General features: G+C 38.2%; 4 protein-coding genes across 6 annotated transcripts; 3 read left to right on the top strand and 1 right to left on the bottom strand.

Moving 5' to 3' along the window:
• Window positions 1-8,349: 8,349 nt before the first annotated feature.
• Window positions 8,350-9,994, top strand: LOC138894832 (serine/threonine-protein phosphatase 7 long form homolog). The gene is made up of 2 exons (XM_070179562.1): window positions 8,350-8,991; window positions 9,854-9,994. Exons 1-2 carry the CDS (start codon window positions 8,350-8,352, stop codon window positions 9,992-9,994), a joined length of 783 nt encoding a protein of 260 aa, XP_070035663.1.
• Window positions 9,995-19,918: 9,924 nt separating this feature from the next.
• On the bottom strand, window positions 19,919-22,761 carry LOC104102210 (transcription factor CYCLOIDEA-like). 3 transcript variants are annotated; one of them, XR_004508557.2, is made up of 3 exons: window positions 21,196-22,759; window positions 20,932-21,071; window positions 19,919-20,180 (listed from the first exon to the last, which is right to left on the bottom strand). XR_004508557.2 is itself a non-coding variant. In XM_009609861.4 (2 exons), the coding sequence occupies exons 1-2, from the start codon at window positions 22,135-22,137 to the stop codon at window positions 21,021-21,023; spliced, it is 990 nt and encodes a 329-aa protein (XP_009608156.1). In that variant the 5' UTR covers window positions 22,138-22,761; the 3' UTR covers window positions 20,873-21,020. The 3 variants fall into 3 exon arrangements, 2 of the variants coding, with proteins under 2 accessions (XP_009608156.1, XP_009608155.1); XM_009609861.4 differs by lacking the exon at window positions 19,919-20,180 and having other exon boundaries at window positions 20,873-21,068; window positions 21,196-22,761; XM_009609860.4 differs by lacking the exon at window positions 19,919-20,180 and having other exon boundaries at window positions 20,873-21,071.
• A 7,899-nt stretch (window positions 22,762-30,660) lies between these two features.
• Window positions 30,661-40,083, top strand: LOC104117972 (DNA mismatch repair protein MSH2). Its single transcript, XM_009629128.3, has 13 exons — window positions 30,661-30,852; window positions 31,067-31,116; window positions 31,218-31,250; window positions 31,906-32,979; window positions 33,145-33,699; window positions 33,785-33,895; window positions 33,988-34,077; window positions 34,162-34,233; window positions 34,519-34,629; window positions 35,774-35,900; window positions 37,327-37,523; window positions 38,783-38,932; window positions 39,691-40,083. The coding sequence occupies exons 1-13, from the start codon at window positions 30,804-30,806 to the stop codon at window positions 39,889-39,891; spliced, it is 2,820 nt and encodes a 939-aa protein (XP_009627423.1). The 5' UTR covers window positions 30,661-30,803; the 3' UTR covers window positions 39,892-40,083.
• Window positions 40,084-40,628: 545 nt separating this feature from the next.
• On the top strand, window positions 40,629-41,805 carry LOC104117973 (protein RADIALIS-like 3). The gene is made up of 2 exons (XM_070179561.1): window positions 40,629-40,945; window positions 41,796-41,805. Exons 1-2 carry the CDS (start codon window positions 40,629-40,631, stop codon window positions 41,803-41,805), a joined length of 327 nt encoding a protein of 108 aa, XP_070035662.1.
• Window positions 41,806-72,089: the final 30,284 nt, after the last annotated feature.

Genomic DNA, 72,089 nt, shown 5'->3' with positions numbered 1-72,089 from the left:
CAAGACTCTACTAAACCTGCTCATGACTCGTGAGACCTATGTAACCTAGGCTCTGATACCAACTTGTTACGATCCAAAATCCTAACCTGTCATGATGGCGCCTATCGTGGTACTAGGCAAGCGGACATTACGGAGTAATCCCAACACTTTTACTAGAAAATGAATTAAAGTAATTTTAAATAATAAAAATTCTCATAAACAAGGATAAAAACCCAAATCTCAACGCGGAATTCCCAACTATCGGGGTGTCACAGAGTACATGAGCATCTATACATCACAAGTCTGGAGAACACGGTTTATAATAGTCTGAGACTAAATAAAATAAATAAAAATACATAGAAGAAGAGGCAAGGTTTGCGAAACACCGACAGCTACCTTGGAATCTCCAAAAAATCAACCGCGTGAAGAAATCAACATCCATTGTGTCCGGAAACACCTGGATCTGCACACGAAGTGCATGGTGTAGTATGAGTACAACCAACTTAGCAAGTAATAATACTAAATAAGGAACTGAAAGTAGTAACGAGCTTCACAACTAAGTTCAATTACAGTAATTTCCAACATAAGAAAGTAGACATGCTTGCAAGTTCAACAATTAAGGCCCAATAGTAATTTCATATCAAGTTCAACTAGAACATAAGATAATATCTCTCAGAAATTTTCAAAGCAGTAATATATGACAACTGAAGTACAACAATAATAAAATCAATGCATCCTCTCAGAGCAACAGTTACTCAGTCCTCTCATTCACTCCAACCTCACAATCACTCTACACTCGGCACTCGCACTCATTAGGTACCTGCACTCACTGGGGGTGTGTGTAGACTCCGGAGAGGCTCCTTCAGCCCAAACAGCAATAATATGATGCATCAATAATGAACAATAGAGACTGAGGTATAATATGCAAGTAAACTGTGACTGAGTGTAAAACAACAATTTAACAGATAATTCAATATGTACCCGACCTCTGTGGGTCACTACAGTGCTACCACGTAGCCTAAACATGATTTCTACCATGATTTGTAGTTCGATTTCTCTAATACGTAGAAAATATGCAGATAACAACAGATTATTCATCTACACAGTTCCATGGAATTTTTCAAGTCATAATTCCTACGGTACACACCCACACGCCCGTCACCTAGCATGTGCGTCACCTCAAAACCAATCACATAACACATAATCCAGGGTTTCATACCCTCAAGACCAAATTTAGAATTGTTACTTACCTCAAATCGTGTAATCATTTATTCTACTATGTCATTTCCTCGCGAATCGGCCTCTAAACGCCTCGAATATAGTCACCATTAATTTGATTCAGTCAATACAAATTATAGAAATTAATTCCATATGAAAATACTAATTTTCCAACAAAATCCAAAATTGCACTCAAAAATCGCTTGTGGGGCCCACGTCTCGGAACCCGACTAAAGTTATAAAATATGAACGTCCATTCAATCACGAGTCCAACCATACCAAAATTACTAAATGAAAAATGGGACTAAGTCCCATTTTCAGAATTTAAACTCTCTTCCTAGGCTTTTCTTCTTCGCGAACGCGGCCATTGCCTCACGTTCGCGAAGCTCAAAAATGTTCTCCCCTAATTCCTCCTTCAGGAATGCGAGCCTGGCCTCACAAATGTGATGCTTCACCAGGCTGCTCAGTCGCAAATGTGTCCTCTCCACCGCGAATGCGAGGACCAAACTTCCCCAGGTCGGCTTTCCCTTTTCGCGAACACGAGGCTCCAATCGTGAACGCGTAGCTCTGCCCCTCGAACCTTCGCGAAAGAATGCCCTCAGTCGCTAATGCGAAGCACAAAATGGCCTAGTCCAAAATTCCTTCTTCGCGAACGCGTGAGCCCATTCGCATTCGCTAAGAACAACACCAGAACCAGCAATAGCAGTAGCAAGACATGGAAAAATGATCTGAAACCATCCCGGAACTCCCCCGAGGCCCCCGGGACCTCAACCAAATACACCAACAAGTCCTAAAATATTATACGAACTTATTAGAAACTTCAAATCACATCAAACAATGCTATAAATACGAATCATATCCCAATTCAAGCCTAATAAAACTAAAAAATTCTAATTTCTATATCTGATGTCGAAACCTATCAAATTAAGTCCGATTGACCTCAAATTTTGCACACAAGTCATAAATGATATAACGGACCTATTTCAATTTTCAAAACCGGATTTCGACCCTGATATCAAAAAGTCAACTCCCCAGTCAAACTTCCAAACTTAAATTTCTATTCTAGCCATTTCAAGCCTAATTTAACTACGGACTTCCAAATAATTTTTTGGACACGCTCCTAAGTCCAAAATTACCATACGGAGCTATTAGAATTATCAAAAACTCTATTCCGGGGTCGTTTATATATAAGTCAATATTCTGTCAACTATTTCAACTTAAGTTCTAAACCTTGGAACTAAGTGTTCCAATTCATTCCAAAACCTTACCGGACCCGAACCAATTACCCCGACAAGTCACATAATAACTATAAAGCATAAATTGAGTAGTAAATGAGAGAACGGAACTGTAATATTCAAAATAATCGACCGGGTCTTTACATTAAGAAATACTGTATTGTACCCAATTTGATACCAATCGTGTAATATTTTAATCTTACAATACGCTTTTTACATTGTAAAGCATAGATTGAAATACAATGCATGTACAACACTAACGAAATGCAAATTAATACAAAATGTATAAAATACAGATTTTTTCCTTGGAAGAATTTGCCTGAAACAGGAATGCTAAAGAAGTCATAAACTTCATAATGAATAAAGTAAACTCGAAATAATCATGGCTAACTTCATACAAAACTTGATAATCAAAATGCAAAATAAAGTGTACATCTCTTGCACACCAAACTTATAGCAAACACTTTTCTAATATAGGAGAAAATAAGAAATATAATTGACATAATCAGTTTGCAGCATTTTCTGATAACTTCTTCCCAATAAATATTCCAGCTAATATAGCAGATGAAATAGCACTTGCTGCATTTTTATTTGTCACCACTTCTACACTTTCTTCAACAGCCGAGCTTGAAGATGGCTCTTCCCATGAACAACTTGTTTGAAATTTGTTGAAGGCTTATAAGGCTTCATCATAACATTGAAAAGCTTGGAAGCAGCTACCCTCGATACGAACAATCATATTAACACACTCAGACCAACATTTGTATAATCTCAGCTTCTTACCACAAAATACAACAAACACCATTAATTTGAGAATTTTTTTACCTTCAATTGATTTGTCAAATTCGTTGAACACAGTTATGGCCGCATCATGAGATTTGAAAGACTGAAAGATGCTACGCTTAACCCCGATAACTATAGGAGAACACTCACTCCATGAGTAGTATATTCCTGGCCTTTTATTAGAAAATACAACATATATTTTCGAAGCATTATTCTTCTTCGACTGCACCATTGTAGATTCCTTAATCTATTCACTCACACTTCGAAGAACGTAGGAGAATAAGAGATGAAGAAATAATCAAGTATTAGGTTTGTTTAAATATTAGGGCTTTGAAGAGGGATAAAGTATACCTTAGGGCTTTGTGTTCGACCGTCTAGGGTTGTTTAAATATAAGGGCTTTGAAGACCTTATTATACAAAAGATATACGAAATACACAATCAAGTATATGTATATAGATGAAGAGATATCAAATATATACGAGTATAGTACAAAAATAAGATGAAAAATACATGATGTTAAATGTTTATGAGAAAGAGAGTATGCATGCTTGATCTTATCCATGTATTGGGAAGACAAGCATTCGATAGATGAGAGAGAAACAAGAAGAGAGTTTCAAACCCTAACGGAAGGGTAGTTTTGGCATAGAATTAGCGGAGAAACCCTAATTTGAGTGTGATTTTACACTAGTAATCCCATTTGGGCCATTGTGGCCAAAACGAGTGTGGTAGAAAAATCTTTTCGTATTTTATAATTTTACCCATAATAATGATAGCATTTTTAAAAGTCTTGGGAAATGAATAGTTAATGATATGGGTAAAATCGGTTCTTGGAAAATTTTATCCATAATAGTGATAGCATTTTTAAAATCTTTTCGTATTTTAATTTAGTATAGCGAACAAGTAAAAGTGAACGAAGGGAGTATACAGTTATATCATATATGTATGGGTTCTTATCTATTTCTTAATCAGAAACTTCAGCTTGTAATTTGGAGCTCTTATAGTTTCTTGCCCCCCACCCCCCGAAAAATCACAAAAGTCGCATCTTTAATTGTTCATCCACAAAGTCAATGTCGGAATTAATAGTTTCATAAAGATGTTTAAAATGAGTTCTATACCATTCCAACACTTCAAAATCTCCTGAGCATTTTTAGAAAAAAAAAAAAAGAAGGCAAAATAGATTACGGGCCGATGCGTCTTGGATCCCCAATGAAATAGAAAAAATTGGGTGGAATGATAAGTTTTTGAGCCGGCAATTAAAGTTTAGCTATCATTTTAAATGTTTAAAAAAAAAAAAAAAAAAAAAAAAGTAGTCATTTTTAAGGCAAAAATAATATCTGTTAAATATTCCTAGCTAAAACATGAAACAATCCCAACATACGATTTTGGAATTCGAAACTTTGACAAGTATGTGTTGGAATTAGAAAAGTTTCCGAAGTTTGAAACTCCATGAACGATTCGTGAAGTTGTTGAACTTTTATGTGTTTTAAAATTGGTGCGTGTGACAATGTGAAATGGATATGATTTTGCCCATCGTATTTCTTTGTACTCAAGGATAATTTTCAGGAGTTTCTTCAACAAGTTGAAATTTTATGCTGGAGTTCCAACAAGCCTTGCAAAAATGATTACAGCCGTTTTTTAAACAAAAAATGGATTGAAACTCCTGCATAGTACGATGAAGTTTCACCTCTAAAAGTTTTGATCTCTAGTAAACTATGCTGGAATTGCACCTGTAGAGAAATTTTAAACTCCAACATAGTGTGATAGAGTTTCACTTGTAAAAGCATCAAACTTCAACGAATTAGAGTTTTGCCTTATATTAGGTAAGGATATTTTTGTCTAAATAATTTTTCCGCATTAATGATTGACTAAACACTTAATAGTTTTGAAATTGTGGCTAAAAGATTAGCGGTACGAGAAGTGACTAATTGCCAATTTCTATTATCTATATAATTTAGTACAATTTTCAAGGAGTTCCAGTTTATTTAATTATTTAAGTTATAAATGTTTGATGTGACATTTTCTCTATTAAGCTAACTCCTCAACATTACTTCAGTATTTACTTCGATATATCCCTCGGAATATGGTTGCATATGACTGATAATACATAGTAATAGTGTACCATTTCTCCAAAGGAGACTATTAGTTCTCCAGGTAAAATTATAAAGATATTATTTTGTGGGTGAAAGCCGGATAAATTTGGTCCTTTTCTTGTGACGTGCATTCATATAATAATTGTCCTTTTCTCGAGGTGTGAAAATACAGTAAAACGATCGCAAACAATATCTACTGACTATTGCATAGGGTACATATAAAGATTTGTACTATGTGCATCCTTGATTATCATCCTTTCACCCACTTCTATTTTGTCTAAACATATACGCAAAGCCAAACTGAAAATTTTGGTCAAAAGGGCTCATCAATATTTGCCATGTAGCCCAACGTTCGTCTACAATAACAACAACAACCCAGTATAATCTTACTAATAAGATCTGGAAAGGGTAGTGTGTACGCGAACCTTACCCTTACCTTGGGATAGAGAGGCTGTTTCCGATAGACCCTCGGCTCCCTCCCTCCAAGAACTCTCACCTTGCTCTTGGATGACTTCAACTCATAACCTCTTGATTGAAAGTGAAGGATGCTCACCACTATAGCAACCCACTCTTGTCAGTCCAAGGTATGTCTGATCTTTCAAATTAGTGAGAATTTGACAATTTGATCACTGAAATGGCCTTCATTATATTTTCAAGTGATTTTGCTTTTATTTTGTCTTTTTCTTCTTCTTTTTAACTGATCAAAACGTCGAAGATCCAAAACCCTTTAAATTTTGAGTTCTCTTATTAATGAGGATCTGAAATAACTTTGGACAAGCAGTAACAAACTTAACAAATTAAAATTAATTTAAATTCTATCTACTCTGACATGAAGTTTAGAGATCTAGAGAAGAAAGAGAGGAGCCTAGAAATAGATTCAACACTTTCTACGTAATGACTCCTGTTTACCCATACTCTACATTATCTTCACTATTAGTGAATTCTACATGTTGCATTATCACTCTACGTACGTAACATACTATACTTACGTAACATAACTTATATATACATTCGCATATTACTTGACCTTCCACTTGTAAATCGGTCTTAAATTCTCAATTAAGTTTCATGATCATATATTGTACTTCTATACCTTAAAAAGATGCCTCGGTCGCTCACCCCGCTAAAGTCTAAATATAAACGATCAGGGTCGTTTGGTATGCGGACTAAATTATTTCGGGATTATAGTCTTGAGATTATAATCTCTTGACTAATTTATTTCACCTGGGAGGTGGAATAAAATAATACCAAGTTTGATAGGATATTCAGGATTAAGTCTGGAACTAAATTTATACTATGTTTGATTGACGATATAACATCAATCAAATATTGTATAAATTTAGCACCACAATTTTTCCAGGCGTACCAAATGACCCCTCATTCTATAGACACAACTTAAGAATAACTCTAGAATTTAGTAAGAGTACTACATTATCTTTTTATAAAATGTCACCTTTAGTTGCCACGTTATTGGAGAAAGATAGTACAGTAAATGCATGTTTTATATATATATATATATATATATATATATATATATATATATATATAACGCTCTTTTAAACCGCGCTATACAGGGCTGATAAGACAGTTATGCATAGCGCGGTATATAAACGCACTCTATATGTATAGCGCAGTTATATACCGCGCTATACATACATACATAAATAAACAGTCCCCCTCCTTCTTCCCCACACTCGAACCAGAGCCCCCATCTCACCTCCCCCCCCCCCCCCCAAAAAAATTTCTTCTAAAAAATTGTAGTGGACCCCACCCGTCACACAAAAAGATAAGATTGTATGTCCCACATCCTAGCCAAGCCTTCTATTGTTGTGGTTTTCTCGTTTCCGGCTCAAATTTTCAAATCATCGACTTTCCGAAAAACATAAATCGAGGTATTCCGATTTAGTTTATGTCGAAACTCGTATAATAATGCATATTAGTTATTTTGAATGTGTTTTCATGTTGTTTTGTATTATTTTTGCGATTAAACTAGTGTGTTATTTTTATCCGGACTAAGATATTAGTGTTTTGTATTTGTTTTGTGATTAAAATATATTTATTGTTTTTATCTAGTTTAGATTATTTATTTGCTTAAAGACTAGTGCTCTTTTAGCGTAGTAAAATATAGAGCCTTTTAGCGTAGAATTTATGTAGTTTAAGTATCTTTTATACTTATAGATCAAACACAAACTCTGTCCAATTAAATATGATAAAATTAATTATTTAATTTACAAAACAAACATACAAAATTATGAAAATATTAAAATTGACACACACAAGAATTCAGGATAACTTGGTGCTACTGGGCCTTAAATATCGAGCCTGGAACCCATAGGTATATACTCTGTCCAATTAAATATGATAAAAATTAATTATTTAATTTACAAAATAAATATACAAAATTATAAAAATATTAAAATTGACACACACAAGAATTCAGGATAGCTTGGTACAACTGGGCATCAAATATCGAGTCTGGAACCCATAGGTATATACTCTGTCTAATTAAATATAATAAAAATTATTTATTTATTTTACAAAACAAACATACAAAATTACGAAAATAATAAAATTGACACACACAAGAACTCAGGATAGCTTGGTCCTACTGGGACTCAAATATCGAGCCTGAAACCCATATGTATATACTCTGTCCAATTAAATATGATAAAAATTAATTATTTAATTTACAAAACAAACATACAAAATTACGAAAATAATAAAATTGACACACACAAAAACTCAGGATAGCTTGGTCCTACTGGGCATCAAATATCGAGCCTGGATCCCGGACCAATTAAATAGCTTGGTCCAATTAAATATTGTATAATTATAAAAATAATTATATAATTTACAGATCAAACATACAATTAATGTTGTTTAATTTACAGTATACGAAATAGACGTGCCGCCTATGCATCCCGGACCTGTCTCCGATGAGCTATTAGTGTTACAGGGCGATCATAGGTACACCTACGTATGGGAGGGAGAGTTACTGGCCCAAACTCTCCGCGCTAGGAGAGTGGACGGCATGTGAGATTTTATGAAGGACAGAGATATCCATCCCCGTGTAGTCCAGCGCCTGAGGGATACGGGCTTCTACAGAATTTTGGAGATCGGGCGGCTGCAGCTCGACTGGTCTTTGATCACGGCCCTGATAGAGTGGTGGCGACCGGAGACGTACACTTTTCACCTGCCCATTAGCAAGGCCACCATCACGCTGCAGGACGTTGAGGTTTTATATGGGATGTCTGTTGATGGACTGCCCATTACACTGCCTCAGGCCATGAAAGAGATGACGCGTGGGCAGTATTTGGATATGCTGCAGCAGCTTACTGGTTTCAGGCCACAGGATGAGACTGCACACTCAGGGGCCAGTCGCATGAGTTTGACAGCTATTCGACAGCATTTGGAGATATTGCACCCCGATATCACCGGGGAGAGAGATGATCTGCATATTCACCGGTATACGAGGTTGTTGCTGCTCCTTCTGTTTGGGGGGGTCTTGTTCCCGAACACTTCGGGGAACCTAGTCAGCTTGCGATTTCTTCATCATCTTCAGCTGCTAGATGATTTACCCCAGTACAGCTGGGGTGTTGCTGTTCTCACCTACTTGTACAGGCATCTGTGCTGGGCGAGCATGGGCACCCAGCATGACGCATGTGGATTTTTGCCGCTTCTACAGGTGACAACATATTCGAATACTCTGTTCATTCCTTCCAATTCTATCTAGTCAAAAATTTTCTTAAACTTTACATCAACTTTGTATGTTAGGTTTGGGCCTGGGAGCGGTTCCTGCAGTTGCAGCCACCTCTACCACCATTACCTCCGGATATACCACCTCCGTTTCTCTCCCTCTAGCTAGGAGATGGGTTCTCCGGCGTGGATATGTACGAGATTATGAGGCTCGGCATAATCTCCCCCTTTGCAGGAATGTGTTGGATATGCTGGAGGGCACATAGGTAAATGTGTACCTAAACTTACTTGGTATAGCTTCACATGTGTTGCGCATACTCACGTTTTCTGTTGTTATTTGATAGTTCATCTGGACGCCATACAGCGACGACTTGATAGGTGGCCTGCCCGATTATTGCTCGGCCGGCCAACTGATTTGGAGCACTTCCATCCCGCTCATGTGCCTCGATATTGTAGAGTATCATGCCACGGAGCGGGTACTTCGCCAGTTTGGCCGTCCGCAGTATATACCGAGGGGGCCTACATGGGAGGCCACACATTATCAGCGGGATGATCGTTCCAGGGTGGACGACGCATATGTAGCATGGCTAGAGGCACAGGTTCATACTTGGGACGGCCGAGCTGACCTAATTCCCCGCTCCCCCTTCACAGATCCAGACGGAGACTATTCAGCTCTATATGCCCTGGTACCGCCGCGTTACCCGACTTTTTGTCGGGAATCCCATTCATCAAGCTGGCGGTCGGTACGTTCCATACGTCGGGCGGCACGAGGCCCTGGTATATTTTTTATTATTATTAATTATATAATTGTAACTTAGTGTTCTGTAGTTTATATTTTATACATTATGCAGGCTATTGGCCTACATATAGTCTACCAGATAGGACTGCAGATGCAGCAGCATGCCGACGAGGGAGCGGCCGCTTTGCACGATTATGGCCGACAGGTTGCAGAGGTGGCTGCCCGGACACTGCAGCGAGCTCGAGAGGATTAGCGCTTGGGACACGACCCTGCTTATGTGATGCCAGAGCAATACCAGCGAGGTAGGGGTGTCGCACGAGAGAGGGGTTCCCCACAAGGCAGGGGTGCCCCTCAAAATTGCAAAAAGGTTCGTCGCGAACCCTATAAAACTTGTCCACACACATCCAGTAGCGGCGTCCAACTTTACCATCATCCCAACAGTCATTCATCAAACATTTTATGCCACACTGGCACCTTAGTACATAAAGGCGTTCAGACATTTGTTAAAGCGTTAAAAAAAACCTTGCTTTTATGGAAAGTTTTGCTATTGGTTATTGTTAAGCGCAGAAAATAACTAGAATGCGCCCGTTATTTATAGGCAAGGCAACACACATAACGTAGTATTTAACCGCGCTATATATATTCACATAACGTAGTATTTAACTGCGCTATGCTTTGCGTGTTAAAGATGATTACTGATACAAAACAGCTTTTTCTCAGACGGACAGCTTTTCAGTTCGACAAGACAATACACATAACGTAGTATTTAACCGCGATATATATATTCACATAACGTAATATTTAACCGCGCTATATATATTCACATAACGTAGTATTTAACCGCGCTATGTGTATTCACATATTTATCAGAAATCTACCTTTAACTCAACTATTTTTGAACTATATTTATCAAATATATTCACATATTTTTCCATTTTTTAATCCAATACTATTTTTGATTACATGAACGGGAGAGAGAAATGCATTAATTTACTCAACTGAAAAATGTTAAATATCAATAAGATTTAACAACAATGGAAACATAATTTTATTTGATACATCTTGTAACATAAACAAAACATCTACTTATTACAACATAAACTCATTGATAGTTGGGAATATTAGAAGAACACCTACCACGAGCTTGATTACCACCGCCACCCAAACCAGTCGAAGGACATTTTCGACGGTCGTGTCTTGTTTGCGAGCATATAACACATTTGCGCGCATAAACAGTATCGCTAACATCCATTTGGTTCCGTATACGCATTCTCTTGTGCATCTGTATTCGACGCAAATAGTCCTTATTACACACCATTTTAAATGGTTCCGGTGGCCAATAATGCTCAGCACCCACTGGCTGCAACTGCCCACTATAGGTGTTTAAGTAAGCAGCGACACTATATTGTTTATCAACGTACTTGGTTGGCCCTAAACATGTATGTTGAAAGCACCTGATGGCATGTGAGCACGGCATGTGGTAGATGGACAATTTTCCACAAGAGCATAACCTTCTAGATTCATTTATGGTATGTACATTATTCCCCTGATTTTAAATGGATAGTGGTGCGAACTTCAAAAATATTTCTGTCGTGATCATACTGCAAAAATGAATGCCAATGTGCTCGCCGCCTGCATTTCTCAAATCTCTTCATCAGCAGTGGCATAAATTCAACACCCCTTTCCATCAATGACGTTGCAGTTGCATTCCTTTCAACAAACCTCTCCGCCATCTGCCTGAACGACATCCGCACCATGGCAGTGACAGGCAATCCTCTTGCCGACTTCAATAACCCGTTGAAAGACTCTGACACGTTTGTAGTCAGAATTCCCCATCTTCTTCCACCATCCGCATGCAAAGTCCACTTCTGAAGCTCATGTCACATCAACCAATGATAGGCTCTCTCTCCTACCTGATAGATTCCATGTGCCTTCGGAATTTATGCTCTTGGTGGTCTGTTGCTGCCATCCACATCAAATCATGCAGATCCTTGTTGGGATGTGCCTTTTGAAAATTGGCCTTAAAGTGCCCCACACAGTAACGGTGGTAGGCATAAGGTTCTTGCCATGCAGGCAAGTTCTCTACAGAACTTAAGATACCACCATGCCGATCAGATATTAGACAAATATCGGAACACTGTTTGACAACGTGCTCTTTCAAATGGTTCAAAAATAGCATCCACGTCTCTTGGCTTTCATTGGCACAAATAGCAAACGTTAGAGGAAATATTTGTCCATTAGCATCTACTGCAACGGCTATCAACAGCTTGATATCATACTTTCCATAGACATGAGTACCGTCTATGGATATTACCGGCTGGCAATGCGAAAAACCATCAATTGCTGGTTTAAATGCCCAGAACACGTAATTGAATATATATTCTAAATTTTTCGGACAACGCTCAAGCTTCCATTCAACAACAGTCTCGAGGTTAAAGTGTTGCAGTGCGGCCATGTACTTGGGTAGAGCTGCAAATGACTTATCCCAGTTACCATAAATAATTTCAAACGCACGTTTGCGCCCGAGAAATGTCTTTCTTTTGGTAATGGTATGACCATATTCCTGGTGGACTAATGTAATGCACTCTTTAATTTTATACCTTATGGACACATCAAGGTGTGGAATAAGGATAAGAGAAATCAAGTCAATATCCAAGTTGTAGTGATTCCCATTGAATGTGTCCATTTCACATCTGTGAGTGGGAATATATTTACCCATTTTTCACAGACCTGTGTTCTTCTTGCTCGCACGCAGCATCCAATGACAACCCATAAACCATTTGCGACAAACAACCTTGTATACATCCGGACTTGACTCTCATACCGTCATCTCACGACACTCTTTTACGTTGTACATTTTTGCCGCCCTGCTTAGGCGCACTTTATCAGGAAAAAACATGCTCTTTGCCAGCACCGTTGGTCTAGAATCATCCCACATTGCTGTCCGAATTTCATCAAAATCTCTTGTGAGAGCATCCACATCCGGCATACTTGGCAAGTTATCACGGTAGAGAATCTTCCTTGAATGAAACGGCACTTGGGACTCGTACACTCTTGGTCTAACGGGGGGTGGAGCATACTCCCTCGTCAAATCAGGTCCTTCATTCTCTTCCTCCTCGTCACCATCCTCACGAGGAAAGGGTGTGTCATCTCCAGAATCATCGGCATTGTTGTCATAATCATTGTTCTCTTCCTCACTCTATGCATTTGCCAGATCCCGATTTAATATGTCGTCTTCGGGCAATTGAGTGAGGACAGGTGGTTCAACTTGCTCGTTTTCACTGCACAAACAATAAAATAATAAGCTACTTAAATTAATAAATACTTTTCATATAGCTGTATCACTTCACTTATAAGTCGTAACATGTTGACATTCCCTGATGGACATTATCATGTTGGTGATGACTCCCGGATGGACCACCATGATCCAATACACCAGAACTATACATATTCCAATTGGGCGTGGGTTCATAACTTGTAAAAGTCATATCTGGCCGGTACCCCCTGTAGAATATATGAGTGTTAATACAAATTCAATACAACAAAAATATACATCGTAACACTAAGGAAAATTAAAGTTTACCACTCGTCTGGTAGATTATGTAAAGCATGAGAGAAATTATTTCCTCGCTCCTCATTCGCCCGTGGTGATAAGTTTAAATCAGGGCAAACTCTTTCATCCGGAACCTGTCCGGCAAAAACTGCTCCAGAATAATCACCCGATGACTGAGGGTTATCCCTACTATGCGCAACCTCATTATTGCGAACGTCTTCGACTTTGACGTACATTTCCAATATTTTTATCACAAGAAATTCCCGGTATTCATTCGGAGTCCTCAAAAAATCCCTCAAAGTTTCATCATCGTCGATGTTAAACTCAGCGTAACAAGTAACCCCTTGTGGAGTGACGGAATACGGATATCTTCCGGTTACTTTAAGGTTCACCGAATGTTTCCTCACACTCACTTTATTACATAACAACGATACCAATCTATCGTACTCCATTGTAAGTGGCAACTTAACATGACACTGTGGAGATAAACTATAGCTCACAGAGTTATTCGCCACCACAACCTCACCCCCTAATATAATCCCCCCAATATAATGAAACCCTTACTTTTCGCTCTTCAGACATTATGAAAAAATGCTTGAGAATTTAACAAGAAGAAAAATTTGAACGAGAGTTATGAATATTTTTGAATGGATTTTTGTAAAATCCTAACGCCTTTAAATAAGGCAATGCCTAGCTCGGTGGGCTGAATTTTTTTAGGTATAGCGCTCTTTTAAAGAGCGCTATACCCATTTGAATTATTGTTATGTCAGTTAAACGCAGGAGACTTATTGGTGGGCCCACAAAATAGGTATAGCGCGGTTATATACCGCGCTATGTATATAGCGCGGTTTAAAAGAGCGTTATATATATAGCGCTCTTTTAAAGAGCGTTATACTTTAACGGCCAAAACTCCGTTAAAGCATAGCGCACTTTAAAAGAGCGTTATATATAAAAATGTTACTCTTTTTTTTAAACACATATTTTCGTCACAATTGTCCAAAAGAACAACAAATGGGTTCTAGACTCTCGACCGTTTATTTATGTATGTATAGCGCGGTATATAACTGCGCTATATATATATAGCGCGATTATATACCGCGCTATGCATAGCTGTCTTATCAGCCCTGTATATGTCTTATCAGCCCTGTATAGCGCGATTTAAAAGAGCGTTATATATATATAGCGCTCTTTTAAAGAGCGCTATACTTTAACGGCCAAAACTCCATTAAAGTATAGCGCTCTTTAAAAGAGCGTTATATATAAAAATGTTACTCTTTTCTTTAAACACATATTTTCGACACACTTGTTCAAAAGAACCGGTTCTGGACTCCAAGTATATGCGAGTACATATTAGGAAATATCTTGTAGGGGATGTCGGGGAGGGACTGATGTAGAAGGCTGATTGATGTAATCTTTTTTTTGGGGATTTGTCCCTTTTCGTCCCGAGCTATTTTCTCTTCTTCTCGTTCGTATATATCATTTAGTGTGTTCAAATCAAAAAGCAACTTCATTTTCTTTCCTAGTATCTCCCTATAACTTTCCTTTTTCAGCTTCTTGCTCTCTTCTTCTTGCATTCTTTCGCTCAATTTACCTTCACTGATTTGCTCTCATTCTCTTCCTGGGAAGACAAAGACCAATAGACGATGGACCAGAAGTTGCAGTAGAGTAACTAAACAAGGAAAGGAGAAGCCTGAAATATTGAGAACATATCTGTTCAAGAGAGAAAAAAAAATTAACAAATACTATAGGATAAGCGAGGTTTCAGGTCAGTCTGATGTTTCACTCATTATTTTTTCCTGCTTTTGGTCAAATCATTGATCGCAAAAATTTCTAAAATAAATTGGATAGTTCACTATATTTTTAGTTGTCTGAAGGCAAGGTCACAGTGCATGTAGGCCTTCGGCCCATTTGATTAAGCAGTCCACTGCTTTTATATGGGGAAAAAATATAATTAGGCAATATTCAAGAAAACATTTCAGAATCCTAGTAGGAATTAGTAATTAATAAACTAGCACCTAATTAATTACAATCCTGACCAAAACATATAATGTTGCACCAAAAATCAAGTTTTCACATGTGTGAACAAATTCTAATTAAACAAAGGACCGAAAATCAGCCCTATTAATTACCTAAAATTAGTCCTATTAATACTCATCTCTACCAAAACGTTTGATCAGATTATACAACCCATTTAATTACCTTCAACACACATCTCTCTTCTAACATTAATGTCACAACCAAAGAGCGTATAGGTACGGATCCTCCAAAGGAAAGTAGCACTTATTTTAATTTTTTAATTATTATTTTCGTATATAGTAATAAAAATATAATTAGATTAATGAAACATTATAAATATTTTATGGATATGTAAACTTAAAGTTATTTTCATAGTAAATGTGTTTGTTTCAATATCCTAATAGTATATTTATGCGCTTATATGTTATTGTTTATACATAATGCACATCAAATATAAATTTAAAATATATCACATATACAGAGTATATATTTCAAATATCAAATATACTAAACTATATATTGATCTCATCAAGTATATATAATTATACATTAAATATACATAATACATATATTGAATATGTATATTTGTTTATACGTTATGTATACAAAATTATACGTTGCATTGACATAAAACGAGTTCGGTATAGGCAATATACATAATATATTTATTACATATGTAAAATATTTAAAATTACATTATAAAAAAATATCACATATGTATATATACACCTTCGAACATGGAATAAAAATGTGAATTTACTTAGACATATAATAATGAAAAAGGGGATTCTAAGAGTGGAAACTTTCACAAAAATAGTAAGTATAGATTAATGATGGGAGAGAAATATGTATAAATTAATATGGTTCAAAATTAATTCCTTAAATTGTGGACTATGTTTAAAAATTTGAACAATACTAAACGTACATGATTTTGAAAAAATACTATAATTATAAATGAATGTGCTCTTTTTGGAATAAAATAAAAGTAATGATCTTTATTTAAATATTATTTAGTAAGTAACTGATAATGTAAAAAAACTCCCTTTATTACGGTAAAAATAGCACGGGCTAGCAAGTTTTCTGACTAGTAATTAAAAAATAGCCAATATTTGCAAAAAAGTCATTGAAAAATAGCCATTATTTTGCTGCAACATGAAAAGTTTCAGCATAATATACTGGAGATTGGTGCACCTGTGTATGAGTTTCCAACATATTATGCTGGAAGTTCACATGTAAAAAATTCGAACTCCAGTATATTATGTTGGAATATTTTCTCAATTTTGAACAGTATTTTCGTTCAGATTTATCTTTGCATGAAAAGTGGTTAAATTTCGATTACTTTGAAATTGTGGCTATTTTTCAATTACCACTTGTAAATCTGACTATTTTTGAATTTCACACTTTATTATGGTAAAAATAGCTGGGCTAGTCAGTTTTCGGATTGGTAATCGAAAAATAGCCACTATTTTATGCAAAGATAAAATCTGGACAAAAATATCCTAGCTGAAACACGAAAAATCCCAGCATAATATGCTGGATTATGGAGTTTCAGCGTATAAAATTCTAATATATTATGTTGGAACTCCAACACATTATGCTGGAATCTCATATGTAAAGAATTCGAGCTCCAGCATATTGTGCTGGAATTTTTTCGGATTTTTAAGGATATTTCTGTTCAAATTTTATCTTCACATTTTATTTCAACTTCTTTGAGTGACTAAATTTTGATTGCTTTTGAAATTGTGATTATTTTTTACTTATCACTAGTAAATCAAGTTATTTCTTATCCTTTTCCTTTATTATGAGAATGAAATATTCTTAGACCAGTTATTGTGTGATTTTCTCATTTTGGACTCATCAATCGATATTAAGACGATTGATTGTGCTAAGGTAAGGATGTATATTGTCGGGCCTGCACTGGACCAAATGCGGACTTGGCCCTACTTTGGAATGCTAACCCATCGTGAAAATTCAAAAAATAGCAGAAATATGACACTTTATGGTGGTCTTTAAAGTGTAACCTATGGATAAACGAGGAATACCACTTGTTAAACATGAATTTCTACCCATAAGGCAAGCAACGACAAAAATTGAGACTATTCACTTTGAAGGCTATATGTGCTACCCGTGAAAATTGGCTACCTACAATGGTGTAAAGAGTTCTACTAATATACTTTTAAGATAGGAAAATCTACTTGTATATCCATGGAAACACCAACTAACACAATAACATTGAACTATATATATCTTTCATTAAGTATTCATTTTAAGTTTTTTTATTCATTTTATAAATATTTAATATCATTGTATGAAAATCTTAGCAAATCTCACTTTTAAAGGGATTGACATTTTAATTGCACACACGATTTAGGTAATTTCTTTGTCTCTTCCTTACATGAAGTCATCAATTTGATCTTATGCAATTATGATGATCTTGTTTGTTTTTCTACAACATTATGGATAATTCCTCTTCTTTCTTAGTAGGAAGTGTGATTATTTTTTGAATATTGAAACTTAACATGAAACAGTCTACAAAGAGCAAAATAGATAATGAGGATCCATATATCCAAGCTAATTAATAACTTGTAATTAATTATTTAATTGAGGCATAATTATTTCTATATTTTAATTAAAGCAAAGAAACTCCCAAAATCTCATCAGAGTTACCTGAAGCTATGAGCAGGACTGCAGGAGTGACAAAGATCCTACTATCTATCTTTGTCATTTTTAAAATTTTGCACATATATCCTTGTCATATATAGAGAGAGCAAGAGAGAGTCAGACATCTCTATAACATCTTTATATAATCATTCATTACAAAAGCTAATTTTTTTAACGGATTTTTATGTTATTTTATAATATATGTACTCTATAACAGCACTTCACTGTAACAGTCAAAATATATCGGAACAAATGACTTTGTTATAGAGAAGTTTGACCGTATATACAATATAAATTTTTAACACCTAAAAATTGATGGATAGACAAAGAGGATAATAATTTGAGATCTGTGTGGATATTTTCATTTCTTGCTCCCCACTTTTGTACTATTCTTTCTTGGTTCATTTAACCTGCCCACTGCCTTTCTCCTTTCTTTTTCATCACACCCATTCAATCTGTAATGATTCTCTAAACAAATTGACTTGGAGAAAGACCGACAACAAGGTTTCAAGGCTTGTTTTTTCGATACAAAATTAGCTCTAAAAATTTTCAGAAAAAAGTTTCATAATCTATCTAAACGGATTGACTCGAAAGGAGACATGAGGAGGGGATTACTAGATGAGAATATAACTTTCACTTGCATGTATTAAGCCAAGCTAATTATAATTTAGCTGATCATCTACCTAAATAGTATCGGTTTTAATTTGAAGGATTCAATGGGTAGTAAATCAGTAAATCATTAGGAGGTAACAGCATATCTTGACAATAGCAACATCTTTTCATTTTTCTCTGTATTAGGTAGGACACTGGCGTCACTCAGATGTGACTCCTCATTAAGATTATCAAATACTACGAATGTAAACCTCGTAAATCATCCTCAATATAACAAACATTATCCACTTTTCAACCTGAGGAAGCAAATTATTGCAAAGGGAGGAATTTTGTTACCTTCTGTCAACCTTTCATTAATTTCAGAAAGCAATGCTAGCTCAGAAATGCTCAAAGTAGAACAAGGACCGTTTATATCTCTCTGTGTTTTTATGTGCTAACAAAATCTCATATTGATAGCAGAAAAGATTAGGAGTCTACGTATAAGGTGTAGGAATCTCTTAATGGTGTGCAACCTTTTGGGAAAAATTATGCGGGCTAGGCTCAAAGCGGACAATATTACACAATGTTAAGAATATCTTTGGAATGGTTTAGCCCAACAATTGGTATTAGAGCCCAAATTCGACGCGACGAATATGATGATGACTGAGTGATGGTGGCGGGCTCGGTTTACTTGCCCTTACGAGTTAGGAGACGCGCGCACAAGAATCTAGTTGCAAGCTTGGTTGCCATAAATATTCTAATGATATGGGTGACATATAGTGAATCTCGAAAATTGACTCGTGAATCGCGGTAATGGGACACGTGAAACTTGGTGCAAAGGGGAGACCCGTGGATCATAATGATGAGCTACGTGGAACTTAGTTCGAGAGGGAGACTGTTGAGTGTGCGAATAAAGTCCACATCTGTAGCTGAAAAGATTAGGAGCCTACATATAAGATGTAAGAATCTCTTAATAGTGCGAGATTTTTTAGAGAAAACCATGCGAACTTGGCCCAAAACAAACAATACTACGCCATGCTAGAAGTATCTCTGAGTCGGTTAAACCCAAGTTTCATCTTCGGGAGGCTTAATACATTAAATCTGGAGAGGGATTGATTGAAATAAAGTGGTGGACAAAAGGCTGTCATATTCATGACCCTTAATCACACATTAGTTAGATTGACCAAATCGAAATTGTCCTTTCACTAAGTATAATTGCTGTATGAATTGAGACCCCTTTCTTTTCTTATGCTAAAGGGACAAATGGTTTCATAAGGGGTAATCATTTACAGTTGCACGAACAAGAGCAAGTGAATTTAGTCATAAGGAGTAAAGAAACTAAGCAATATTAGAAGCTACATATAAGGACTGCCACCTTTTGCCATTTGAAGGTCAAAAACAACTGATGATACAAATATCTTCCCGATTAGCATCATATTTAAATCATAATTTCAAGCTACTATCTTGAATCTTGATATCAGTAATGATCATTTAAGCTCCTACTCTAGTTTCTTTGCCCCTTTAAGTGGTTCGGAATTGTTCAGGATTATATGAACTGAATGCATATCTTGTAAACTTTTCGAATTAGCTAGGGTTTACACAGCATGTTAAATTGGACCTAAAACAACGAAAAAGAATTAGTAGGTTGGGTTTCAAAAATTTGTGGTCAGGAATATGCATATAACAGTTCTGTTAAGCCATAGCTATTGAAAAATGTATCGCACTAAAATGAGAGTACACCAACACAAACACAAGACAAATAGACAGATTTTTTTGACTTCTTTTTAGAAACTTCATAGACCTAGTGCATACACAAAATTGCATAACTACAAATGCTTAAAGAGTGAACAAAGTAACAATTCCATTGTGCATCAACAACTACACCTCAGGCTTAAACAAAATTGGGGTCAGAGATATCGACATTATCATCATCATGCCAGATTGACATTATTTATTCCATTGTGCATATATCTATGTTTTACGTGATTAAAATTATTTATTTTATCAAGAATAAAGGATCTGTGAGTCGTACTGCTTATGGAAAATAAGAATCGCAAGCACACTGATTCAAACCTAGGGAGGATCAAGGATGCATGATTTCTATCTATATATACAAAAGCCCTTAGGAATGGCTAGACTATAAAGAATTGAGTTTCTCTCATTTTTTCCAAATTAAATTTTGATCCCTTGGGGCTTTGGCCTAGTGTTTCCCAACGTTTTTTTTATGTATTGATCTTTGTTTCAATAAGCTCCATCAATACTATGCGGTGGTTTGATTTAAAAATTAAAATAAAAAGGCATAGCGCTATGTACAGACAGAAAAGATTTTCACAAAGAGAACAAATGAAGTACAGATTATTTTACATTACCAACAGAGAATCAAACAACGTTCTTCTGGCCGAGTAGCACAAATTGAAGAAGGTTTCTGTGCCTGAAAAAATTTCCTTGCCCTGCACAGCTACACTTCCCACAGCTTATTCCCACAAAATTGGAAGTCTGTAAATTGCTGCTGTAGGATAAATAAATAAAAAACAAAAACAGTAACCACATAATCAGAAGCTGGTGAAAATATACAAATAAACAATCATCTATTGAAATCCTAAAAAATCATGTTGTTTAATTATTGAACCCACCTGATCATGGGAAATTCCAACTGCATTTTTCTGATAGTTGAAGATACTAAATTGACTCCAATCTCCATAATTATCCACCAAATTACAGTAATCAGCACTGTTCTCTTTGGATTTACCGAGGCTTTTCTTTATTTTTGTTCTCTCTCTAGCCCTAGCCCTTGCTTGATTCCTCGTTTCCCTTGTAATAAGACGATCAAATGCAGCTCTACGAGCAGTTTTAGCCGTCTTTTTCGAGGCTCCTTTAGCAGTTTTCAGCTTCTTTTTATAAGTAATAGAGAAAGATTCATCAGTTCCTGATATAACCTCACACTCAGAAATAGAGGATATTGCAGTACTAATTGCACCAATTCCATTAGTAGTACTGCAGCTTTGTTTAGGAATGCCTCCTCCTTTATTGCCTTTGGCTAGCTCTTCGATTTCAGACTCCGATTTGATAAGCAACCATTCTACAGTTTTACTTGCCTTATCGAACCCCAACATGTCTTGTAAACTGAAAAACTTGCGAGCTGCATCAAGGGAAAGTCTCATCCTTCGGTCTCTGAGGCCACGAGCAGTGTTAATCTTGCTATGTCGATCTTTATTGGAACATTTCTTGTTTTTCCGTACATGAATAATACTAATGGTGCTTCTCATGTCATTTCTTTTGTTTTCGCGGCCTTCTTCTACTTCTTCATTTCCTCCCCAACACTGACTGTTTGTAACAGCTCCTGTGTCATAAAGAACTTTTACAGTATCAGTATTGATGACAGTTTCTTCGTTAGTAACATTCTCAGTGCAATCAGCTAAGATGTCAACACTCTGATCTTCTATCAAAGGCACTTGTTGCTGTTGAAGGAAATGGTCAGGATAATATTGGAAGAATAGTTCGTCTCCATATTGCATACAAGGAGAAGGGATGTTGAAAATGGGGCTGTAGTTGCAGCTGTTGCTTGGCGGATACATTTGTTATATATATATATAGTATATATTTTGCAGCTGTAGCTTGAGGGAGCTATGTGGTGGGACTAAGATAGATCTTGAGAAAGACGGATAAAACACAGTTAAAACATCTTTTGATTAGGTTAATTAACCAATCAAACTGCAGCACAAGAAGGAAAACAAGGGTATTAAGAGTTAAGACTACTGAGAGAGAGTCATCATCATTCGCTTAAGTAGCTAGATTTGTTTTTATTGTCTTTTATTTTCTCAATTCTATGTCCTTGTGGCTCTATTTATACAGTAATTAGAAAGAGGAAGCAAAGACTAGAATTGAACTATTTGGTTGACCACATGCTGATGAAATCATATCATTTTTTCTGCTTGAGAACGACAGCTCTCTCTATACAATGTCTATGTGGTTTTTGATATGTGAGTGCCTTGTGAATATATATATAGATTGCAGATTTCTAGTGTGTGCGCGCGCGCGTCCACGCATTAAGCTAGCTACAACTGGAGCTTGGAGGAAAAATTTTACAGATACAAAGAACCACAATTCCCTCCATCTTTGCAATTCTAAAGCCAAAAAGTTGGAAAGGGAAAGGAAATAGCAAAGATGGGGATAGAGAAAGCAAGTGCTAGTACTATATTTGTAGTAATGCCGGTATTTTTGGGAAGTGAATGGATACGAAGGACTTCTTATTGTGCCTCTTCACGTGATATCAGCTGACACAGAGACAAATACCATTCTCTCTCCCACCTGATTTCTACAACCCTAGACCAGTCACCCCTCTTTGCCCTCCACACATTCAAAATAGATTTTAATTATGTATACTGACAATGCAATTTTTGCAGCACAGTACAATAAGCTATTATTCTATTTTTTAGGTTATCGTATTTGGACAAGAGGGGTAGTTTCCATCGTCAGCACCCTCCGCCTACCAACCAGGATTTGGTTGAAGTCATCAAAGTAGCAATAGCTCCAACAAATTAAATGAGAATAAAAAAAAAAGTTACCGTATTTGCTTGCTAGGAAAAATTACATGTTGTAAGATAACTAAATTAAAAGAAAAAAGAAAAGGTTCTTCATTTTCTTGGCAAAGTCCTAATCAAAGTAAATTAATAACAGCTTGCATGCTACTTTCTGTCTTTGAATCTCGACTGTAAAGGATAGGAGAATAATGGCTGACTGCGTTTGAAAATAGTACGCAACATTGTCTAACCTCGACAAGGACAATTATTTCGTTTGAGGGGATACAATAATTAAACCACAATTTTAATGAATTAAACCTCAAGCCTTAATGAGAGTATATTAGTAGTAAGGGAGTGAAGAAGCCTGTATAGAGGTTTATGCAACTTTTGACCTAGGGTTCTCAGACCCTGTCGCTTTCACTAAAAAGAGAACCCTATCTTTTCCCCACTCACCCCATCTCTCTCCCCTACCTTTTTCTTCATTCTCCGTACTATCTCTTTCTATCAACATGACTTTGTGCCTGATTAAATCCATATGTCATTGTGAGTTTAGAAAGTGATCATGGTGCAGCCAGTTTGATGGTATATACGTAATTTGTTTTAAAAAGTTTATTGAATATGTTAAATTATTAATTCAGAATTTATTAACTTAAAAATATTAAAACTTTAATTCATAAGTTGCAAATTTTGGGGCAGTCGCCAAAAGTGATAGAGATGGATTTAGATATTTGGAGCAAAAGAGCTTTTAGAGAGGTTTAGCATCTCCAATTACCCCATACCTCCTCACCTTCCCACCATACCACACGACACATCTTATTCATCTTTAGTCCATGGAAATTGGCTTTGTGCTTGTACTTGCCACTTATGTTCAAGGAACTCCCTTGAAACCCTAGCCAATGAGCCTCTCTTTTGTCTATATTCTCTATTCTTATCTATTCTTAGTTTAAATAGACTAGATTAAGTCGGATCCACGTCATGTAAGACTCATTAATTTATTATCAGAAATTTCTTTCAATTCCCCATATTCAATTAAGAGCGGATAAATTTCATTCATCTCAACGCACTTAATTACTATTTTCTTTGTTTTTTATATTAAATTGTCCATCTTCATGCCGGGAGTATTCTTGAAAATGGTGAGTCCTTTTCTACAACTGTGAGAATCCGCTTTGCAAGGCACTAACTCTCTCTTTAGTCTTTTCCATATATGCATGATGCCTTTGCAAATATTCTCTACCATTTTCAATCCTCATTCACAAGCCCTAAATAGGCAGATGGGTTTGGACTATCTAGCAGTAATTATAGGACCACAAGAAATGTGGGGTTGTTCTGATGTTGCTTTCAGAAATTGTGATAATTAACTATGAGGCCAAAAAATGGGGATGATGAAATGTACCATTTAATTAGCGGCCTGGCGTGACAATGAGAGCATGTAAACCTATGTTTTTTAAGTGCTAATGGATAAAGTAAGATACTAAAAAAAATTGCCTCTCTATTTTTCCATTTACTACTACTACTACTACTTGTTTTTTTTTTTTTTTTTTTTTGCTCCTAGATAATGATGTTTTGTGTAGAGTCGTATCCTCTAAAACGTGCGTCTATGGCTCTACTCTACCTTCTTGTCCTGCCCCTTGTTGCCTATATAAGTGTGGACCTCAGACTCGAACCTTTTTCATCTTTTGTAACGAATTATAAATGAGATGGTTTCCAATAACGATATATCATGCCTTGTCTCCTTGAATATGGTTATTTATTTAACTTCTTTTTCAAACGTAAAACTTCTTCAGCTAGAAGTTCTGTTTTTTCTTTAAAGAATTCCTAGTATTAAATTTAAAAGTTTAAGTTATATACATTATTAGGTCAACGATATAAATATATAGGTAAACTTCGTAAAATATGAGATTTGTAATGATGAAAATAGGTCAATTTACCAAGTACATCTGGTAAAATTAACCTCATAATATAAAAATTGCTTACACTAATGGCATAAATAACATGAATTCTTAGATTAATATTTTTTTTACAGCACAAGCCAAAGTCTATTTTTCTTGGTTTCTTTGCGAATTCAAATATAAGTAGTTTTGAATCCTTCGCAGCATAAATGAAAAACCAAAATAAACATATTCTAATAATAGTACGATGCATATCAACCTATAATTCTTGGAGCAAGCCTATGATCGCCTCTAAAAAACATTTTGTGGTGACTCTCTAGGCTTTTATAACAACTTTGGTTGCCACAAAAGGCCGATTTCTTGTAGTATATAACATGACTATGATTAGGGGTGTAAATGGTTCGGTTCCGACGGTTATTTTATAAAATTTATACAATACCAATTTTTCGGCTATTCTATTATGTATAACCAGAATTAGACTTTTCGAAACCATCTCAATCATGTCGGTTTCTCTTCGGTATCGGTACGGTTCGGTTAATTTTCGGTAAATTTTTTAAATGTCATATAAAAGTCACTAGTAGAAGTATAATGCAATAACATACGTACTTTTATAGGGCTTTGCAAAACTCCCTAGACATTTTACTATTTAAAGAGTTATGCATTAAGAAAACATGAAAGATGGCCAGAGTATATATCCATCAATCATTTTACAGCAGCGTAAAAGAAACTAAGCAAAGACAAAGAAAATATAAATCACATGCTAACCAAGCGGGGACCAAAGAATAAAGTCTATAGAAGATTAAATATTCAAAAAGAGAAATCCAAATCATATGAAAGGAAACATATTCAATACATTGTAGCTTGCTACTCATAAACGCTAGAATACCTTGTGTCTTGCTAGTGAATATGCTGAAAATAATTTAGTTTCAATAGGAGTATCATAATAGGTTGGGAATTATGATTTTGAGTTTAATTACTTGTTGATTTGTAATCATTTTCATAATTCTAAGGCCCAAGGAAAAATTTAATGCATTATTATTTTTAAACTTAATATATAAAAGTATTGTTCACATGTAAATTTATTCGGTATTTTTCGGTTTATTTTCGTAAAATAAAAAACATACCCTAATTATCGGTACAATTATAAATTTATATAAAACCCTATGGTTTTATTAAAAAAACTTTAAAATCGGTTTGGTACGGTTCGGTCGGTTTAGTCGGTTTTTAAATATCCATTGACACCCCTAACTATGATACCACTATTATGTCCCTTGCTTATGCACTTTCATTCAGTAACCATGCACATCGTAATTTTGAAGGGGAGCCTTGGAGAAACTGGTAAAATTGTTATCATGTAACCAGGAGGTCACGGGTTCAAGCCGTAGAAATAGCCTCTTGCAGAAATGTAGGAGTAAGGTTGTGTACAATAGATCCTTATGGTCCGGCCCTTCACCGGATCCCACACATAACGGAAGTTTAGTGCACCGAGCTGCCCTTTTTTTTTACGTAAGTACTATATCATAAATTTTATACTAAAGTGAAGATCATGTCCCAATACAATTTCAACATAGTATTTTTAAACTTACTTTTTTCAACTTCAACTCAAATGTTGTCCAAATGCATATAATTATTTTTCAGAAACTATCTTTTAAAATGAAAATTAAAAAAATTCAAATACAACTTCTACTTCGACAAAATCTTTTTTTAACTGCAACTTTTGTAAATTTATTTCTTCCTTAACTTCCACTTTAAGTGATCATTTTTTTTCCGCTTCAACTCAAATTTCATCTAAGTGCGTACTAATCTCAAGCGGGAAAAGTGCGCGTATAGCTGCTTTTAGGACTTCTCTTTAAAACATAGCCAAGCTTTATAAAGTATTTAAAGTTTACCCCCTCAAAATCAAACTTTAAGCCTCGAGTCTAAAGTTTCAAATTTCAGGATGAAGTTTCAAACTTCAAACTCGATTGCCAAAATTAAACTTTAGATCTTAGGTCTAAAGGATGTAGTTCAGATGTTATACCTTCGAACGAAAGTTAGACTCTAGCAGTTCAAAACTTCAGACCCGAAGTCAGAGTTTGATTTTGGCAGTTCAAACTTCGAGTCTGAAGTTAGACTTTGGTAGCTCAAATTTCCGATCACAATGTATGATGAAGAAAGAGGATGATAGGAGCCATCTAAGGTTTGCCAAATCGAACTAAACTTTTAGATAATTTTTAAAAATTTAGATGTGTTTTAAAATGGCGTCCTTAAACTCAGCTACCTAGTGCAATTTCCACACCCCTAGCGGAAAAGGAAGATGAATTTTCATAAACCACTATTGTTTAGTGACTATTAACTTTCTATAACTACCTGATCACGCCCAACTATGCCTTATAAAAAGGACTAAGCGGTCGATACAAATATATTCCGGCTAATAAGTCCGGAGTCGAATCCCACAAGGAATTAACCTATCAAATACAGCTACTAGACTCGCACAGATTCACACAATCAATCTTCAGAAGGATTTAAGTAATGGATTGGGTTTTACTAACTAAATATCACGTAATTAAAATATAATAATTAACAACTAACTACGAACAGGTTGTAAACAAGAATTGGAATGACCTAAGGTTGTGATTTTCCCTATTGTCGGAGTCTTTTCCGCTACGTTTTCTACAAGTTTGCCTAAGTCTTCTCTACCGATCATGAGCACTCTAACTGTTGTAACTCTCTCCCGAGTAATTACCACAATTACTAGACATATTCTCCCGAATTACGCTAGCTAGCATTAAGCACAGCTCACTCAGATCGCACCAAGGTTTCGTTATCCCTAAACCCACCTTTAAACCTCCGTATTGATCCTTCATATACATTTAGGAGTGATGTTGTTCAACAACTACCTAAATATGCACTCTCTCCCGAGTAATACATACTAAATAGGCACAACTAATTGAAGGCCTTTCAATCAACCACAAGAATAATATAGTTGAACAAATAGAGAAAATACTACGGCAAATCTATATTAACATAACAAGAAAATCATCCTTCAATAGGTTCCATCAAAACCTTAGATTAGGAATTTAGCTACTCATACTCATAATAACAATATCCCAAATATTGTGCATAATTAAAATAGAGAGTAAAGGTGAAAAGATGTAAAAATGATGATTCTAACTCCAAGGAGTATTCCACAAGCTCTTCTTGCCTCTAGCTTCCCAAAAATGTTTTGGCTGCTCCAAAAACTCGTCTCCAAGTGGTATTTTAAGTCTATTATATGTGTAGAAGAAACTCTAAACGGGTGGGCCGGGTCCTAGTCAAACCCGGAATGAATTAAGTCTTGAAAACTCGGATTGGACCTGGCGTTAGGCCTGGCGTCGCCAGCCTAACGCCTGGAATTAGGCTGGCCTCGCCAGGCTAAAGCCTGGTCCAGCCTGGCCTTAGGATGGCCTCGCCAGGCTAAAGCCTGGTCTCTTATTTTCACTGTTCTCGAGCACACTTTCAACGTTTAAGTATCCCTTTTGCTCTACTTTCATCTCTAATTCACCTACACATACAATAGACTCCATTATGCACAAATAAAGTGTAATTTATCATTAAAGCATGTAAATGCAAGGCACATAATGTACGAAACTATGGAATTATAGCCACATATCACTACCACATACATAATTACTTCCTATAGCTACTATTTAATTGTTGCGGTAGTGTATTCGCGCTGCTATATTCATGAATACAGCAGCGAAAACGCCTAAAAATCAGGTAAGTCCAGTTGTACGCGCATGTAATCACATGTATTTGTATCATGTATTCATGAATACAATAACGACAATCACCTTAAAATAGGTATGTCCACATGTCTAATAACAGAAATAGTATCAATTAACGTGATACACTCCTGATATAACTCAACAAAATCAATTCTAACATGCCTCATTATCAACCCAATTAATTAGAATGATTTTTCAATTGTATATAACTGTTGTATTTAACTTTTGTATTTAGTGTGTTTCAATATTTTTTTTTTACTATTGCATTCATTAGATTCAATATTTGTATTTACTGTATTCGCTATTTTATATTCAGTTATTCAAATGTATTTGTACTAACAATATTTTAGTTATTTCTAATACATGTTATTACTTACGTATTCAGTATATTTCATTGGTTGTATTCGTTATATTTCTATTTATATTCAGTTTATTTTACTGTATTTTGAAATTAAATTATTCACAATTTATATTTTGTTCTATTTTAATATTTGTATTCAGTGTATTTCAATATTTATATCAGGTATCCATGCATACTATATGTACAATATGCATGAATACAAGTGTATTCAAAAAATACAGACCTTCGAAATAGATAAATACAGGCAAACAAAATTATTTATATAAAATATAATGTATTTGAGTGAATTTATACAGAATACAATATACTTGTATCATTGTATGTCATTAAATAACAAAGAAGAGAAGAAAGTTCGCCGGAGATGGCGTTTTTCGGCCAAGAAGAGAAGAAAGTTCGTCAGATCCGTACAACAAATTTATGATAAGAGTTCATCACATTGCTCCTTTTCCGTTCGAAAAATTCACTCTTTTTTGTTTCCTGGATGCCTTCTACTTTATTTTAATATCTCGTCGGCCATCAATACTAGGGCGTGTATCTTGATTTGCTCGAAGAGAGAGATATTCTAATGTCTCGTCGGCCATCAATACTAGGGCGTATATCTTAAGTTGCTCGAAGAGAGAAAGAAGAAAAATTACGAGAGAATAGCGTATTTCATGCCTCAATGGTAGTATATACCATAAATACCTATTTTGCAATAAAATATAAAAGGTAGCTATAGAAAATAATATTTTAAAATAATTTTAGTTTATAATAAAGAAAAATTTTCAGAATCCACTATTGTTTAGTGGCTATTAACTTTCTATAGCTACCATATACATAATTACTTTCTATAGCTACTATTCAGTTATTACGGTAGTGTATTCGTTGTATTCGCTCTGTTGTATTCATGAATACAACGGCAAAAAGCGCCTAAAAATCAGGGTAGTCCAGTTGTACGCGCATGTATTCACATGTATTCACGCCATGTATTCATGAATACAACAGCAAAAAGCGCCTAAAATTAGGGCAGTCCAATTGTACGCGCATGTATTTGCGCTGTTGTATTCATGAATACAACAATAAAAAATGCCTAAAAACAGGGCAGCCCAGTTGTACGCGCATGTATTCACATGTATTCGCGCCATGTATTCATGAATACAACAGCAAAAAACCCATAAAATCAGGGCAGTCCAGTTGTACGCGTATGTATTCACATGTATTCGTGCTGCTGTATTCATGAATACAACAGTAAAAAGTACCTAAAACTATGGTAGTCCAGATATACGAGCATGTATTCACATGTATTCGCGCCATGTATTTATGAATACAGTAACGACAATCACCTTAAAAATATGTATGTCCAGCTAAAGAGAGATAAAAACATAAAAATACGTATTTCATGCCTCAATGGTAGTATATACCATAAATATTTATTTTACTATATATTTGGCATAAGAGGTAAAATTTATTATAATAAATAGGGTGTATAACTATGCTACCGGAAGAAAAAGTCCGGTCGAACCTGTTACTTGGTCCTCTTCCAATCAGTATGGCTTCAATTTAGGCCCGATTGATGGAATATAGGCCCATATTGACCTAGCTCAAGAATCTAGAAGAGAATCTTCTCTAGCTCCCCGCCATTCTCTTTCCCGCCAATCCAAATCCCTCCATTTTCCTCTATTTTCCCATTACTCTATAAAATCCTTTCCTTTTCATTTCTACAGCATAAAGGTTAAAGAAAAAAAAATGAATGAAAATTTGGAGGAACAGAGCAAGCTTCCCGAGCTTAAACTGGGTTAAACCCTAATTCGTTAAATGTTTTATTACATTTTCAGAAGTTTATTCTTACAAGTCTTTTCTAGCTCTAATTTTTTATTATTTACTTTTTCTCTTCATATTATTTATTGTGTTTAATAAATAGAGGATTCATATTAGTTGTTCAGCTGATTTAGGGATTTAACCGTAGTTTGATTGATTGAAATTTGTTACCGTGAATGGTTTTGTTTTAGATGCTAAGCAAGCTCAAGGATTTCTCTCATTCTTCAAAACCCTGCCCAAGGTAAACTTTTATTCATTCTGTTCAAACGGTTATTGCACCTTCACTTGTAGAGAAAATTGTTAGTCGGTTTGCTTAATAGAGAACTCTTTTTTTTTTTGCAGGACCCTAGGGCAGTTCGCCTCTTTGATCGTCGGGTGAGCCTTCTCTTAATCTCTGTGCTAGTCCTCCTTTTTTTTTTTCCAAAGATGGTGGAGTCCTAGCCAACGAACCAATAACTTTGTCCACCAAGACTTGGGCAAATTGAAGTTTTTTGCCTCTATTGGGATTCCGACCTTGGTCTCTCACTGTCTTTATTCCAATTTTATTGGCTGCTAAGCGATAATCGTGGGTTCTGTGCTTGGACTTATTATTTGTCTTTGCAGCTACATGTAGTGATAGCTATTTTTTTTTTCTTAGTTCCATTTGAGATTCTTGAATGGATGCCCTTATTCTTGTATGCTTGTCATACTACTGCCTTTTGTTTAAGCTTGTAGTTCCATCTGAATTAGGCAGGTTCCAGGTTTTTTTTTTCTGAAGTTAATAATTGAGCTATTTAAGTTATTCACCTTTGAGATGGTGCAGCAAACGTTCTTTCTTTCCTGGCACCTATATTAAATTTTAGCTGGTTGAATAACCTGTTAAAATTTCTGTCTCTGTATCTTGTTTTTTGTTCTGAATCTTCATGCGTTTGTGCTTTTTTCTTTTAGATTCTTTCATGATTCGACCAGAAGCCCTTTTTGGCTTTGGTACCAGCATGCATTTCTTTCTTTTATAGATGATTAAATGACCCCCCTCCCCTTTCTCTTTTAGGACTATTATACATCTCATGGAGATGATGCAACTTTCATTGCAAAGACATATTACCACACAACAACTGCGTTACGACAGTTGGGTAATAGAGCTGATGCCCTTTCCAGTGTTAGTGTGAGTAGAAACATGTTTGAAACAATAGCTCGTGACATTCTCTTGGAGAGAATGGACCGTACTCTTGAACTATATGAGGGCAGTGGTTCAAACTGGAGACTGGTAAAAAGTGGAACCCCAGGGAATCTTGGAAGTTTTGAGGATATTCTGTTTGCTAATAATGAAATGCAAGATTCTCCGGTGATTGCTGCTCTTGCTCCAAACTTCGGTCAGAATGGATGTGAAGTTGGCTTAGGCTATGTTGATATTACTAAGAGAGTCCTTGGTTTAACAGAATTTCTAGATGATAGCCACTTCACAAATTTGGAGTCTGCTTTGGTTGCTCTTGGTTGCAGAGAATGTCTTGTACCAGCGGAGACTGGCAAATCCAGTGAATACAGGCCTATGTTTGATGCAATATCTAGATGCGGCGTGATGGTAACTGAAAGAAAGAAAACTGAATTTAAAGGGAGAGATTTGGTACAGGATCTTGGTAGGCTCGTCAAGGGTTCAGTAGAACCTGTTCGAGATTTGGTCTCTGGTTTCGAATGTGCATCAGGCGCTTTGGGGTGCATACTTTCTTATGCAGAACTACTTGCAGATGAGAGCAACTATGGAAACTATACAGTCAAACAATACAACCTCAATAGTTACATGAGATTAGATTCTGCTGCTATGAGAGCACTGAATGTTATGGAGAGCAAATCAGATGCTAATAAAAATTTTAGCTTGTTCGGTCTGATGAATAGAACGTGTACTGCTGGAATGGGTAAAAGGTTATTGCACATGTGGCTCAAACAGCCTTTACTAGATGTAGAAGAGATTAACTGTAGGCTGGATTTAGTTCAATCATTCGTGGAGGATGCTGCGCTTCGCCAAGATTTGAGGCAGCATCTGAAAAGAATTTCAGATATTGAGCGGCTGACACACAATCTTGAGAGGAAAAGAGCCAGTTTAGTGCACGTTGTAAAACTCTATCAGGTACTTTCTCTTTTCTCCTTTGTGCCTTCTCCCCCTCTTGTTAGCCTCGACTCCATAGATCTCAATCAGCTATACATTGAAGTACAAATGACTTTAATCCCCTCTTTTCTTAGCAAAATCATGCAGGGGTCCTGGCTTAACTTTTTTTTCCCCCTTCATGTGCAGTCAAGTATCAGAGTACCATATATCAAAAGTGTTTTGGAACGTCATGATGGGCAATTTGCAACACTCATCAGGGAAAGGTATATTGATTCTCTAGAGAAATGGAGTGATGATAATCACCTGAATAAGTTCATAGGTCTTGTGGAAACTTCTGTTGACCTTGATCAACTTGAGAATGGAGAATACATGATTTCTTCTGCATATGACCCAAATTTATCTGCTCTGAAGGATGAGCAAGAGACATTGGAGCGACAAATTCATAATTTGCACAAACAAACTGCCAATGATCTTGATCTACCTATTGATAAGTCACTTAAACTAGATAAAGAAACACAATTTGGACACGTCTTCAGAATTACCAAGAAAGAAGAACCAAAAGTCAGGAAGCAGCTAAATTCTCACTACATTGTTCTCGAAACACGTAAGGATGGGGTAAAGTTCACCAATACAAAACTCAAAAAACTAGGAGATCAGTTCCAGAAGATTGTAGAGGAGTACAAAAGCTGTCAGAAAGAATTGGTAGCTCGTGTAGTTCAAACAGCTGCGAGTTTCTCCGAGGTATGTCTACTATTTGTATATTTTGGGTGAATCTCCTCTTCTTTCCCACCCCATTTATTGGATTTACAGAGTAGTAGCTTTCCAGGTGTTTGCAGGTATAGCTGGTGTACTTGCTGAGTTGGATGTGTTACTGAGTTTTGCGGATTTGGCTGCCAGTTGCCCAACTCCCTACACAAGACCAAATATCAGTCCACCAGTAGGGACATTCTTTCTCTTCCCGTTTAAGATGACACTGATACCATGTTAAAGAAAATTATACACAGCTAATATGGTGATGTTTCCATATAGGATACAGGAGATATTATACTTGAAGGGTGTAGGCATCCTTGTGTGGAAGCTCAAGATTGGGTTAACTTCATTCCTAATGACTGTAGACTAGTATGTGTTCTATAGCATTGAAATGTTCTTGTCCCTGATATTTTGTCTGGAGGGGCTTATAACCTACTTCTTTCATCTTCCCAGGTTAGGGGAGAGAGTTGGTTTCAGATTATCACAGGCCCTAACATGGGTGGAAAGTCGACCTACATTCGGCAGGTGTGGGTTCAGTATTTTGCTGAAAGTTCTTTTTGCCTTCTTTATCATCTGTCTAGGTATGTAAGGGACAAGTTGTTAATGGAATAAATGTAACTAAATTATTGCTTTTCGGCAATTCCTGCTTGTGAGGCACTTTCTGTATATCCACAGAATTCATAATCAATTGCTTGAAGATCTAATTTTATTTGTATTCCAGTATTTTTCTCTATTCATGCATTATTCTTGTACATAAACTGACTTTCTCTCAAAAAGAATCTCAATCATTTGGCTAATTTGCATTAACAGGTTGGTGTGAATGTCCTGATGGCCCAAGTTGGCTCGTTTGTTCCATGTGACAATGCTACCATTTCTATTCGTGATTGTATTTTTGCTCGTGTTGGCGCTGGAGATTGCCAGGTGAGACAACATATCCTTGTTGAATATCTAGAAATTAAAGTATCAACTTGCTCATTAAGGCGCATGTCGAAGAAGTTTGTCGTAACAGAACATGCTAGCCCTTCATAATTTTTTGAGTTCATCCAACTAGTTTGGCATTGAGGCTTAGTCAATTGATTCTTGATTAATCCAGCTTAATAAATAACCAACTATATGCTGATGTCGTAAAAGCCCATCCCCTTTTTTTCAGTACATATTAAAGAAAAGAGTACTGAAGCTGCTAAATAAGTGTCTCATTTGCCAATACATAGTTGATCCACATGTTAGATCAGCTTGAATACGTTTCATATACTTGAGCTTCTTATTATGTGCTTGATGTTTTCCACTTCCATTTTGGTACTTATGGTTTTAAGTGGAAAGGCTATGCTTAATTACAAAACTGATGTTGTGCATAAATAGTTGAATTGCATTCAGTGTTAGTCAGTAGCTAAACAAAATTATGCTTTTCCTACTGAGTGAATGATCTTCTATCTCTAAAAGAAAAGGAAAACCTTGTATAAAGATACGGTTTGCCTGCTGTAGGGATTTGATTCCACAATCTCATAAATGTGCTCCTGGCTGTTCTGTGTACTCCAAAAGGAAGCGAAGAACTTCAATTTATTCTGCTCCTTTAAAGTATTGACATCCTCTGCCTTCCAAGTAGCCCATACTATGCATGCAGGAGAGCTATCAATGTCTTGTTATGTCCACACCTAAGCCTTCCTGATCTACATGCTGCTAAGCACCTCTTCCCACTCCCTGTTGCATAGCTCACTCATGCTTAGCACATTCAACATCAGTGCATCAGGTACAGGGTCGGTCCTACTTCCCTACCAATTGAACAACAAAGCATTGGATTCCGCCTCATTTGTCCTACTTTCTGATGCAGTAGTAGAATGATAAATGTATTCCCCTGCCTCTTTATCCACAAAGTATTCAGGACTTAATATTTATATTGGAACAGCTGGTAATTTCATGATCTGTCATTTGCCTAAAAGAAAATTGTTTTCTTTTGGATGCTTGTTTATTTATTTATTTATTACTTGTCACTATTTTATCCGGTTGTTTCTTTATTAATTAAAGGAACTAACAGGCTTGTATTTCTCCTTCCTCTTCTTTGAATCAGCTGAGAGGAGTTTCTACTTTTATGCAAGAGATGCTTGAGACTGCATCGATCTTGAAAGGAGCTACTGATAGATCATTGATTATAATTGATGAGTTGGGCCGTGGGACATCAACCTACGATGGCTTTGGTGAGTTTCTGATATGTGAATTTATATAAACATCTTTCTTAAAATTTCACCACTCACCTTTGCTCGACTTGCTCTTGTATTGTTGCATCATTACATGATATAGATGTGTAGGACCTGTCATGTAACCCATTTGAAGCTTCCACTTTAAGAGACTTGAGCTAATTTCATTGGTATTAGATTCTTCGTTAAACATTCTTTTCCACCTAGGGATGGAGCGACAAGCAGAGTAACAACCGTTACATGTACCATCCTCATATGTTTTCTGGTAAATATTCTCGTCATGGCATAGTAGTATCAGTCATGATATTTCTGCAAGAAATCTATAATCTGGTGATTTTATGAACTTTAAAGCCAGTTACACTAAAGTGTGGATTTGGGCTATCTGATGCATATTAGTGAAAGGCATTGCAGGCAAACATTTGAAATAGTAGGATTATGTTGGAGAGGCACGTATGGAAAGTTGGCATTTAGTGGGTGTTGTGAACTGAGTGTACATGAAATATACTGCCGATTGTCATAAACTCTGCTAAAGTATGGCTCTCCTGCTATTTATTCTCTTGAAAACATCTAAACTAAGTAGGAAACAAACTCCTACAGAGTGAGTGCTCATAGTTTCACCGTGTTCTAGTATATATGTTTCTGCAAGGTAAGTTTGTAAAGGCTCAGATTCTTGATAATACAAAAAAATTAAAGCATGAGCTGATGGGCAGAATCAAGACTCCATGTGATTGCCTTTTTTTTTAAATCTTTGGGGTTCATGCCATTCTGTTTTTCTTCATACTGCTAACTTTGTTTCTGCTTCTGCTTGTGTCTGCTTGTGAGTTTCACTCTGGAAATGTGTTCATAACTTTGTTTCTTTCCCATGTACTGGGAATGAACTATTCCATGCTACTTTTCACTTAAGTCTGCCTTTTTTATTAGATATAAGCTTATCTTCTATCGTTAAATATGACGTCGGGTGGGTTACGGTTGGCATGCTTATTGTATTCTCTCATGGCATATGAATTAACTATTTTATTCTCTACTACAATCAATATCAATGAAATTTAAGATAAAGCATGATCGATTATTTTGCTGACTATTCTTCCACAACCTAGTCTGACGCAGGCTTGTAAATGCTATATTTAACTCAGCCTCATGGAAAACTACTTGAGCTTAATGAGCAGTTAGTTCTCTTTCATTTTGTCCACTGTAGGAGACTATGGCTTCAAATACACTCAGCTTGAAGCCATGTCTGATCTTAACCTTTTGTATCCTAAATATTGGCAGGCGCGGAAAGAATGTTCTTTTTCTTTCTTTTGGGGGTTCTCTATTTGAGCGTGAGCCTTGCTGAACTGGAGTTATTTCTTTGGCAACTTTGTTATGTCATCAGGTTGTTTTTCTACTGCTTCATAACTGTATTCGTGTATTTTACTCACGTTATCAGGTTTAGCTTGGGCTATTTGTGAGCACATTGTTGAAGAAATTAAAGCACCAACATTGTTTGCCACTCACTTTCATGAGCTGACTGCATTAGCCAACAAGAATGGAGACAATGGACATAAGAAAAATGCTGGGATAGCAAATTTTCATGTTTTTGCACACATTGACCCTTCTAATCGCAAGCTAACTATGCTTTACAAGGTATGTTTATCTTCCTCTCTTTCTGGCTACTTCTGACTCGTTCTCATCATTTGCGAATAATATTAAAGTGATATGAGTAGTTTCTTTCCTGATAAACTTATCATAAAAAAGGTTTCTTTCCTGATACTTTTGTTACTACCAGGTTTGAGAAAGTTTGAGCTTTATTTAGGAAGATATTTATATATTGTAAGAGAACTTTGTATCACTTTTATAGTGGAGTGGCAGCTTTTATAGATACCACAAAGATCTTATCTTTACATGCATCCGTGTACTCTGAATGAAATAATTAAGTACATTTGCGATGCTTGGACAGTTTCACGATAAACAGAGCAAGAATGAAGAAGATACATATACTCGTTGAAAGGAAGCTTAAGCTTAAAGAAATTCTGTGTTTACTAGGATAGTTATGCCACTGGTTGACGTTGATATCTGATGTTAGTAGGGATGATTGTTTCTGTCATTATTGGTAGAAATAGGAGACATTCCATTAGGTAGAAGTATAAAAGCTTTTAGTTTGGCAGCATCTGCCTGTGCGTTTATAATGATGTATCATGAATCAACACTAACACAAGCTATGTTAATAATAGTAAGTGTAGATGTTGCTTATCAGAAAAAAGATAAAAAGAGCACCTGTGACATATTATAAACATGTAACTTCACTATGCTGCTTAATAGCTCATCAAATGCAGCTTATGGTGAGCAGTGAGTACTTTCCTGAAAGTGATTAGTTAGTAAAGCTCGGTATCCTATTTATAGCAGAATATGTTTTATGAGTTTGGCTTCACATGCTATTTTAAGTTTATATGGTGTGTGCACAAACAGTCAAAAGGTCAATGGAATTAATTGATTTCACATGTTTTAATTTCTGAACTGTTGTAAACGGGAATATATGTGATTTTCAGTTCAAGATTTACCTGCTGATACTCACTTCTTAGCTGATTGTTTAAAGTCCATGTTACAAGGATATACACCATTCTATGATGTGCCAATACATGTGATATTTTCCACTCTACCTCTCCTGAGTTCTCTGAAAGCTTGTTAAAAATTAATGAAGGCACTGGGACGGAAATCAGAGCGATTTTGGCTTTTGGGTGCTATAAGCCATAAGACAGCTATTTTTGCTGTTGGAGTCTATAAGCCATGTTGAATATGTTTTAGTGGAAAGGAGAATTACAAGGCCTAATCACATCATGGACCGAAAAATTCTTATGCTTTTAGAACGTGAGCAGTTGCAGCATCTGACCGTTGTACTCTTCCAGGTTCACCCAGGTGCTTGTGATCAGAGTTTTGGTATTCATGTTGCTGAATTTGCAAATTTTCCACCGAGTGTTGTGGCCCTGGCTAGAGAAAAGGCATCTGAGTTGGAGGATTTCTCTCCTATTGCCATAATTCCAAATGACATTAAAGAGGTATTTTCATTTGGTTACCTTCCTATGCTCATCGCGAAAATCAATAAAAATTCTGCTTCCTTATCTTTTTTAATTTAGGGTCATGTCTACACCCTGTCTAGAGGCATTTTTATATCTTACCTGTTTTAAGATTATCAAATGGGTTTAGATATAGGTGATAATGTAAAAATGCTTGCTCTGCTATTTAAGCACTTGGTAATCTTAATGTTTTGAATCCCATTTGATGCTTTTGAATGGTCAATGGCAGTGGCGGACCCAGTATTTTGTGCAAGCGGGTTTAATCTTAGAAGTACATAACTTTAGTCGTAAAATAGTAGTTGTCAAGTAGGTTCAAATATTTATGCAGCTTTAATCCTAATTTATACATGTACACAATATTATTTTTTGATGAAGCGGGTTCAGTTCAGTTATGTATCCGCTTGCCACCACGTGCGTCTGCCACTGGTCAATGGTGTCATATAATAAAACTTCTTATGACATCTTGATCTGCTCTATTGATTAGCTTTTTGAGTGTGTATTAAGGTACAGTACTGTCTTCTTGGAAAATCGAATAGCAGCAAAGTGACATGTAATCTGAGCTACCGTTGGTACTTGGTTTTCCCCTTGTCTCAACCCCTCTTGCTTTTTGGTTCCCCCATGTCTTCTTTGAGGGAGGGAACATGTAACCATAACTTTTTAGCTCGGATACCATTCCTGAGTACTGTCCTCAACTTTTAATTTATCGTGGATATATAAAACTGTTTTTGTTATTCTTCCAGGCAGCTTCAAAACGGAAGAGAGAATTTGACCGCCATGACGTGTCTAGAGGTACTGCCAGAGCTCGGCAATTCTTACAGGATTTCGCTCAGTTGCCACTGGATAAGATGGATCCAAACGTGGTCAGGCAAAAGTTGAGCAAAATGAAAACCGACCTGGAGAGGGATGCAGTTGACTCTCACTGGCTTCAGCAATTCTTTTAATTCTTCAGATTAGAACTATCTTCTATTCTGTGAAGCTTGGGGGGGAATGATACTTATGGGTTTTGTGGATATAACTTAGCCTATCTGTAAACTTTCATTTAAATCCTTACCCCAAACATGATTCTCTGTAATCAGGGGACTTTTGTATGCATTCTGTGTTAATAGTAAGCGTTATCTTATATGGTCAGCTAACATTGGTAGTAGTCTATTCCTCCACAACGACTAAACAACCTTTCCCCTCCTAAATAAACTCTATTCAAAAGCTACCCGTTTTGTACTTAATTTTTGTTAAAATGAATTGTGTATTTGTACTATTGAATTAGGGAGAATTTAAGAAAAACAATGAATAAATCTTCGCGCAGAGCTTTTCAATTATAGTTTATACCTTTAACAATTAACGAAATTCTTTTGGATTTACGTACTTGATACTAATTAAAAGACATAGGAGTAATAAAAACCTAATATGAGTTTTACTACTTTGAAGCAAATACTAGAGTCATAATATGAATTGAGCTTCAAGTCAAAATGTCCGCAATAGTAGCATGAATTATAGGAACAGTGGGAGAAGAAGTTAGTCCTACAAACACGACAGCCCATTTGTACATTGAAAACCAATTCATATATTGAATTCTTTCTTCTCTCTAATACCTATCTTATCCTTTGCATATATGCTCTCTCTTCCTTTGCTTTAACTAGGAAAGAGGCATTATTAATATAATAAGTGAATCTACAAAAACATGTCAGCCTCAACTTCAGTCGTGTGGAGCAGAGAGGAAGAAAGAGCCTTTGAGAGTGCCATTGCCATGCAACACTCTATTGAAGACTCCAAAGAACAATGGCAAAAGATTGCTTTGATTGTCCCAAATAAAACCATTGAAGAACTGAAGCAACATTACCAACTGCTAGTTGATGATGTTACTGCCACTGACGCTGGCTATGTTCCAATCCCCAACTGCACTTTCTCCTCAACCAATGAAAGCATCCGTGGCTATGGAAATGAGTTAGCAGGCACGACCCATTACTCAAATGCCCAAGGAGGGAAAGGAGGTTGCAGGTAACAAGAGAGACGAAAAGGGATGCCATGGACTGAAGAAGAACATAGGTACTGTTCCAATTTATGTGATGGTGTTTGGGTGGACATAGAGGCGAATTTAGGATTTCTAGAATATGGGTAGACCACTAAAAAAATGAGAAAAAGAAATGCATTAAATGAGAATTGATCCTTGTTAAATAACTCAGCATTCAACAAAGTGTACCATAGAGCATGAGAGTCATTAGATAATATTAGATCAATTATAGAAAATATGTACATAAAATGCATAGTTCGACGGAAAGACCATGGGTTCATGTGAACTATAATTTGGGCTATATATCCGTCTCTAGCTGGACACAAAGTTTAAGAAAGAAAAAAAAAAAACTTTTAAAACTTGTGGTGTAAACAAGTCATAGATATCTTCTGTATTTTGTCGGTCTAACTTTATATACAAAGATAGTCTGAAAAAAATTATTTTTGATAATGTAAGTTTTTTTTATACTGGTAGTGCATAGGAATTAAACTATTTTTTATGTTTTAGGTTATTCTTGCTTGGGTATTATACTTTAACCGATTGAACTCGATCAATAGTGGTAGAAGAAGATCCAGCATCCATGACATTACAATTGAAAACAGAGGAGATGTTGTGTCAAATCAAGCCCCTATCACAGGCCAACAGCTCAATCCCCATCATTCCAACGTGCATGCCTTGGGCTTGTATGATGGGCCAGAGGGTCATCCCCTCACTGATCCCGCGGATCACCTAGTCGTGTATTCCGGTAGAAATGACACGGGTAGTTATTCTAGAGAGCTGCTATTTAAAAATTAGTCAGTGTGTCCTGAATTTCAGTTTTTCAATTCAATTTTTCAGGACGCAATAAGTATTGACTAATCCCTAATTAGTAGGCCTAACAAGTGTACTTCCCTTGTATGTCATGCCACAGCTGCTGCCAGGCCCATCACCCATGCATCAGTGAGTGCCGGACATCAAATGTGTTTGGTCTTCTCACGAAAAATGTATCTTGAAAGGCATATGATCTGTTCCTCATGATTTGGCTGTTTATGACCAGAAATAGAAAGTGTAGATACTAGATTGGAGGACGTTTGAAGGACTCTCAGCAACTTCTTTTTGTAGGTACTGTAGGCTTGATTTGCCTGCTACTTTCAGCTTATATGTAACATGTTCTCAATCTAAAGAATTACTAGTATTTGTACTGGCCTCAAGCATGTCTGCAACCAAATTACATCTAATTCTAGGAAAATAAAACAATATCACATAATGCAGTCTTTCCTGGATTGACCTAGTGTGCATAACATCTTCCTTCACTCCAAGGGAGATTTTGGTGGCCCTAGTACTCTGTTGGGGTGAATGGATATAACTTATATACACTTATAATGTAAATTAGACGATCAATAATCGGTTTATTTTAACTTGTAGTAGCCGATAACATGCTTCATTTTTTTAGATTACTCTGTATTTTAATCTGTAGTAACAGATAACATGCTTTGTTTTTCAGATTACTAATCCCACTTAATTATTTGTTGTTATTTTTTAGATGACTTGATAATATAAAAGCTAGTGCCTAACTGCTTATATATCGATTAATACAGACCCAACCACGCATTCCAAAAGTTGCGCAGGAATTTGGAATGTAAAAGAATTGCAGTTGATACATTAGTTGCTAGAACCAAAGTAAAATCATTACCGATGAGTTATATTCCTTCCCCACCTCATAAAGAAATAGAATTGACTAATTGTTGGCCTATTCATAGAGTGATTCTATGATCTATACAAGATATAGACTTTCATTCTTTATTCTATTCTATTTCTGAAAAAAATAAAAAGCTATTGTAGTAGTGCATTGTGCTATAATCGGACACTTTCATCGTGCTATGAGCGGATAATTCCAAAGAAATGGTCAGATATGAAAAACAGTTCTTACAGGTATCCCTACTACTGGGAGATGTACAGAAGTAAGAACGAGAATAGGAGAAGGAAATCCTATGGGTTGCTCGAACAAACCGCACTCCTTTGTACTAGTTGACATTTGATAGTAATAGCAGTGTGACTGATCTCAAGTAGAACTACCTGAGGATATGATTGATGTTTCCACTTCAATCTAGGTAACAACATCGACGTGAGAACACCTAAAAACACAAATGGTGTTAGTTTTTTTTTTCTGAAAAGATGCAACATCAAGATTAAAAGCTATGGTTGAAATTTGGTCGCTGAAAATTTTACTAATAATAAGGCTTTACATAATCACTTAAACAAAGTAGTAGACTCATACTACAACTAATTATTCTAGTAAATCAAAGTATTAGACTTCTCGTACAGCTAAATAATTGATTATTCTAGTAAATCAGATTAGTATAGGTAGACTCATTATACAACTAAACAAGTAGTAATTAGTTTAGCAACATATGCAACATTCAACAATGGATTAAAGAAGAATATTATGCTAGGATAAGTCACATGAATCAACGCTGGAGAAGTTGCAAAATCAGTGCCTTGTCAGTGATGCTTGTTCCGATACTTGGTTTACTATTGCTACTCATTCCCAAGGAACAAATATATTACGTTTTACAATTAGGAAACTTAATTTATTGTTATAACCTGGATTTTCCAACAAAACCGACCTATTTCTATTTATACCATGATCATGAGCAAGTGCATAAATATACTCCTGAAAGATAAGTGGATAAAGGAAGTTGTGTTGTTGCGATCTATCTGGCTGTAAATATCTAGAACGAGCGGAGCGAGAGCAAAGTAAGTTCCAGTGGTGGGTTGTCTTCCTGGTCCTATTGAAATCTTTTTCATGGTATGGAACTCACTTCATACCTGCAACAGAGTCAAAACTGCGGTAATACTGACTCTCCTGGTCAATTGGGCTATTCAAACCAATCCCCCCTTATGTTTGCAATTATCGCTTCAGAATAGTCATCCTTAAAAGAAGCAGTTTTCCAATTCAAATAGGCTGCTTATCATTAACCTTGCTAACTTTGCTATGGAAGTTATGCATGAACGTGATGCTCATAACTTCTCTCTAGACCTAGCTGTTATCGAAGCGCCATCTACAAATGGATCCGAAATTCCGAATTCGAAAGGCCAAGATTAACCATAGAGTATCTGTCATGTTTCATTTGCATGGAGTCCTGGTCAGGGGCCTTTATTGCGGAAGGTTCAGTCCCGAAAATTTTGAGGTTTGCCATTGAACATATCTTTGAAAATGAAATGGCATTGAAAAATAAGTGCTCATTTTGCTTGAGATCAGATAGTCCCTTGGTATGCCACTATAAAAGAGAAAATTAGCTTCTGGTGTCAATCCCCAAGACCAAGAAGGAAGATTGGGGTGCTTCGTGCTAGTTGACATTTGATAGTAATAGCAGTGTGGTTGTTCTCCATTAGAACTAGCTGATATCTCAACCTGTTACAGTTAATAACGCAGTATTATTACAAATAATTGTGGATTGCAATGCTGAATATTTGTCTATATCTTGCCTTTCGAAGAGAACCCTGTTTACCCTCAAAATCGGATAACAATTAAATTTGTAAGTGATTTTGAGGATATGCGAATTTATTTGACACAAAGCAGTTAATAAAGACAAATTAAATAAATAGGGATAAAGTAAGCTCAAACCACACGAATAAGACAATTTAAGCCTTAGTGAAATATTTGCTCTCGATCTAGGCTCGTAACAACAAGAAATGATGAACGAAAGCAGAAGAATTAATAACAGATAGAATAATGATATATTGCCTTGGATTGCGTGTAATCCTCCCCTTTATAAATTATCAAACCCCTTTATATAGTAGATGAGTCCTACTTTAGGTACAATTCTATAAAAGATAAAAAATCTCTTGATTTACTGAATGTCGGTTCCTTATCGGTACGTGCCGTGATTCCCGCCGTAATATTCGACCGGTCACGGATATTTCGGTCTTCTGTTGGTTACGCTGATAGTGTTTCTTCGAGATCGTTTGAGGCTAGGACCGATTCCGGAGCCGCGACTTTGGTATTCTTGAAGGCAGGTGTTCTGTCCTCGGGTTCTAGTTCGGTGGGACATGGGATTGATCTTCAGTCCTCTTATTGCCATGTCTCGAGCCCGGCCTACCATGTTGGAGGCTAGGATGTATTACGAGCTCGATTTTACCCGCATACAGATAGTCCCCTCATTTTTCTGAGAGTAGACGACGAGAAACGACATGAGCTTCCGATTCTCACTCCGATATACCGTGACAGAAACGACAAAATAACCGAAATATCTCGCCAGTCAAATCCTGATAGCATTAAATACATGTCAGCCGCTAGTCGGCCATTCTTGGATGCGAGCCGTTGCTGAAATACTATAAATACCTCTTCCTTTGCTCATTTTAACTTTACATCCAAATCTTCTACCCTAGTACCCATTTCAATACTTTCGTGTACTTTCACTCGAGTTATCTGAGATCCTTTGCAAGAACTCTTGTTTATCTTCATCTCAAGCCAACAAGTACAATCCTTCAACTTTCTTTCTTTCTCCATTTTTCCTCCATCTTTTAAAGAAATGGCAAAGATTTCCAAAACCGTTCCCTAGAAATAAATCCCTTCTACTTTGCGATTGGCGACTGAGGCCGAGGAGACTGTTTCGCATACCGCTGTCAACGAACCACTACTAGAACCCCCTTTAAAAATATTCATCCCCGGAGGATGCTCGATCAACGCCGATTTCAAGGTTGAAAATCCTTCCTTCGTACAAGGCCGATGTGAGGAGGTCTCGAGATACATATGCTCGATCAGTGAAGAAGTCCTCCCCACGGTCCAAAAAGACTGCAACTGGGACGGTAAGGGGTAGTGATCTGTCACGACCCAAAATCTCACATGTCGTGATGGCGCCTATCTTAATACTAGGCAAACCGACAACCCCAATAAAACACTATATATTTTAAGTTTGAAAATATAATACTGAATTCAAAAGAAAACCTTAGCATTACAGATACAAAATACTCACAAAATCCGGTGTCACTGAGTACATGAGCATCTAGATGAATACAAAGCTTGACTGATAAAAAAAACACTATCTGAAAGTATAGAACAGTACAATAACTCAAAGAAAGACAGTCAAGGTCAGCGGACGCCAGGCTACCTTGATAGTCTCCGATTGATAGCACTCTGAAATCTAACAGTCACCGTGTCCGAAAGCACCTGGATCTGCACACGAGATACAAAGTGTAGTATGAGTACAACCAACTCAATAAGTAATAAGACTAACCTTTGGGTTGAAAGTAGTGACGAGCTCCACAGGTACAGTCCAGTATAGAAATAACGGTACAGAAATATAGGCATGCTTTCAAGTTCGATAGTTAGAATCAGTATAAGTAAGATAGATCAATACTGCATGATATGAGGAATATGACATCTCAGTGGAAACCTCGTGTACTCACGATCACTAATCACTCGGTCACTCGGTACTATTTATGGCCAATCCAGCCTAGGGATATTCCATCCCGTATATATATATATATATATATATATGTGCATCGACTGACAGTCAGTCACTCAGTACCGTATAAGGCCAATCCAGTCCTGGGGTAATTTATCCCCAAATGTAAATGATTCGGACAAGATCCATGTCCAGGGAAATTCATCACAAATATAAATAAATAAGGCAAGTCCATGCCCTGGGAAGTCCATCCCGTATATAAATCATCTACGCTCACTGTGGGGGGGGTGCAGACGGGGTGGTACAAACTTCGGATGGGCTCCTTCAGCCCAAGCGTGATATAAAGCCGATATGGCATGCTGCAGGCAGGCATCCACAATTCATATAATGATAAATCCTATAAGGCCTACTGCAGGCGGGCAACCCTGTTCCATATAATAATAATATATATAAAGCCAATATGATCTGCTGTAGGCGGGCAGCCCCGATCCCATAAATATCCTCACAATGGATGAACATGACTGAGTATGAAATATACATTTTTAAAACAATTAAATTCAACAGTAACACGACCCTGTGGGTCCCAAAATATCGGCACGTAGCCTAATCATGATCTTTAATACGAGTCTCAGCTCAATTTCCTAACACGTGGAGAATATACGAATAGTAACATGATTCTTTAATTTTACAACTTCACATGATTTATTCAAGTCACGATTTTTTATGGTGCACGTCCACACGCTTGTCACCTATCGTGTGCGTCATCTCCAAATAATTTATATAACACCAAATTTAGAGATTAATACCCTCAGAACCAAGTTTAGAAGTGTTACTTACCTCGAACAAGACGAATCCAATGTCGAGCAAGCTAAATAATGCTCCAGAAATTTCATTATGCGTGTATCAACTTCTGAATGGCTCGAATCTAGTCACAATTAATTTGATTCAGTCCACACAAATTATAGGAATTAATTCCATATCAAAATACTAATTTTTCCACAAAATCTGAAATTTCACTCAAAAATTACCTGTGGGGCCCACGTCTCGGAACCCAACAATAGTTACAAAATATGAACGCCCATTCGACCACGAGTTTAACCATATAAATTTTACCAAATTACGACATCAACTCGACCTTCAAATAATCAAATCTTATTTCCAAATCCCTAGGTCCAAATTCCCGATTTACACCTCAAAAACACGTAATCTAGTCGAATTATTCGATGCTAATTCAATATTATGGAGTAGAAATGATCATAAGTGACTTACCTCAAGTTTTCCCATGAATTCCCTCTGAAAATCACCCCAAAACCGTTCTTAAAAGTCAAGAAATAGCAAAACTCGGAACTCCTTCGAAATGTATACTACCAGGGGTTGCGCATTTGCGGTATTTTAACCACTTCTGCGGACACGCTTCTGCGACGAGTCCAAACTCCCCCCATTTTTGCTCCTGCGGTAAATCAGCCGCATCTGTGACCTCGCAGGTGCGACAAAGTCTTCGCACCTGCACAACCTGCCCTGCCCTTCACTCCTGGCCGCTTCTGCGATGGTCCTTGCACACCTGCGATCAAAGCTTCGCAGTTGCGGTTACACCAGAAGCAAAATTTCCAGATTTTCCTAAGTCTAATGTTTCGATCCGTTAATCATCTAAAACTCACCTGAGGCCCCCGGGACCTCAACAAAATACATCAACAAGTCCTAAAATATCATACGAACTTAGTTGAGCCTTCAAATCACATCAAACAATGCTAAAAACACGAATCACACCCCAATTCAAGCTTAACGAAAACTAACAAATTCCAACTTCTACATTTGATGCCGAAACCTAACAAATCAAGTCCAATTGACCTTAACTTTTGCACACAAGTCATAAACGACATAACAGACCTATTCAAATTTCCAGAATCGGATTCCGAACCCGATATCAAATAGTCAACTCCCCGGTCAAACTTCCAAACTTAAATTTCTATTTTAGCCATTTTAGCCTAATTTAACTATGAACTTCCAAATAATTTTCCGGACACACTCCTAAGTCCAAAATTACCATACAGAGCTATTAGAATCACCGATACTCTATTCCAGGGTTGTTTACACATAAGTCAACATCCGATCAACTATTTCAACTTAAGCTTTCATCTTGGAGACTAAGTATCTCAATTCATTTCAAAACCTCATCGGATCTGAACCAATTACCCCGACAAGTCACATAACAGTTGTAATGTACAAATTGAGCAGTAAATGAGGGATCGGTGTTGTAATACTCAAAACGACCGGCCGGGTCGTTACATTCTCCCCCACTTAAACATACGTTCGTCCTTGAACGTGCCAAGAGTTATTTCCAAGCCATCAAATCACTATTCCATCTTCGCATGCATGTACCCAGGGGTGATCCCATGCCACCCTATTCCATATAGGCATGACAATACACCATATTACTTTAACTTTAGTCCGTAAAACTTAGAACCCAAATTTCCAACATCCAGAATTCTTTTCGAGACACGAATCTCACATCTACACACTGTATGAGTCTGAACAAGCTGTATTAAGCCATAACCATAACCCTAGATATAATCACATAATATACTACACAACTCGCATGCTCACAGCACCATTCCTGATCACAGTAACTACTCCAAACTAATCCGGTACTAATATTAAACCCCATATCAAGCCAAATCTCATTCCAAAACCTTCGTACACTGCCGATAATAAAAGAAACACGCGGAATCTCATAACCCCTTATCAAATCAACAAGTCATGGAGTTTTCTCGCCCCAACCAGAACCATAATCACTTTTTAAGCCGACTTTCAATATCATCCTCCCAAATATACCATAATCAAACCTGATAGTAGCCATTCTAGGTCCAATGACCATATATTATTAAACACAACTATCCCACAGACACGCCACACCAATATAACTCAAGCCACAACTACGCAATCCCTGTACCCAAAAATGGAAAATGTCTCAAAGAAGAGAACTGTATTACAAGTTCAACAAGCACCACCACAACTGCAATGCTATAAGCTCATCATATATAGTAGAACCAAGAAACACGAATCTAATAATGGCAACCAACTCTTCTAGAGCTCACATTAACATCAACCGCACAGACAACTCACGTGTTATAGTATCAATATCTGGACCCACACAGATAACTCACGTGCCAATAACATAAATGTCTGGACCCGCACGGATAACTCACGTGCTAATAATATCAATCGCCCGACATGGTCACAGATAAATGAAATAAAATTCACATGCTCCTGGACTGGTATAAATAACACGCCATAGAGTAGGCATGTGCAAAGTATGCTATCACAACTCAAATCGGCAACTTAACGCAGAAATAGTAACTACCCAATTTATTCAGGGAATTAGCCTCTTTGTAACCTCAAATGTAGCCTAGATAGTTCTCGACAAAGGTACGAATACGAGAAACGTTATAACTTTACGCTTAACAGTCAACTCAAGGCATATCTTTGCCTAAGCATTCTTCCGAGTATGAATACTTGCCACGATGCCCGCACATGGCTCAAACCTCACATATGTACGCACTCGTAGCACACAACTATCACAAATAATTAACGCAATTAGTGCCTCCACTAAGTTTAAATAAAATACTCACCTCAGACAGGCCGCAACCCTGAAATAATTTGTTTCTGAGAACTCCCAGTCCCCCAAATTCATAGAACACATGAACCACCATAACGGATCACAGCTTCAGCACTCGAATGACTATCACATCCTTTATGCATGATCATCCCACTAGGAATACTTTCATAATTCTTCCGTGCCACATAGCAATAATTTGAATGTCAACAGTCTATCAACTAAGTGAGTACCGCAATACCAATGAACATCCGTAAGTCAAAACACAATGCGCCTTCTGAAATACGCACCCGTCTCAGGAATTATCGAGCAATTATAACATTTATATAAATATCTGAAACTGACCATGTTGTCCAAAATTCGGGACCTTCTCTTCAAGACTGAACTGCTACCTTGTACATATAAATTTTAATCCCACACAACACACCACATCTATCATGTATTCATGTGAAAAATATGAGAATCTCATTATTAACTCTGAGTCACCAGCAAATTACATACCCGATTAGTTAGCAACCTTCCATTTGCTCTCATCCAGGAGAAAATCACAATACACAATATATCCCCCAAACAGGTAGAAAATATCTGGTTCGAACCATGGTAGAAACCATCATGAACACTTTGAAATCCATTTGCACATAACCAAGCTATCAGAACTGAAATCCTCTAACTCGACCAAGCCACGCCGGTCACCAACCCAAGAATATTTCCACTAAAACATCCGTAGAGCCTCACCACTTCATAGGTACCCAAAGAACCGATCATGCCATACTGGTCCAGCCTACTACCTAGTCGTCCTAATTTCTCCGAGTTTCTTCTGAATTACCCTCAAGTTGACACTTCTCCCTCTCAGAACTCCACGATGCTTCCACAAAGCTCACTACAAGACATCGCAACATAAAACCACACCGCCCTAAGGCCCATAAGCCATTGTATTCTTCTTAAGCACCTCCATAAATACCACAACTATAACACTCACTCTGAAAATACCTTATGTAAATTTAAAATTGTTCTTATATTTCTTATACTAAAATGTAGAATCCATAGTCATACAGAATTACCTCAAGTTCTGCACCATTAAATGTAAATCTCATATTCTATCCATACACAAATCCGAAAAAATTCTCGATTGCTATATATCAATCTCGAACCCACTAGAACCTTATCGGGAGTCACCTACTTTGCTCAGATCTAAATTGCACCGCCTAAATGGGTTGAAAGACATGTGGCTCATTAGCACAACAACACTCAAAGAGGTAACCTTGCCTTAACACCATCGATCAAATTCATACTCCATGCGCACTATATCATTCACAAAATAACAACTCACTCATCCCATGATTTTCATATACTCATAAAGCGCAATATAACCCGTATTTAGGAATTTTAGTGCTCGAGTCATCCTCGATCTCAACCTCTTCAAGTCATAACTAATCCACAAGTATGCCTTAGACCAAAACTAAAATTTAACATATAACCATAAAATTGAATTGTCAATAGCAAGATCCCCCACTTGGCTCAAAGCCATAGATGAAAACACTCGATAACTCACAATACACATACTCCATTACTGCCATAATACCGCAGTCAGTTCAATGAAAATTCTTCTCAAGCTCATGCAATGCCAACCATAAAAGTACCTCAATCATCCGCTAAGCTCGCATTCATTCTCTTGACACTCAAGTTAACTTTCTCAACCAGATTCAAATTAAAATCTCAACATATACGCCCCGCTTGGCAGAAAAGAAGCTCCCCACTCAATATTATAAGGAACACACCTACGTAGATTACCCTGGGGATAACCCATCTGCTTATCCTCAAATTGGCATCTTGTTATACCCTTTCGTAGTCACAATTACTATGCAATCACTTAAATCTTTCCGATTCCAAACTCATTAACAAGACATGAGAATTTAATTTTTCCCAAAATTTAACAACGTGAAAGATCCTTCAAAACATTCATATTCGAGACTGTACGTTATATCAAAATGAAAATCAAGCACCCAATGGCCATTTTTACATTTCAAGGAAACACTTCTCGTCACATTCAAATCGTTTTAACACATACCGCAGTCACATCATACTCATCACAAAGCCATTCCACCGCTCATCGAGCCACAAATTCCACTCGTAGGGGCATTGCCGGACATATGAGTCCAAATGAACAAGTTACAACTGAAGCTACCGAGCTTAAGCTACGGTCTAACCCTGGCCTCAAGTCCTCCAGATCGGCCCATCACCAAAACATAGAATACTCATCTCGAACCTCGTTCATAGAATTAGAAGCTGGCGATGCACAATTGATACCGAGAACTCACATGCGCACACGAATGCGTGGAAGGAATTCAAAGAGTTATATTTCAAACTGAATCAATTCTGCACAATAAGGAGAGAAAGATGGGAAGTTTAATCCTAAAATGCCCTGTAGCCTCTCGAACATAAGTATGGACGTCATCATACCGATCCGCAAGACTCTACTAGACACTTGCTCATGATTTATGAGACCTATGTAACCTAGGCTCTGATACCAACTTGTCACGACCCAAAATCTCACATGTCGTGATGACCCCTCTCAATACTAGGCAAGCCGACAACTCTAATAAAACACTATATCTTTTAAGTTTGAAAATATAATACTGAATTCAATAGAAAACCTCACCATTAAAGATACAAAATACTCCCAAAACCCGATGTCATTGAGTACATGAGCATCTAAATGAATACAAAGCCTGACTGATAAGAAAAATACTATCTAAAAGTATAGAACAGTACAATAACTGAAAGAAAGAGAATCAAGGTCAGCGGACGCAAGGTAGTTACCTTGATAGTTTCCGATTGATAGCACTCTGAAATCTAACAGTTGCCTTGTCCGAAAGCACTTGGATCGGCACACGAGGTGCAGAGTGTAGTATGAGTACAAACAACTCAATAAGTAACAAGACTATCCTTTGGGCTAAAAGTAGTAACGAGCTCCACATGTACAGTCCGGTATAAAAATAATTGTACAAAAATATAGGCATGCTTTCAAGTTCGACAGTTAAACTCACTACAAGTAAGATAGATCAATACTGCATGATATGAGGAATATGACATCTCAGTAGAAAACCTCGTGTACTCACGATCACTAATCACTCGGTCACTCGGTACTGTTCATGGCCAATCCAGCCTAGTGATATTCCATCTCGTGTATAACTGTCGAACTTGACGAGCATGCCTATATATATATATATATATATATATATATATATATATATATATATATATATATATATGGCATCGACTGCCAGTCAGTCACTCAGTACCGTATAAGGCCAATCTAGCCCTGGGGTAATTTATCCCCAGATATAAATGATTCGGACAAGATCTATGTCCAGGGAAATTCATCACAAATATAAATAAGCAAAGCAAGTCCATTCCCTAGGAAGTCCATCCCGTATATAAATCATCTACGCTCACTGTGGGAGGTGTAGACTCCGGAGGGGCTCCTTCAGCCCAAGCATGATATAAAGCCCATATGGCCTGCTGCACGCGGGCAACCCCGATCCATATAATGATAAAGCCTATAAGGCATACTGCAGGCGGGCAACCCCGTTCCATATAATTATAATAATAATATATATAAAGCCGATATGGCCTGCTACAGATGGGCAACCCCGATCCCATAAATATCCTCACAATGGATGAACATGACTGAGTATGAAATATAGATTTTTAAAATAATTAAATTCAACAGCAACACGACCCTGTGGGTCCTAAAATATCGGCACGTAGCCTAATCATGATCTTTAATACGAGTCTCAGCTCAATTTTCTAACACGTGGAGAATATACAAATAATAACACGATTCTTTAATTTCTCAACTTCACAGGATTTATTCAAGTCACGATTTCTATGGTGCACGTCCACACGCTCGTTACCTGTCATGTGCGTCACCTCCAAACAATTTGTATAACACAAAATTCGGGGATTTATACCCTCAGAACCAAGTTTAGAAGTGTTACTTACCTCGAACAAGATGAATCCAATGTCGAGCAAGCTAAACAATACTCCAGAAATTCTATTTTGCGCGTATCAACTGCTGAATGGCTCAAATCTAGTCACAATTAATTTGATTAAGTCCACACAAATTATAGGAATTAATTCTATATAAAAATATTAATTTTCCCACAAAATTCAAAATTTCACTCAAAAATCGTTGTGGGACCCACGTCTCAAAACTCGACAAAAATTACAAAATATGAACGCCCATTCGACCACGAGTCTAACCATACAAATTTTATCAAATTCCGACATCAAATCTTATTTCCAAATCCCTAGGTCCAAATTCGCGATTTACACATCAAAAACACGTAATCTAGTCGGATTATTCGATGCTAATTCATTATTATGGAGTAAAAATGATCACTAGTGATTTACTTCAAGTTTTCCAATGCATTTTCTCTGAAAATCGCCCAAACACCGTGCTTGAAAGTCCAAAAATGGCAAAACTCGGAATTCCTTCGAAATGTATACTGCCAGGGGTTCCACATCTGCGGTATTTTAACCGCTTATGCGACGAGTCCAAACTCCCCCCATTTCTGCTTCTATGGTAAATCAGCCGCATCTGCGATCTTGCAGGTGTGGCAAAATCTTTGCACCTGCGCAACCTGCCCTTCCCTTCACTCCTGGCCGCTTCTGCGATGGTCCTTGCGCACCTGCGGTGTCGCACCTGCGATCAAAGCTTCGCAGGTGCGTTTACACCAGAAGCAAATTTCCAGATTTTTCTAAGTCCAATTTTTCGATTCGTTAACCATCTGAAACTCACTCGAGGCCCTCGGGACCTCAACCAAATACATAAACAAGTCCTAAAATATCATACGAACTTAGTTGAGCCTTCAAATCATATCAAACAACGCTAAAAACATGAATCACACCTCAATTCAAGCTTAACGAAAACTAACGAATTCCAACTTCTACATTCGATGCCAAAACTACCAAATCAAGTCCGATTGACTTCAACTTTTGCACACAAGTCATAAATGACATAACAAACCTATTCAAATTTCCAGAATTGGATTCCGACCCCGATATCAAAAAGTCATCTCCCGCAAACTTCCAAACTTAAATTTTTATTTTAGCCATTTCAAGCATAATTTAACTATGGACTTCCAAATAATTTTTCGGACACGCTCCTAAGTCTAAAATTACCATACGGAGCTATTTAAATCATCAAAATTCTATTCCGAGCTCGTTTACACATAAGTCGATATCCGGCCAACTATTTCAACTTAAGCTTTAATCTTGGAGACTAAGTGTCTCAATTCATTTCAAAACTTCATCGAAACCGAACCAATTACCCCGCCAAGTCACATAATAGTTGTAAAGCACACATTGAGCAGTAAATGGGGGTACGAGGCTGTAATAGTCAAAATGAATGGCCGGGTCGTTACATGATTCCTGACCCCGATGAAGAAGTGTTTACACTTATCCCTTTACATTGGGCCCGATGGACCGGTCATCGTTGATTTCTGTAAGAGGTACGAGGTGTGCCTAGGTCAGATTCATCCTTTGCTCTAGAGGATCATGATCATCCTCTAGTTCTTCGTGAGCAGAACCGATGGGTGTTCGTTCACCATCGACCATCTTCTACGCTTGTACAGTCCCCGAATCTTGTGGGGGGGGGGGACTGATAAAGCTCGTGCGCCGGGCCAGAAAAGCCCCATTCTCGAGTATTGATGAAGACCGGGATCGGGGCTGGCAAAGTCATTTTGTCCGAGTGAGGACTTCGGACCTGATCCTAGCCGAGTGCATGCCATTCCCCGAGAAGTGGAATACATCACGTAAGTACAATTGTATTTCTGAAAGTCGATTTTATACTTATTTCCTTCTTCCTTATTGATGTTTTATGGTGCAGCTATCGCTCGGGTCCCGAATGCTGTCCCTTGACTAAAGGAGTGGGTCGAGGGTATCGTATAAGGCTGGTATGTGGGCCTGTCCGGGCCCTAAATGGGCCAAGTGGGCCGGTCCAAACGTTTCTGGTCCCGGTCCCAAATTAAACGGGGGAACGGTCCTGGGCCAAATGGTCTTTTTGTAGGAACCGGCCCAGGACCGGGCCCACGAACTCATGGTCCCGGGCTAAACGGTCCCGGCCCGCGGGCTAAGTGGGCTAAATAGGCCCAACAAATATTTTTTTAAAATTAAATAGAAATTATAGACAAAAAGATGTTAAAAAAAAATATCTAAGGCAATGCCTTGTAAATGTTATTATAGACTTGTGACCTAAATTTTTTAATTCAAATTTAAAGTCTAAAGATAAAATTATTGTAAAGAGATATTCAAAGCAATGCCTTGTAATTTTATTATAGCATTAAAAAAATATGACAATATCTTTCTTAGTCTTTCTTCTCCCGATGGAATGAGCACAACAAGGTGCTAATAGCACCATTAAGAAGAAAACGAAACTAATCAAGATGTGCCAAAATACAAGTTACATAATACATACTAATTTTTATTCATACAAGTCACATGGTATCTCTTACAAACTTCATAAATCCATCAAGGTCCGGAGAAATTTTCGTTGGTGGTGGCAAAAAAGTAGCTTGGTCATCGCTGCTTCCGGACGAAGCAGAATCCTCCGCAAGTTCAGCTAGCATTTCTTCGTAAGCTTCGTCTTCCTCTGGTTGTGATTTAGCAAGTCCAAAATTTCTTTTTTTCGAACGGATCCAATCTCTGAAAAGTACTGCTTTTTCCAAGATCTCCCTCATAGACGCTCTATAATCACCGAGTTGAAGTCTTGCTTTACTGAAAGCGCTCTCCGATGCCACTGTTGAAGCTTGAATAGTTAAAATATCTCGGGCCATCCTTGAAAGTGTCGGAAAGTGTTTTTCTTTGTCCTTCCGCCATTCTAAAATATTAAAGGAGCCGTCGAGATTCACTTCCTCAATTCCCTACGACAAATAAACTTCAAGCTCATTTAGTTGTGAAAAATCACTACTACTAGAACCTTGAGAACCCCTAAACCCCGCCCAAAAACTAAGTGCTCTTACTCCCGCAGTTCTTTTAGATGATTGAGAATCAGAAAAAGAAGGAGTTGGAATATTTGGTCTAGCATGATTTAATGCAACTTGATAAGCATTAAAAATAGTTTGAGCATTTATTCTAATTGAGGCTATTGCTTCAGGAAGTTGAGACAACTCCTCATCTTCAAGTGCTAAACCATTATAAACAGTTTCATACAAAAATTGAGGACCTCCTAATTTCATATAAGGATTTAACAAAGCAGCAACACCATAAATAGGGGGAATAGGGGAAAAAAAATTTAAACTTTTTTCTCATAGAACCAATAGCGAGTTTATAAATTCCCCCATCCTTTGAAAAATGAGCAAAACAATTTGCAAGTTCTACAATATAAACTAAACAGTTGAAAATAGTAGGATAATATTGCTCAGAAAATTTATTTGTAGCAATATAAAATTTTTCTAAAAATCTACAAGCATTTTAACATTAGCCCAATCCCCATTCGTAAGGTGCTCATCATCATCACTTACATGTGCATTAAACGTTGAGTTTATGGGGTTTCTATATTCATATGCAACAACCAAATTTTCATACATGTAATTCCATCTAGTTGGACAAGGTTTAGGAACCTTTCTTTCTCTTAGGTCAAATTCATCACATCTTTTTAAATATTCTCTAGGTCTACTTCTACGGTTTGAATAAAAAACCCAGTTAAGAGCCATTTTAACCTTTTCAATATCAATATTTAAAATTCTCATACCATCACCCACAATTAAATGGTAAATATGACAAATACATCTAACATGAAAAATATTACTAAATGCAGGATTTAGCGTAGTGGTAAGCAAGGCTATAGCATTTGTGTTACTAGTAGCATTATCCATTGAAACTGATATTATTTTATCACTAATGCAAAAATATCTACAAATATCTGTAACTATGCTACCAATAAACTGCCCGGTGTGACGTGAATTAATTATTCTATAAGCAATAATGTGCTTTTGCATTATCCAATCCTCATCAATCCAATGACTGGTAACAGTAAGGCAATCAAAGTCGTTACCATTTCTACCAATATCAGTTGTAATAGCAACACGAAAATTTATATGAGTAAATAAATAGCTCAAATATTATTCATATTCATGTTTATATTTATAAATATCGCTCTTTACGGTTGTGCGAGGAAAATCTTTATAAGTAGGATTAAAAAGTTTTCTAATATAATGCACAAAGTTAGAGTCAGAAGGAAAACTATAGGGTAAGCACATAACAATTACCATTTTTGCCAATTCTTCCCGATCTTTTTTGAATCATAATATAAAATACCACCGGTAACAGTATTAATTTCCGATTAAAATTGATTTAAACCGGTACTTGGGTCAGCATGACTAGGAGTAGGTACACTTTTCCTCTTGGCCAAAGCTTTCAGACGAAGATATCTGACTCTATCTTGAGGGTGTTACAATAAAGTAAGCAATATTAGCAATTATAGAAGAAAATTAGAGAGAGATTGTGATAGATTGATGATTTTGTAAGAAAATGAAAGAATGAGGGGGTATTTATAGTTGAAAATAGGAAAAAAGTGTAATTATAAAACGTTTTGGGTTAAAACAAAGTTGGGGGGTTAAATGGCTATTTTGTAAATAGCCAACGGCTATTTTGTGACAGCCAACGGCCAAATTTTAAATTCCCCAACGGACAGATTTGTTTTTGAAATTCGACAGTTGGGACTGTTTGGCCCGCCAGGGACCGGTCCGGTCCCGGTCCTAAACAGTCCCGGTCCTAGCGGTCCTAATATGTAGAACCGGCCCAGAAGCCCGGACCATACCCATGAATACCGACCCTGTCCCGTTTGGCCCGCGGTCCCGGACCGGCCCACTTTTCACCCTTAGTATCGTATCACAGATGCCCTACTCCGAGCGCTCATGGAATAAGCTCTCGAAGGGCCGTTAGGAGGTCTGTTCCTATGGTGAGACTCCTTTCCTAAGTAGGCAATATTTGGATTCCCTTTTTATCATTAAGTCCTCACTCCCTTTACTTCTTTTTGCAGGTTTATCCAAGGATGCCGAACTGAGGCCTCCAGCCGGTAGCGAGGACTTACCTACCGTGTCCCCTACTCCAAGACAGGCTAGAGAGAAGAAAAGAAAGAGGGCTCCGAGTTCCCCAAGCTCGGAGAAAAAGAAAACAAGAAGAAGGCTGGTGCGCAAGCCAAAAGACAGCACCAGTGCCTGAGCACCACCTTCAGATTCGCTCTACTGACTGAGAGACGAAGAAAAAGAAGAAGTTTTTGTCCCGATGGCCCGCGTGCCGTCGCAGCTCGAAGGGCAAGGGGCCTCCGAACCAGAGAATCTCAAGACCGACCTGCCTCAAGCTAAGGGGGTCGATGAAGAGGCTGTGGCCGAGGTTTCCCGGGATGCGGGTAGTGTCCCGAAGGAAGCTCCCGGTGTGATAGACATCACCGAATCACCCTCGTTGACTGAGACCATGTATAACGAGGCCCAAACGACAAAAGAGCATCCTAACGAAGGGGCCCGTGGAGCGGATGACCCCTTCCGCAACCTTTTTGATGGCGTGGACTCCATCACCACGGAGGACGTCATCGGATTGGGTGACTTAGAGATACCGAAGAAGAGCCCATATTCGCGAGCAAGCGAGCTTTCCTCAAGCCCGAAACTGATCAACCGGTTCCCAGCTCCGAGTGTGGATCCTGACCGAAAACGGTCCATTATTATCTCCATTATAGAGGATGCCCGAGTCCTCTCCACCCCCGTAGGGGTGGCCAGTTACCTTCGGTGTCTGGTGACCGAGGAAGACCAAGCCAAGATGAACGAGGTAGATGCGCCCTGCCTGTTTAATAAAGCACAACAGACTCTAAATCGTGTAACTTTAGATAACTCTCGATGACTTTAATTCGTACTTGGACTAATTCATAGATAGCCCTAACATTTCTCTTTTGTGTTTGTAGGCCTCGGTGCTTCACCATGAAACTTTCCTTCGATATCGGGACGAGCTGAACCAGCTCGAAGCCGAGGTCCGAGGGCTCACTGAGAATAGAGATACTTACAAACTCCTCAACGAGCAGCGTGAAGGGGAGGCTGAGAGCCTCCGAGCTGAGCTGGAGGTGGCTCGGAAGGAGCATGCCGACTTGGTCGAACAGGTAAAAATATTTGAAGTTAGTGACGATGAGCTAGAAACGATGACTAACAGTCGGAAACTGCAGGTCCAACAGATGATCGTTCGGATCGACCAACTCCGAGCTAAGATGGATGCAGTTAAGGCCGAGGTCGAAGAATGGAAAGGCAGGATGGACCGCTTGACCTCGAAAAAGGAGACTGCTCGGGTGCATCTAACTTCGGAAGAGGTCCAGCTTTGGGAGGCCAAGGTGTGGGCCCAAAAGGTTGAGGAGCTCCGATCTCAGCTAAGCTCGGCCATTTCCGATCGATAAACTCTTGCCATGGAGCTCAAAACGGCCAAGTCGGTGGTTGCGGTGGTCAAAGATGATGCCGACGAGGTGGCCCAGGATCGACTGAAAGATGTCGTAAAGCACGCGAAGCGGCAATCCCGAAGAGAGGCCCTCGAGGAAATTCATGCTTAAGGTTTCAACTTATCGGTTGAGATTGAGAGTGCTAAGGGACTCGAAGACGAGGCCAAAAAGTTGGCGTATCCCAAGGATGAGTAGTACTCCGAGTGTTTGAGCGAATCCAAGGGTGGAGGGGACTCCGAAGATCCTGGCGACGAGGAGGGCTCCGGTGAAAACTAGGCCGTTTAAGTGCCTTGTACATTTTCCTTTATGTTTTGTATTTTTGTACTTTTTGTCAAAGCCGTTTGGCCTTTATAAAGACTATATATATATATATATATATATATATATATATATGTGTGTGTGTGTGTGTGTGTGTGTGTGTGATATGATATAAGGCTTCTTTTTTCCTTCGACAATTTCTAAGTTTGTTTTCCTTTGCTTTATTCTTTATGTTTGCAAAAATCGAAATGCCTTAGCATGAAATAGTTAGATCATGTTCAGAGGTTCGAATTTAGTTCGGGTGTTGCCCAGTGGGCTTGTTACCCTGAGTTATCCGGGCTTTCCCAAGATAACAGTACCCGGATGGGAGTAGCCGTATCATTTAAGGTTCGGGCACTGCCTAATAGGTCTTGTGCCTACGGGCTCTGATAGCCCGAACCGTCCGAGTTTGTCTTTGGATGGAAGTCCCCGAGTGAGAGCGATCCTTTGAACCCAGATAAAGGCGGCCCTTGGGCTTGATATCTTTAGGGGATCACATGTAGGAAATTCCTTAAGAGAAAAACAAAGAAAAGAAAATTTTTAAGGGACAAGATATTTAACCGCAAGGTAGAAATATTTTTTTTTAATTTCTGTGCATAATATATATGGTTACACATGTGTACAAGCTTTGTACCAGGGCTCGAGCAGTCTATGTGGGCACGGTTTATTTGACCGTTTGGCCCTTACAATAAATCCTATCGATCGAGCCGAGGCCATTCGATCATAAAGTTTCTTTCCTTGCTAAAGTCATTAATCGAGGGTGATGCCCCCAGTGTTCGAGGCCGATCATAGAGAAGCCTCGAATACTAGTGTAGTGATCCTTGACACCGGTTCGTAGCCAGCCTTCAATTCTAAGTTAGCACGATTTACTATTGCCTTGTTAAAAACCTTATCGGAAAACCCATTTGGGACAAAATCGGTTCAAGGGAAAAAGAGTGCAAAGCGTGCTTTCAAGCCTAAAAATTGTGTCGTTCTTCGACGGTCACCTGTAAATGTTAGTCCAAAATACAAATAAGTAAAAGGAATGAATGGGGTCATACCTTAGCAGTAATATCGCTTCAAGTGAGTTATGTTTTAGTTGTTTGGTAGTTGCTCACCATTCATTGTTTCGAGTTTATACGATCCCTTTCCGGTTATCTCGATAATTTGATAAGGGTCTTCCTAGTTTGGCCCCAACTTCCCTTCGTTCGGGTTCTAGGTGCTTAGCATGACCTTCCTTAACACTAAGTCCCCGACATTAAAATATCGAAGGTTGGCTCTTCGATTGTAATACCTCTCGATCCGCTGTTTTTGGGTGGCCAATTGAATAAGGGCGGCTTCGCGCCTTTCATCTATTAGATCCAGGCTCGTATTCATGGCTTCGTCGTTTGATTATTTGGTTGCATATCGGAACCTAAGACTCAGTTCTCCAACTTTGATTGGTATTAGAGCTTCGGTGCTATAAACCAGCGAGAGCAGGGTGGCCTCGGTACTGGACTTTGAGGTCATACGGTATGCCCACAAAACCTCGGGCAAGATTTTTTTCCATTTTCCCTTGGCGTTGGTCAACCTCTTCTTGAGGTTTTGGAGTATGGTTTTGTTACTAGACTCTGCTTGTCTGTTCCCACTAGGGTGGTAGGGTGTTGATAGGATTCTTTTGATCTTATGGTCCTCGAGAAACTTGCTTACTCTGCTGCCGATGAACTGTTTCCCATTGTCGCACACGATCTCGGCCGGCATTTCAAACCGACATATGATGTGGTCCCAAATGAAATCGATGACTTCCTTCTCCCTGACATTCTCATATGCCTGGGCTTCAACCCAAGGTGACAAGATCGACTGCAACAGCTCCCTGGCTCGATGAATCATCGGAGAATGCCTTTGACATTTATCGCATTTTCGTACAAACTCCTTCTCATCCTTTTCCATGTCGATCCAGTAGTAGCCGACTCTAATTATTTTTCGAACCAATGATTCGGCGCCCGAATGAATTTCGTAGGTGCCTTTGTGAATTTCCCTTAGAACGTACTCGGTATCTCCCAGTCCTAGACATATCGCGAGCGGGCCATCGAATGTTTTTCTGAATAGGGTTCCATCTTCGGACAGACTACACCGGGCTGCCTTCGTATGTAGGGCCCTCGATTCCTTTAGATCCGAAGGTAGTTTTTTGGTCTTCAGATATTCTATATATTTGTTTCTCCAGTCCTAAGTTAGGCTCGTCAAGTTTATCTCGGCGTGGCCTTCTTCCACTACCGATCTCATGAGTTATACGACTGCCCCCGAGTTGAACTAATTGTCTTCGACCGATGACCCCAAGTTAGCAAGGGCATCAACCTTACTGTTTTGATCTCGAGGTACGTGTTGTAGAGTACACTCCTTGAACAAGTGTAATGTTACCTACAACTTATCCAGGTACCTTTGCATTCGTTCCTCTCTAACCTCGAACGTCCCATTAACTTGGTTTACCACAAGGAGGGAGTCACACTTAGCTTCGATCACCTCCGCCCCGAAGCTTTTGGCTAGTTCGAGACCTGCAATCATGGTCTCATATTCGGCCTCGTTGTTAGTCAATTTTACAGTCCTAATAGATTGTCTAACTACATTGCCTGTTGGTGGCTTCAACACGATGCCAAGTCCGGACCCTTTGCGTTCGAGGCGCCGTCCATAAAGAGGATCCAGATCCCCGAAGAAGTCCCCGAGTTCAACAATAACTCTCTTTCGACCTAGGGTATTAGGGCCGGCGTAAAGTCGGCCACAAAGTCTGCCAAAATTTGAGATTTAATGGCGGTCCGGGGCCGATATTCAATATCGTACCCGCTGATCTCCACGACCCATTTGGCCAACCGTCCCGAGTGCTCGGGTTTATGCATTACATTCTTCAATGGGTAAGTAGTCATAACACATATGAGGGGACATTGAAAATATGGTTTTAGCTTCCTAGAGGCGCTTAGCAAAGCGAGTGCCAATTTTTCTAGGTGAGGGTATCTAGTTTCAGCCTCGCCTAAAGTCCTGTTGAAATAGTAAATTGGAAATTACGTACCTTTCTATTCCTCGACTAGGAATCCACTTACCTCTATCGTCGATACTGCCAGGTACAGGTATAACTGCTCGTCTGTCTTCAGCATGTGGAGCAGGGGTGGGCTAGATAAATGTCGCTTGAGCTCCTCCAAAGGCCCGTTGGCACTCCGGGATCCACGAGAAATTATTCTTCTTTTTTAACAGTGAGAAGAATCAGTGACCCTTGTCGGAAGACCTCGAGATGAACCTCTCTAGGGCGGCTATGCGTCCGGTTAATCTTTGTACGACCTTCACGTTGTCCACAACAGTGATATCCTTGATGGCTTTGATCTTATCGGGGTTGATCTCGATTCCCCGGTTGGATACCATGAATTCGAGGAATTTGTCGGATCTGACTCTAAATGCACACTTCTCTAGATTCAGCTTCATATTGTATTTCTTCAATATGCTGAAGGTTTCCTGCAAATGTTTCAAATGGTCCTCTTCTCGCAGGGACTTAACCAATATATCATCAATGTAAACCTCCATTGATTTTCCTATTTGTTCCTCGAATATCCGGTTTAATAGGCATTGGTAAATAGCACCGGTATTTTTTAGTCTGAATGGCATCATGTTACGGCAGTAGGTACCGTACTTAGTGATGAAGGAGGTTTTTTCCTGATCACCCGGGTTTATCCGTATTTGGTTGTACCCGAAATAGGAGTCGAAAAAACCGAGGATCTTATGGCTGGCCGTTGTATCTATCATGCGATCGATGTTGGACAGAGGGAAGAAGTCCTTGGGACATGCCTTATTCAAGTCTTTATAGTCTACACACATTCTTAATTTATTTCTCTTTTTAGGGACTACCACTACGTTTGCTAACCAATCCGGGTATTTAACCTCCCGAATGGACCCTATTTTAAGGAGTTTAGATACCTCATACTTGATGAAAGCATGTTTGACCTCAGACTGGGTCTCCTCTTCTGCTTGGCCGGGTGTAACTTCGGGTCCAGGCTTAGCTTGTGAGTGGTTATTTCCGGCGGGATCCCTGTCATATCAAGGTGGGACCAAGCAAAACAATCTTCGTTAACTATAAGAAATTGAATGAGTTTTTTCCTGAGCTGGGGGCTTAACCCCGTGCCTAGGTATACCTTTCGATCGGGCAAGTGTTCGATTAGTACGACTTGCTCCAGTTCCTCGACCGTTGATTTGGTAGCGTCGGAATCGTCGGGGGCTATGAAGGATCTGGGAACTCCGTAGTCGTCGTCCTCGTCTACCCCTTGTTTCTCTGGTTCTGTCGAGGCTGGTACCGATAATTGCTATTTGGCCTCATCTTTGGCCACCAGATTCGGACCCTTCGATGTCGAGAGTGTGGATGCCGGGATCACCTCATCGACCGCGAACATTTCCTTGGCGGACGGTTTTCCTCGTAAACTATTTTGATTCCTCCGGTTGTCGGGAATTTCAGCACCTGGTGCAGTGTTGAGGGTATTGCTCTCATGTTGTGAATTCATGGCCTCCCGAACAAAGCGTTGTATCTCATATCTCCTTCGATTACATAGAACTTGGCTTCCTGAATGGTTCTGGCAACGTTCACCGGTAATGTTATCTCCCCTTTAATGGTCTCACATGCCATGTTGAACCCGTTCAGGACTCAGACCGCAGGTGCGATCTGATCTTGTAGGCCGAGTTGTTCCACGGCCCTCGATCTGATGATATTGGCTGAGCTACCTGGATCAATTAACACATGCTTAACTCGAGATATATTTATGAGTTACCGATATTACAAGTGCATCATTGTAGGGCTGCATGATCCCCTTAGCATCTTCATCGTTGAAAGACAAGATTTCATACGGTACATAATCCCCAGTTTGTTTTTCCCTTGTGATGGATACTTTGGTGCGCTTCAGCATCGACCCCTAGGGAATGTCGACCCCACCGATGATCATGTTAATGACATGCTGAGGTTCCTCCTGCTCGGTCTATTTATTAGAATCCTTGTTCCTGAAGTGGTTCTTGGCCCGATCACTCAGGAACTCTCAGAGATGTCTGTTGTTGAACAACCGGGCCACCTCCTCTCTTAATTGTCGGCAGTCCTCTATTTTGTGGCCATGAGTGCCGTGATATTTGCACATTAGGTTAGGATCCCTTTGGGCTGGATCAGACTGTAGAGGTCGAGGCCATTTGGTATCTTTGATACGTCCGATGGCAGATACGATAGCGGCGACATCGACGTTGAAATTGTACTCTGATAATCTTGGCGCTTCTTTAGGTCCGACGGGCCTGTTGAAGCTATTTTTGCTCATGAGTCCCCAGTTGCTTTGACCTCTGTCATTTCTCCTTTCATTTCTTATAGGGTTCCGCTTGGACCCACTACTTCTTCAGTCTCCATCGTACGACTGATACTAATCCCTGTTTGACCTCGGTTCACGATCGATGTCTCTCTTGACTCTGTCGATGGTTCTGACGGGATACACGGACCCGGAAGGGGCCCCAAGCTGGTCATCTTCGACCCTAATTTTGATTGATACCGGTAATGGACATCAGCCCAAGTGACAGCCGAATATTCTACCAAGTTTTGCTTCAACTACTGTGAAGCCAACGAGCTTCGAATGTTAAGTCCTTGGGTGAAAGCCTGAACGGCCCAATCATCCGCGACCGGGGACAAATCCATCCGTTCCATTTAAAATCGGGACACGAATTCCTTGAGCATCTCGTTATCCCTTTGCTTTACTTTGAAAAGGTCTGACTTCCTGGTCTCGACCTTGATAGCCTCGGCGTGTGCTTTTACGAAGGAATCTGCAAGCATAGCAAATGATTAAATAGAATTAGGAGGTAAGTTGTGATACTATATCATAGCTCCTTTTGACATGGTCTTCTCGAACGTTTTCAACAAGACAGACTCGATCTCATCATCCTCTAAGTCGTTCCTTTTGATTACTTATATATAGGAGGTCACATGCTTATTTGGGTCAGTCGTTCCATTATACATCTCAGGCACGCGAAACTTCTTAGGGATCGGCTTTGGAGCCGTGCTCGGAGGAAAAGGCTTTTGAACGAACTTCTTAGAATCCAGGCCTTTCAATACTGGCGGTGCTCCTGAGATTTGGTCGACCTTGGAATTGTAGGTTTCCACCTTTTTGTCATTAGCTTCGATTTTCTTCTCTCCTGATTCTACCCGTTTCGTCAGTTCCTCGAGCATCTTTATGATCTCAAGGTTGTGTAATGACTCATCCGGTCGTTTTGAGAGTTAGAGCCATGAACCCGTATTAACTGCTTTCCCCATATCTATTTCTGCTATTGTGACTTGCCGGGATGATTGGTTTTGAGTTTCGGAGTGTTTTGGGACACTTAGTCCCTAAATGAGAGCTTAAGCCTTAGGATTTGGACCGTAGTCGGAACTGTATGAAGACGACTCTGGAATGGAATTTCGTCGGTTCCGTTAGCTCCGTTAGGTGATTTTGGATTTAAGTGCGTGTCCGGATTGTGTTTTGGAGGTCCGTAGCTCATTTAGGCTTGAAATGGTGAAAGTCGATTTTTTGGAGTTTTGGGCCGGTAGTGAAATTTTTGATATCAGGGTCAGAATCCGATTACGGAAGTTGGAATAGGCCTGTAATATCGAATATTAAATGCGTGCAAATTTTGGGGTCAATCGGACGTGGTTTGATAGGTTTACGGCATCGATTGTAGAATTTTAAAGTTTCAAGTTCTTTAAGTTTGAATTGCAAGGTGATTCATGATTTTAGCATTTTTTATGTGATTTGAGAGCTCGACTAAGTTCGTATGTTGTTTAAGGACTTATTGGTATGTTTGGTTGAGGATCCGGGGGCCTTGGGTGAGTTTCGGATGCTTAACGGATCACTTATGGACTTTGGAAGATAGCAGATTTCTGGTGTTCTGATGCAGGCATTTTCTTCATCACGTTCGCGAGGGAGTTCTCGCGTTCGCGTAAGGTATCTGGGAAGGGCAGCTGAATTACTCTTCGCATCTGCGATGTCGCTCTCGCGTTCGTGAAGGTGTGGAACCTCGAAGCAACGCGTTCGCGACATGGTCCTTGCGTTCGCGAAGAAGAACTTGAGGCAGGCAAAATTTTGTGCTTCGCGTTCACGATGGAGATCCCGCGTTCGCGAAGGGTCAAGTTGAGTGGTCTTCATGTTCGCGACATGTGCATCGCGTTCGTGATGGAGGATTTTTGGCGAAGTAAATTGTACTTCGCGAACGCGAGGGTGTGGCCGCGTTCGCGAAGAAGGACGCGTCTGGGCAGTATTAAAGTTTCCAAAAAACGGGGGTTATGCCATTTTTATCAAAAACTTGAGTTAGGAGCTCGGATTTTGGACGAGGGATTGAGGGATTTTCAGAGATATCGATTGGGTAATGATTCTTAACTCCTTTATGGTTATATTCCACTAATCTATGCTTGAATTCATCTTTTAATTTCGGATTTGGGGTAAAAATTGAGAAAAATTCTTAGGCCGAATTTTGGGATTTTGATCGAGATTTTGGTATCGGATTTGAACAATTTTGGTACGAGTAAACTCGAGAGTGAATGAGTATTCGTATTTTGTAACTTTTACTCGATTCCGAGACTTGGGCCCCACAGGCGATTTTTGAGTTATTCGCAAAATTTTTGTTAAAATGTTGATTTCATTAATTAGATGAGTCTATTATGGTTGTATTTATGATATGTAATTATTTTTGGCTAGATTTGGGCCATTCGGAGCCGAATATTCGTGGGAAAGGCATTGTGACCGATTGATTGAGCTTGGTTCGAGGTAAGTGACTTGCCTAACTTTGTGTGGGGGAAATCCTCTTAAGATTTGAAACTATTGTGATATGTGAGCGCCGTGTACGTGAGGTGACGAGTACGTACACGGGCTAGTTGTAGTAAAACCCGATTTTCTTACTGAGCAGCAACATGTTTTCCTGTTATTTTGAGTTATACCATTTTAATGAGTACAAATCTATTTTATTCTTAATTATGTTATTCCAATATGTGTAGCTATCATGTTTAGTCTATTACAACATGTCTACGTGTCTTAATTGTTTATGTGAATTATGTGCAGCATGCTTAGTAAATTTTCTGCTCCTTCCCTGACTGGTACCTAACCTAAATTGTAAACATTTTGTGATGTATTTGTATTTTATATCTTTCGCACTGCATATTTACCTTGGGACTACGGAATGGGCGTATTCCGAGAGATCCCCCTGTCTTGCATATTTAAATTGGGACTACGAACGTATTCCGGGAGATCCCCCTGTCTTGCATATTTATTTTGGGACTACGGACATATTTCAGAAGATCCCCCAGCACTGCATATTTACTTTGGGACTACGGACGTATTCCGGGAGATCCCCCTGTACTGCATATTCATTCGGGTCTACGGGACGGTATCCCGGGAGATTTCACATTGTGTATACCTTGTTCTGAGCCAAGAGTTCCCTTGACTATTAAATTTCTTTGAAATTTTTCTTTAACTGTTTACCGTAAAACTTACTTATATCTTTTTACTGTTTAATTTATTATGTTTACTCTGGTAGGGCCTTGACCTGACCTCGTCACTACTCAACCGAGGTTAGGCTTGGTACTTACTAGGTACCATTGTGGTGTATTCATGCTACTCTATGCACATATTTTTTTTCGTGTGCAGATCTAGGTGCACCTTATCAGCCGTACTATCAGTAAGCCGGGACAGCTTTGGAGACTTCAAGGTATATCTGCCGCGTCCGCAGACCTCGAAGTCCCCTTCTACTCTTTCTCATGTCCATTATTTTCTGTATCTTCCTTGTTATATTCTGATGTATAGAGACACTAGACTTTTCCTTCTGTAGTTTGTGATTCACGATGTTCCGGGTTTGGGGATTGTTGTGTATTTTTTGAATAGTTGGTTAAATTTATATTTTTATTTCATTATTCCGCAAAGTGTTAGGCTTACCTAGTTGTAGAGACTAGGTGCAGTCACGATGTCACACGGAGGGAAAATTGGGTCTTGACGGGTTGGTTCCCGGTTCATTTTCATTCGGCCTCTCTACGACCGGTTCGTTTCTGCGGGTGATTTCTCGAGATGGATCGGTTTCAAGTTTGCTCGGCGCACGACTTTGGTTCTATAACTGGGCTATTGCCGCCTGTTAAGCCTGCAACATTTTAAAAATCACCCGTAAATTGATCCCGTCCCCTCCAACCTCTTGTGTATTTCGGGCTGTTGATCGGGCTTCACCACAGACGCTATTCTCGGGGTCGGTAGGTAGATTTACGTTGATGGCCATATGTGAGTTGGCATCAATCGGGTCAGCGACCGGAATTCTGACGCGATCAACAGGTGGTGCCTCGCCACTAGGCACTATGTTATTTTCGCTGTGATAACCAGACTCATCGCCAACATGTAGAGGTACTGACTGGGAGTTTGACATTTTGAGCTTTAACCTGAAATTAAAGACACTCCAAAGAATAAGTGTAAAGTAGTGTGTGTTATAGAATCTTGTATCAAATAGCCACTATTATCCTCAGCCCACTGTGGGCGCCAAACTGTTTACCCTCAAAATCGGATAACAATTAAATCTGTAAGTGGTTTTGGGGATATGCAGATTTATTTGACACAAATCAGTTAATAAAAGACAAATTAAATAGATAGGGATAAAGTAAAGCTCAAACCACACGAGGAAGACGATTTAAGCCTTAGTGAAATATTTGCCCTCGATCTGGGCTCGTAACAACAAGTAATGATGAACGAAAGCAGAAGAATTAATAACAGAAAGAATAATGATATATTTCCATGGAATGCGTGTAACCATCCCCTTTATGAATTATCAAACCCCCTTTATATAGTAGATGAGTCCTACTTTAGGTACAATTCTATAAAAGGTAAAAAAACCCTCTTGATTTACTGAATGACGGTTCCTTATCGATACGTGCCGTGTTTCCGGCCGTAATATCCGGTCGGTCACAGATATTTTGGTCTTTTGTTGGTTACGCTGACAGTGTTTCTTCGAGGCCATTTGAGGCTAAGACCGATTCCGGAGCTGCGGCCTCGGTGTTCTCGAAGGCAGTATTCTGTCCCCGAGTTCTAGCCCGGTGGGACCTGGGGTCGATCTTCAGTCCTCTTATTGCCATGTCTCGAGCCCGACCTACCATGTCGGAGGCTAGGATGCACTATGAGTTCGATTTCACCCGCATACAAACCTCATAGTGATTATTCAATTTATTATTGGACCCTTTTGAATTTCCTCAATTTCTACTACTTTTTTGTTTGCCACAAAAATCTAAGTATATGGAAGTAAACCGTGATACTTGGGAACGAACCCCTCTTTCTGACAAATTTACCGAGGGAAGAGGACATGCATTGGACTGGTAGTTGAATAAATGGATAAAAATAATCACAAAAGAAAAAGAAAGTCACTTTACTACAATGAAGTCTTTGTAGGCTGTAGGCACTTGGAACCATTAGTATTTAAGTGCAGCGTGCAGCTAAACTGTACTTCTTTATTGCTCTAATAACTACCCACCATAACCATAAATATATCTAACTCAAGTCTTACAAGTTTGAATTGTGGGTGAAATGTGTTTTCTTTTCTTTCTCCATTTTGGCTATCCAACGACGTCCAATAATCAGTTAATCAATAAATGTTGATGAGTCAACAAGAAATTGGTCTACTTATACACACAACTCACTTAAAACTACCGAGTAAAATCAGTGGTAAAAAAGGAAGATCCTTTCCTCACTCAAGAAATACGCTTTAATAAAAAAGATTGTTGACTAGAAAGTAGAGCTCGTGTTTCGTTATACCAGAGTGAGTTGTGAGCCTTTAATCAATTTTACCTTGTTGAAAATTAGGTAGGAGCTTGATAGATTTATCTTGTTTTGGGTGATTTTCAGAGGGAATTCATAGGAAAACTTGAGGTAAGTCACTTATGATTATTTCTACTCTATAATATTGAATTAGTATCGAATAATTCGACTAGATTACGTATTTTTGAGGTGTAAATCGGGAATTTGGACCTAGGGATTTGGAAATAAGATTTGATGATTTGGAGGTCGAGTTGATGTCGTAATTTGGTAAAATTTATATGGTTAAACTCGTGGTCGAATGGGCGTTCATATTTTGTAACTATTGTCGGGTTCCGAGACGTGGGTCCCACGGGTAATTTTTGAGTGAAATTTCAGATTTTGTGAAAAAAATAGTATTTTGATATGGAATTAATTCCTATAATTTGTGTGGACTGAATCAAATTAATTGTGACTAGATTCGAGCCATTCAGAAGTTGATATACGCATAATGAAATTTCTGGAGTATTATTTAGCTTGCTCGACATTGGATTCGTCTTGTTCGAGGTAAGTAACACTTCTAAACTTGGTTCTGAGGGTATTAATCTCTGA

The sequence above is a fragment of the Nicotiana tomentosiformis genome, chromosome 6 (assembly GCF_000390325.3).
Source record: "Nicotiana tomentosiformis chromosome 6, ASM39032v3, whole genome shotgun sequence".
Taxonomy (NCBI): domain Eukaryota; kingdom Viridiplantae; phylum Streptophyta; class Magnoliopsida; order Solanales; family Solanaceae; genus Nicotiana; species Nicotiana tomentosiformis.
Note: the sequence above shows the minus strand (reverse complement) of the source record. Positions and strands in the feature narration are given on the sequence as shown.

Bases quoted from the DNA above. Each gene is read 5' to 3' on its own strand.
- LOC138894832 (XM_070179562.1), top strand. From the start codon at position 8,350: ATGAAGGACAGAGATATCCATCCCCGTGTAGTCCAGCGCCTGAGGGAT. The intron at 8,992-9,853 runs GTGACAACATAT...TACATTATGCAG, and splicing joins GATTTTTGCCGCTTCTACAG to GCTATTGGCCTACATATAGT.
- LOC104117972 (XM_009629128.3), top strand. From the start codon at position 30,804: ATGAATGAAAATTTGGAGGAACAGAGCAAGCTTCCCGAGCTTAAACTG. The intron at 34,630-35,773 runs GTGAGACAACAT...TCTTTGAATCAG, and splicing joins TTGGCGCTGGAGATTGCCAG to CTGAGAGGAGTTTCTACTTT. The intron at 35,901-37,326 runs GTGAGTTTCTGA...TCACGTTATCAG, and splicing joins ATCAACCTACGATGGCTTTG to GTTTAGCTTGGGCTATTTGT.
- LOC104117973 (XM_070179561.1), top strand. From the start codon at position 40,629: ATGTCAGCCTCAACTTCAGTCGTGTGGAGCAGAGAGGAAGAAAGAGCC.
- LOC104102210 (XM_009609860.4), bottom strand. From the start codon at position 22,137: ATGTATCCGCCAAGCAACAGCTGCAACTACAGCCCCATTTTCAACATC. The intron at 21,072-21,195 runs GTGGGTTCAATA...TTTATCCTACAG, and splicing joins TTGGAATTTCCCATGATCAG to CAGCAATTTACAGACTTCCA.